The following is a 72,089-nucleotide window of genomic DNA, read 5'->3' as shown; positions in this document are numbered from 1 at the left end:
CCCACCCAGGTTTGCCTGTGATCAAGACTTATGCTCCTCTTCCAATAATCCCAATGTATTTTGTCTTTCAGAACTGACCCATCCCTGCCTCATGTCTTCATGTTTTTTTCTTTGAAAAATAGTGAATTAGTTTGCTTAAATATGTAAATGCCTAATGTGATTTAAAGCACTGCCTCTCAAGTGCTAGCACATTTATATTTTAAGAACTTCAGCACACTAATTTCAATGAATGAATAACATGAGAAGCATAAACCAAGTGACCAACTTCTGGAGGACATACTAGTTTAGTTCGATTTGTGGTCCTTCCTATCACATCTCATAGCATGTTTCCTATCAGAGGGTAGACAAGGTGAGCCGTCAGCCTGACCATCAGTTGGTAGCAGTAAGTTAAGGATTATTTTGTCCCTCTGTCGATCATCCTCACCACTGTCATCCTCCCATCTACTCACCCCATTGCTTGCTGAGTCATGAATTTTGAATTATCTGAATATTTTGAAATTGGTGTTCTTCTAGTGCAGCCAGGAGCTCCCAACCTTTTCCTCCTTCCTCCCTGAAACCCATGCTGACCCAGAAAGCAGGAAACTAGGCTGATATCACTGGGGAATGTGGATTGATCTTTCATGAATTTTACAACTTAAAAATCAGAAAATACTAAAACTTACATTCAATAAATAAAAGTATGTGATTTCACAGAGATTTACCAAAAAATCCCCTGAAATCTGTTTTACAAAAGTGTACTTGATTTGTTAAGAGAAATTCATTTAAGAAAGTCAGGTCCACTAACACAGTGGGTCAAAAGTGTTAATGTGCTTTTTGGAAAGTTTGCCCACACAGCCATACACAGAGTGACTACCATGTGGGTGATTTGTTCTACATAGATGACTGCTCTGGGCAGGGCAGTCTGAACAAAAAAGAGCCTATAAAACTATAAATGCTCAGTGGCCTATATTATTCTATCTGAATGCCTACATGGGTCTGAAAATCTGACAGCATATTGGATTGTGTTAAATAGATACCAGCTCAGACTTCCTTCTTAGATGGTATTCAGTCTGTTTCCCAGCAAGCTTTTGAAAGTGCAGGGCACGGGAATGCTTGCCAAATGGTCTCTTCTCATCAGGGCCCCTAATATCCAATTCATTTGTATATGGCCCCCATGCATTAGGGCAAATTGCTAAAAATGCCATAAAAATAGTTATTGTACGGTTATTGAAGTTCTGAAAGGTGATTGATGCTGTAATTAGGCCTGTTAATAATCTTCATAGTGGTATATTGTGGTAACTAAACAGTCAGGTTGGGATTTAGGGTCACTGTATTAGTTTGTTGAGTGCCTCTGAATGAGCTTTCCTCTTCAGAACCAAATTATAATTTTATAGCTAACTCATAAACTTAACTCAGCTTAAATGCTATTTAAAAGGCTCAGAGAGGTGCTTATTTATCAAGCTTTGAGCCACTAAACACTAAGCTGTAAAACCTGAACTCCAGTTGTTAGAATTCTTAGTCTTTACTTGATAATAACTCCCTTTTAAATAATGCTCTGCATTTAATAAAAAGGCAAAGGCAAACTATGGCATACTAAATTAAAGTTGTAAGTGTACACAGGCTGGTATGAAGTTACATTCACTATTTCTAGCAATTTAAAGAAAAAACTTGGTAAGTACTTTTCTTGTTCAATGTTTCTATTAGGTTAAACTTAAATCCAATCAGAAGTAAGAGGCACCAAAAATGTATTCAGTTTCAAAGGCACTGTAAGAAAAACAAATACCTTAATAGCTGAAATTTAATATGGGAGAGTCTCCACTCTTTTCTTTAACCTATACTTTTATCTAATTCTATATTTGACCTATAAAAACTGAATGCAAATTCTGGCATGCTAAGACCCCCACCCCTTAAGATCCAATCACCAATGCAGAACACACCCTATCCCTACTCCTTAAAAACATACTTCCTCACCCACAAGCTGCTGCTCCTTCTCTCTGGGGACAGCCATTTTCTCTTTCAGATAATAAAATCTCTTGCATGGGCCTGTGTCTCTTGAGTCATTCTGGGGTAAGGAGGGTTGAGGCAAGATACCCTTTCAAAAACTTCAACATTCATCACATGATTAACAAAAACAGCATTTTGTGTGTATAAAAGATGAGCCTGGTTATATTCTGATCCATGAATTAGCATATTTGAATATTCTGATTTTATCTAATAGATGTTTTCAATGTGACCTTACATATGTTATATCACTTAAACCAAACAGTACATGTAGACAGACAAAGAGGTCTGTGTTTATCTGAGCCAGTATGCAAATTACTTGCACAGCTCCTGTTAAACCCATATGCTTTGATTCTGTGCATTAAACCTTTCTGAAACTCTTATAGCATATTGGGACAGTAAGTGAGCTAAAAGGGAAGATATAATTAAAACCAGCATTTTACATATATGGTCCCTTTGCTGTGACAATGGAGGCAAGATGAATACCAGGGCACCCTGATACCTAAGTAAGGTTGATTGTGGAGTTCCCCATACTTGTGGAGAACAGGGAGGCACCTAGAGGTGCTCCCAAGAATTTAGTGTTGTGATACAGAGACTGTGCTGGCTTAAACTGTAGAGGCTGAATCCAAACCAAAGAGGTCAGGAGTCCAGAAAAAAGAGATATTGAGGTAGATAAAGACAGGTTGAAAACAGCAAAAGTAAATAGGGAAAACTAAGAGGAGCCTCAGAGTAAATGGCTGATAGATGGGAAGACCCCTGAGATAGCACTCCTAGGTCTGCAGCAGATCTCTGTGTGCTCCCAGCACATGCCTGCAGAGTCACATGCTGCAAGGAGACTCCCTAGTGATAGTGTATGATCCTCATTAGAGGAGAGCATAGCATCCCCATGATAGAACAGACCACGCTGTTGATCAGGACTGATGAGCAGAGTTCCTAGAAACCAGGATGTGCATAAGAAAAACAAAGTTGGTAATTAGAGAAAATATTCATTTGGTCTGGTTATTTGACCAAATATACAGGCACAGACTTCATGTGCAATATCATTTGTATACATTAAGCACATCTTTACCAACTTTTGATTTAAATCGTCTGTGTGCTTAGATATTATAACTTGCGCACAATTTTGTTTTAGAGGATGACCACTTAAGAGTCATTCATTCACAAAATAAATGGATTAATTAATTTGCTCTTTCATTCATTTAACAACAAACACAAAATTACTGACTGCTTACCACGTGCCAAGCAAGGTAAAATAAACACAGTAACTTGGTAGAGATTCATGCAGCCTGCAATCAAATACTTGGTGAGTGACCTTAGACAGTGTAGGGAAAATGGAAGTTTCATAGCCAGGTTCCTCACCTGATCCTAATCTGTTCATCCAGTGTGTACTGCAATGATGTAATACTTAGCCTACTGTGCAGGTGCGGGCTTGCATACCTGTTGGAAATAAGCCATTATTGCCTGTGTTTCTGTAAAAAGAGTTCCACCTGGTGCTAAGACCACTGGAGAGCAGAGTCTGGAGGAGAGCAGAGCCTGGAGTGGAGACAGCGCCTGAGGCAGAGGCTGGAACAGAGGCAGAGACATAGATAAACTTGTAGACTGCCCCAGAGGTGGGATTTTAGCTTTTGACCTGCCAACATGAGAATAAAGCTTGGTATAAACCCTTTTACCCCCAACAGTCTGTTGTCATTATTTGGTCTCTCTGAATCCAGCATGAACTTATCTAGAGCTGAAACCCTCCTTGGCTGGGAGTTACAGACAGCTCCTAACCATATGGTACCTTAGTTTCTATATCTTTAAGATGGGAACAATACTTTTTATACAGCATTGAACTGAAAATTCAATTTATTAAAAAGTAAACTGCCTAGAACACTACATAGCACAGTGTAGCTAATCTGTGGATCATTATTATTATGAAAGTAGATGTCACATTTGAAGGCAAATTCTGGTGTGCTAAGACCCCCACCCCTTAAGATCCAATCACCAATGACCAGATGGTCGCCCACCCCTTAAGATCCAATCACTAACGCAGAACACACCCTACCCCTACTCCTTAAAAACGCGCTTCCTCACCCACGAGCTGCTGCTCGCTCTCTCTCTCTCTCTCTCTCTCTCTCTCTCTCTCCCCCCTCCTCCCTCTCCCTCTCTCCCTCTCCCTCTCCCTCTCTCTCTCCCTCTCCCTCTCCCTCTCCCTCTCCCTCCCCCTCCCCCTCCCCCTCTCCCTCTCCCTCTCCCTCTCCCTCTCCCTCTCCCTCTCCCTCTCCCTCTCCCTCTCCCTCTCCCTCTGGGGTAGCCATTTTCTCTTTCAGATAATAAAATCTCTTGCATAGGCCTGTGTCTCCTGAGTCATTCTGGGTAAGGAGGGTTATGGCGAGATACCCTTTCAATATTTTTGTCCTTAAAGGAAGTAAGTTTAACATGAAACAAAGTTATATAACAGAGGCACACAAACACATTTTAGGGGTGTGATGTGCGTAAGTAGTGACATATGATACAGGGCATTCTCCCTCTCTGGCAGTCATTCTGTGATGATAGGCAATGGCCTGGACTTCCAGCTGAGCCCCAAGACCTGTGTCAGGACAGGTATCAAGAAGAACACATTAAAGAGGCAGTGGGATTTAACTTCTAAACCTGGATTCTGACTCAGGAAACAGGTGGTATAGTAGAAAGGAGAAGAACTCAGATACAGATTTCAGTTCTGGCTTAGAAAACTATTGCCTAGTCAACCCAGCAAATTTTATAAGCCTTTCTATATCTCCTTGCCCAATTTTTTTCTGGTTATTGGTTTTTCCTAATGGGGTCTAGTAACCTGTAATAGATGCTCAATAAATGATAGCTGTTATTTTTCATCATGTTGAATATGAAAAAATACATATTTATGAAATATGAACATGTCAAGTCTCTGTTTATGTTCTTCAATATGTCTTCAGTGCCTTTAAGACAAAATCTTAATTCCTAAGCAGTCTTTAAACCCTTGTATACCTCATCCCTGCCTTCATCTCCAGTCTGTTTATATCTGTCCCTCCCTAACCCAAGATCCTCCCATGCTGTAATCTATCATCTCTTCCTAGCTTCACTCACATGCTGTTTCCTCTTTTATTCTAAACTTAAAAACTCCAGTCATAACTTATCTCTCCCAAGAAACTTCCATGTCCTACCTCTATACAAAATAAGGTAGGTGCCCTTCCTCTCTGCTTCCAAACACTTGTGCACTCATGTATCTTACAGTTGTTTCTATGCTTTTCTCTTCCCTTGATTTGTATTTTTTGAGAGAAAAGGCAGGATTGGAACTGTTCCTGCCTCTTAGAAACCTGACTCTGAACTGACCACATAGAGGCTATTCAATAAATGTTTATGGAAAGAATGAATCGTGAGTCCTGGGGAAATGTAAAATGTAAAAGTGAGCAGAAGCCGACTATGAACTTAAAAAGGCCACCGAAGGCTCCCAGGGATTTGATAAAAAGGATTCTCCATCCCTGAAAAGGCTCTTATGGGTTTGGAAAATTTTGCATAAGAAAATATCAGGACAAAAATCTTGGTATAACGTGAGTGCCTCTTTTGCTCTAAGGAACAGAGCAGGGTCTGAGGTAGGAGGTTCCTGTCTATCACCACCAATCAGTCTTAGGTAGTCTGAGCTTTGGGCTTTAAAAATTTTTACTCATTACAGACTCTTCTATTGTCAGGGAGATTTTAGCTTAACTACGAATGAGATCTTTTCTAAATATAGGATCTACTTCACAATATATGTAAGGACTTATTTCAGATGTTTTTATGAACAGGCATCCTCTGGGAAAATCGTCTAATATGTAGGCAATAGCTTGATTAATTAAACTTAGAAAAAGTAGTTTTTCTCTCTTCCACTCTTTATTTCTGGCCAACATAGTTGAGCTGCATTTTGTTGGAATTTACCTCACAATTGCTTCTCTTCCATTTTATTTGATCTAGAAAGCCTGACTCTGTGGTGCTTACCCAACTCCTCCATGTGAAAAATGGACTGTTATTGGCTAAAGCTTTGTTGAGAACAAGAATCCATTCAAATTAGCTCTAGAAAAAGGAGGAATTGATCATAAGTATAAGGAAGGGGCAATAAATGCAGTCAACCTCTCAAAAGACTTGACTTGGGACCTGGAAAATAGTCAGGAAACAAAACTGTGTCTCTCCCTTTTTTAAGAATGTATTGTCATGCATGCATTTCTGTTATATGGGCATTTCATTGATTCTTTTCTTAGCCAAATGCTTCTTCCTGAATCTCCATAAAGAGGCAGAATGTGGTTGCTTTAACACCGCATCAGTTTACCTATCTTCTCAGTTTAAATATTAACAGAAACTTGCTACATGTCATTTTTCAATCTCAGTTTCAAATGCTTGGGAGAAAGAAACTCATTAGCCCTAATGGGTCAGTTGTTCATTTAAACCAACTGCAGTGATAGGAGGACCATAGTCATAGATCACTCTAGACAGACATGGTTGGTCCTGGTCAAGTCTGAAGGTACGTTATGGATATTTCTTAGGATAGATCCAACTGGAACAGCTGCTTACCACACAGAACAGTATTTCCACCCAACAAAAACGGGTGGTCTGTTCTCTGTAATTAGGCTGTACCAGTAATGTTTACACAGTGAATCAAGTACAGGGATGAGAATTACATGCCTTAGTGTGACTTGACACTGAAAATTAGAGGCAAGATGGATTCCCCCTCTTTATTTATTTTTTTGCCAGTGCTTTAGACTATCCCAGTGTGTGCTACTGAATGGCATAATCTGATAACCAAAAATCAGGTAAAAGAAATGAGGCATAGCTCAGTACTTCTTCAGTTCTCCATTTGAACATCCATTCTAGAACTCTCCTCCAGACAAAGGCTCTATTTTTTCATTTTCTCCCTTAAACTTACATTTATTGATCTCTGGCAATATGTCAAACACTATTCTATGCACTTTACTTGTAATCAACACATTTAATTCTCATAGAAAACTAGGTTATATATAATTTTGTGCCATTTTATAGATGAAAAAACAAAGGCATAGAAAGGTTAAGTAATTTATTCAAATTCTACAGCTAGTAAGGGTGGGGGAGCCAGATCTCAAATTGATAATGGCTTTGAAATTCAAGCTAGAACCACTGCCTACCTTTGCATCTACCTGCATTAGTCATCTTCAGCTTCCTATCACCTTGGGATTACTTATGTTAATGTAGTAAATTGAGTGTGTATGGTAGAATTCTCTCTAACCAATCTCTTTAACTAGGTCACTAAGGTAAATATGCTTTCCAGGTCTTTGCAAAACAGTGACTAATGTGTCGGTATTTCTCCTCCCATTATTGGATCTATTCCTCTTTATGTTTGTTTGAACTTGCAACGTTGTTATATAATTTTATTAGGTAGAGTACAGACTGATTAAATAGGATCATGAAAATAGTTATTTTTATGAAAAAAACAAGACAAATATTTTACAAGAACTTAAGAAAGATGAGCTACCATAATATTAGTCTTTTTAAATAAGCTTGGAAAATATAATATAAAAAATTAATTCCACAAATCATGAGCTAATAATAATTAACAAAAAATCTTTAAATTCTTATTTCATTTTAAAGATTTTATAACTGGCATGTGTATATGGTATATTATTGATATGATTATGCAGAAAAGGATGTTAATTCAATCAATAGAGAAATGGTTTAGAGTCTACATCAAAATTGTAAAGTAAATATATGCTTATATTTTATAGGATAAAATATTTGAGTCAGACACAAGTCTTAAATTCCATGCTCTTATTTCTTTTATTTTTGCATATGGGAAACCATTTGTTGAGCACTAACCATTTGTCTTATATATAATGATTTTTTTATTTTAAAATGTAATAGTCATAACTATCTAATTTCTGAACATTTAACACCCTTGAAAGAAATCCTGTAGTCATCAACAGTCATTCCCCTCATTCTTAGCCTCAGCTACTCCCTGACAACCATTAATTTTCTTTCTGGTCTCCATAGATTTTCCTATTCTAGACATATCATATAAATGAAATCATAGAATATGTGGCCTTTTGTGTCTGAATGCATTAAAAGATCATAATATTTCTAAGGTTCATTCACGTTGTTACATTTGTCTGTACTTTATTGCTTTTTTTGGCCATAGTATGGACATACCACATTTTATTTATCCATTCATCAGGTAATGGGCACTGGAGTTGCTTTTATTTATTTTTTTTAATTATGAATGAGGCTACTATGACCATATATGTACAAATTTGTGTGAAAATATACATTCCCCTTATGCTGAGTACACACATGGGAGAGGAATTGCTGGGTCATATGGTATAATGGTTAGTTTAATGTGTCAAGTTGACTAAACTATAGTGCCATTTTATTAACCAGACATTAATGTAGGTGATGTTTGGAGATAGTTTGTAAATTTGTTTGTTTTAGGTGTGTTAAGGTTTACATGTGTAAGTTTTTACATTCTCTAATGTCAATCTACCTCTGTCTTAGAATTTGAAGTGACTTTCTGTAAGCAGCATATAGTTAGGTCATGTTTTGCTTATCAACCCTGCTAATCTCTTTGTGAGCTTGTATATTTAGACAATTTACTTTTAAGGTAATTGTTGATATATTATACCTTAAGTCTGTTATTTTTTTGTTTCCTGTTTTCTCTTTTCTTGCCTTTCTATGGGCTACATATATGTAAATTGTATGAATGATAAGTGATTTTGAGTATATATCTTAGTATAGGTTTTGTAGAGGTTGCTGTGTGTATTGCAATGTACATAATGACTTACAATAGCCTTCTGGTATCAACACTTCAGATGCAGTGTGGAAATGTCACTTCTAGTTAGGTCCTTTTTTCTTCCCCACTTGGAAATATCATTGTTTTGGGTAGCAGATGGTGTTTTGTTGCAATAATCACAATTCATGAGGAATAGCACAGTTTATGATACATGTCCCTACCTCTGTTCTTTCTGTTCTTCCCTCTTCATTCCTGAGGTTTCAAGATTCCTTCCATTATCATTTACTTTTGTTTGAAGAGCTTCCACTAGCCTATCTGTAGGGACAAACTAATCTGCTAATGACAAACTCCTTTTGTTTTCATTTTTTGGAGAATGCTGAGTTCTTTTCCCTCTTTGATTCCTGAAGTACAGTTTTACCAGTAATAGAATTTGCAGGTGACAATTCTTTTCTTTCAGCACTTGGAAGTTATCAGTTCACTTTCTCTTGGCCTCCAAGGCTTTCTCCGAGAAACCCGCTGTCGGCTGGACTCGTGTTCTCCTGTGGGCATTGCGCTGCTTGTCTCTGGCTGCTTCAAGACCTTCCTGTGTTGTTAGTTTTCAAAAGTTTAATTGTGGTTTATCTTGGCAAGGATTTGTTTCAGTTTATCTTGATTAGTGTTTACTCAGCTTCTTGGATTTATAGGTTGTGTGTTTTACCAAATTTAGAGATTTTTACATTATTTCTTCAAATATTTTGTCAGGCAGCCCTGTTCTCTTTTACCTACCATGATAATATGAATGTTGGGCCTTTTTATTTTTATACCACAGGTCCTTGAGGCTCTGTGTATTTTTTTCCAGTAGTCTATTTTCTATCTGATGTTCAAATTGGGTGAATCCTCTTGGTTTTGTCATCAAGTTAACTGAATTATCTTCCTCATCTCTATTCTATTGTTGAGCCCATCCAGTGAGTTTTATTTATATATTGTATCTTTCAGCTCTGAAGTTTCCATTCTGGTCTTTTTTTTTTTTAATGCCAGTAAAATATTTTATTAATAAGTAGTAATTTAAACATTAATTTACATTAAACATTTAGGTTGTTTCCTGGTTTTTTTCCTAGTAAGAGGACATTTGTAGACAAATTATACAAAGCAAGATTAACCCTTTAATAGAAGTTCCTAGAAATCAAATTTCTGAGGTAAAGTCTAGGCACATTGATAATGCTTTTGATACCTCTACTTAATATTTCATGGTAATAGATGTGCCCATTTCAATACTTACATATATGAGACCTTTTAACCTGTACTTCAACCATATATCATATGCATAATATTAAATAATATTAAATGAAATGTATTAATAAAACAAACACCTCATTTTTTCTTAATGTATGTTTTTTAGGCTACCAGAGTGATTGAGTGATTACCAGGTTAACAACTTGTAGTTCTATGAATTGTTTATTTCAATTTCCCATTTTAACGAATTCCAGAATAGGCTTCATGTAAATGAGTTGTACTATTGTTTCTCACCCTTCAACAGCAGGATTAGTTGTGTTGTCTTTTTTTAATTTAATTTTTTGTTCTTTAGTTGAAATATAGCTGACATATATTAGTTTCAATATACAACATAGTGCTTCAACAGCTATATACATTTATCAAATGCTCAGCCTTATGGGTATAGTGACCATCTGTCACCATACAAAGATAATACATTATTAACTATATTTCCTATGCTGTACTTTTTGTTACTGTGGCTTATTTATTTTATTACTGGAAGTTTGTACCATTTAATCCCCTTCACTTAATTCACTTAATTCACCTACCCCTACCTCTCTTCCACCAGTTTGTTCTCTGCATTTGCGAGTCTATTTCTTTTTTGTTGCTGTTGGTTTGTTCATGTATTTTGTTTTTTGGATTCTACATATAAGTGAAATCCTATGGTATTTGTCTCTCTTTGACTTATTTCACTTAGCATAATACCCTGTAATTTCATCCATCTTATCATGAACAACAACATTTCATTCTTTTTTATGGCTGAATAATATTCCATTGTGTGTGTATATATACCACATCCCTCTTATTCATTCATCCATTAATGGGCACTTAGATTGTTCCATATCATAGCTATTGTAATAATACTGCAATAACGTAGGGGTGCAGATATCCTTTCAAATTCCAGAAGTGTAATTACTGGGTTATATTTTAATTTTTGAGAAACCTCCATACTGTTTTCCACAATAGCTGCACAGGTTTACATTGCCACCTACAGTGCATAAGGGTTCCCTTTTCTCTACATCCTTACCAACACTTGTTATTTCTGGTGTTTTTGATACTAGCCTATCATTTTGGTCTTTTTATTTCTTAAATAACTTCTACTTCTTTGCTTAGGGTTTCTATTTTTTTTCATTTGTTTAAAGAGAATTTATGATTGATTGTTGAAACATTTTTATTATGACCATTGAAAAACTCTTTGTCAGAGTTTTGTCAGAGTAATTCCAATGTTTGATTTACCTTGGTGTTCATATCAGTTGATTGTCTCTTCTTATTCAAGTTGTGATTTTCTTGGTTCTTGGGGTGACAGGTGATTTTTAAATTTATCCTGGACATTTTGGTTATTGTGTTAGGAGACTCTGGATATTATACAAATCTTTTGTTTCTGCTGCATTTACTTGCTGAGGTTTAACATGTGGGTGTCAGTTTACTTCTGTGGGCTTTGGTTCCAATGACAGTTTAATTTTCAGAGCCTTTGCAGTGTTATTATCTGCTTGGTTAACTGGTACATATGGGGCCCCCATTGGTTCATGCTGGTGCTGCCTGAATGGGTAGAAGGGGTTCTCCAAGGCTGACACTGAGGAAGGAACAAGTGTAGTAGGATTCTCTCGCGGACCACCAGCAGCCCCACCCACTACTGCCCTGATGCTTCTAGGAGGAGGGGGGGAGTGTTCCACGAGGATGGAGAGGTTTCCCAAACCAATTTAGCTGGTTCTTACCTACTTCACTGACCCTTTCACTCAGTGTCTCTTAGAAGAAAAGGGAAAGTCTCTGGACCAGCAAAGAAGAATGCCTCCACTGGTAACTTATTTCTGGCAGGAATCCCAAATAATTCTCTTTGTTGTTTCGGCTCCCCTGATGTTGTGAGTACCCCTTCTTACCTGTGAGAGGGGTGGGACACCAGGACACACTGGGTCTGGGTGGCTTTCCTCTGATGGGTTGGGGGAAGCAAGGTGCCCTGGAACTGTGAAGTTTCTTTCATCCTGGGACCCCAGCCTAGATCACATTTTTCTCACCACTGCTCAGAGTTCCTTTGGTTGTCTCTTGAACCATTTCTAGAGTTACAAGTTGTGCTTCACAGAGAAGGGCAGAAAATACAGGTCCAAGCCATCTTGTCCCTACCAGAAGCCTATGGACATCATTTTAAACAACTGAAGGAAAGAGGACAAATCCCACATTCATTGTGAGTGAATACAATGTAAGAAATAACATCAAGCTTTTCTGTTAGGATAAATTCTTAATATTTTATGTATGATAGGATATTATTTCTGAGACCTATTTATTAAATTTTCCACTTCTGAAAGCAGTGTGGTTTAAAAATGGCTTTGATTTCAAGATTTTCACATATGATGGTGATGTGAGCTCCAATATTTACACCTTCCCTTATGCCTCTCTAGATTTTATCTGAATTTAAAGATAACCACAAAAATGTCAAACACACACACAAAAACAATTTGTGTTGTTACTCAGCCCAAGCAATGTTGTCACCCTCATGCCAGAACTTAAGGACTTTCGATGACACAGAAAAGTAATGAAACTGGAATAAAAGCAGAATGATGGAGTGACTCTTAGCCAAAACTGTAAACCTGGTGAGGTGGAGAGGAAAGAGGGAGCCACACCAATACCCCTAACTTAGAGGGTTAGCCAAAAAACAGGCAGAGAGGACCAATAAATGTGTTAAGGGAGCCGCTGCATACAAGGCCTTTTTATCAGGATGTTGGTGAAAATAATAATCCCCAGTTCTTCCTGTGGTAGACTTTTTCTCAGGACAAGCAGTGAAAAAAAACCCTCAACTGTTAGCATAGGGGGTGCTGAACTTGATGGCCATGATGAATAAGTCTGACTTTTGAATGAGCTAACTTAGGAAAAAAGTCTCTGGGTTGATGAAAAGCCACCTTAAGTCAAAATAAAGGTCTTTACCCTAAAAAAATCAGAAAATTCTCTTATCTAAAATAGTTTCTCTGTAGAACCAAGAGAATGTTTAGGCTATTTCTGATTTGCACAGTCTCAAGTACAACAAAGCAGATACAGAACTAGAGTGCATGGTCATGAAGAAGCAGTAATATGAGATTTCTGAAAACACATGAGGGTTACAAACATGTAAAATTAGCAGGAGTTTGGATACCGCAGAAAATCAAATAATGAGTATAGGCTCTGGTTTCTGAAGGCCTAAGATGCATGTGTTGGCTCCAGTATTCACAGGCTGAGTGACAAGGGAGGAAGAAGGGCAGGCGGGAAAGGAGGGATGGAGGGAGAGGGGAGGAGAGAGACAGAGACAGGGAGATGTAAGTACAGTGTATAGTTTAAAGTTTTGAGAGAGTTTGTGTTTTCTTTGTCAGGATATTTTCTTTTCTTTTTGCTCCTTTTATAAAGTGAGACAACCCAGTTTACTGAATTAGAGCAATGACGCTAACTAAAAATGAAAGAGCAAGAAGAGAACTTGCCTTGCTAGTAGAAGGGCAGGATAACTAAAGAGAGGAGGAGATCCAGAAGGAAGGCCAGAGGGGAAGCAGGTTATTCATTGAATAACAAAGGAGAAGCATTTTGTGTCAATCAGGGTTCAATCAGGAAAAGAGAATCCAAGTTAAGTGTTTATAGCAGATGAGGTTTATTCCAAGGAGCTGGCTATACCGATGAGGGCAGAACTGAGGAGCCAAGTGGACGGTGAGCTCACACCAGCTATAGACCAGCAACGTCAGGAGACACATCACGCTCAGCAGAGAGGTCGGGGGTGGGGGGAAGGTGATCTACCAGAGCCCACATCCCATGCCTCATAAGACACTGGAACTTTGCAAGCCTGCCTAGTAAGAGCCAGAGGTACTGAGGACAGGTGGCCACCGATAAGGACAATGCCTGAATCTGCATATTGTCTTGGAACACAGAATGGCAACATGGGTGGGCTTAGCACCTGCTCCATGCCAGGATTCAAGAGTGTTAATGAGGGTGCTGCTAGGAGTTTGACAGTATCTGTCCAGACTACACGGAGTTGGGTGACTTTAAAACAAAATAGAAGAAAAAAAAAAAAAGGAAGAGAAGGAGAAAGAAGAGTTAATGTTGTCTGTCACATCAAATGTGAATTTGAGTATAGTTCACAGGAATGGCTCAGAAAGGAATCAGATTGGGAGAGGTCCAGATGGATACAGGTTGCAAAGAAGTACAGGTGGCAGAAGATCACCAGGTGATCCAGAAGTTAGAAACAAATGCAAGAAGAGAATAAGAAAGTAATTGGGAGTAGTTATAAGAAAGTGAGTGAATTTTTTTTTCAGTATAGTAAAAATTGTGCATATATTTGGAAAATTAAAGGAAATGATAATTTCCAATGACAGGTAATCAAGAGAACTATGTGTATTTTTACTTAAAAAATGCTTTCAGTCATCTGTTTACACAGCTTTCATTTTAGTTCAGCTGATTTTAAAGCTAACATCCAATAAATGGTATACAACTGAAGGTATTTATTTTTTATGACCTTATGGAAATTTTGCATGTGCAGCTTTGGGAAATGTATCTCCAAACATCCTAGAAAGAATATCATGTTAATCCCTGGGAAAATTTCCAAGCAGAGTCTTACAATAGCAGTTTTGAAAACCAGGAAATAAGATTCTGTAGTCACAATGAGGGCAATGTGTTTTCAAAGAGGATAAAAGCTAATGGTGGCTTTAGCAGAGACAGCCACAGGTTTTACATCTGGGATATATTCCAAAGGACAGGTTCTGCAGAGATACATAACACTGGCAACAGACCAGGCAGATAACAAGGCATGCTCTGTGCTGTTACACCACTTATGATTTAGAGCAACTCAGGGGAGAAAACTACAACAAGGAAACCACTGCAATAATTGAGCCATACTTATTAGCATTTTAAAGAGAACATTAAAATTAAACTCAACGTACTATAACTGTTCTCTTTAAAAATGGGACACCCTGTGGGTAAAAAGAACTGAATAAAAAGTCATCCTAATTATAATGAAAACAAAGTAATATTGGTAATCTAGAGGACAGGTGAGGTATGACAAGGTCATCTCACTTCAAAATTTCAATATAATTTAGAAGACATAGCTATTTCTTGCCTAGAAACTCACTCATAGCATTTGGAGAGAGAGTGAGTCATATTCAGATTTCTTAGGATTCATTCTCTATTTAAGTCTGCTGGGGTTGCCATAAAAATGTGGCATTTTTAAGGCTGGTGTCTTAAGCAGCAAACATTGATTTCTCATAGTTCTGGGGGAATTCCAAGATCAAGGTGACAGTCAGTCCCATTTCTGGTGAGAGCTTTCTTCCTGGCTTGCTGATGGCCTACTCATGTGTCTTCACATGACATGTCGATAGCTAGAGAGAGAGAAAAGAAAGAGGAAAAGAGAGGGAGATCCTTATATGGTCACCAATCTTATCAGATTAGGAGCTCACATAACCTCAGTTACCTTCTAAGAGCCCTATCTCCAAATCCAGTCACGTTGAGTGTTAGAGCTTGGTATACACAGATTTTGGGATACAGTTCAGTCCATGGTATAGTCTAATAATTTATTGGAGTCAAAGCCTATGGTCTATAGAGCCCAGCATGCATAGTCTGGGCCCTGGGCTGTTTCTCTAACGTTTATGTCCACTCTGTTTAAGCATCCTGACCACTTGCTGTTTCTTGAAATGCTAAATATCTTCTCCTCTCAGGGCCTTTATCCACAGTGCTTTCTCAGCCTGCATACATAGGACTTAAAATGCTGGCCCATACTCTTCAATCAGCTTCCTGCTCAAATGTTGCTTCCTTATTTATTTGTTTAGGTATTTATTGTTTACTTCCATCAATAGATTGTAAGTTCATTGAGAAGACCCACTGTTTTGTTCATTCTTCATTGCACAATGAGTACAAAATGTTTGTTATATGAATAAATGAAGCTTGAATCAAGATAATAATAAAAAAGAATGGGAATCAACTCCATTTTACATTTTGAACATTTAGCCTTCTTCTCATGTGTTTTTGAGTCTCATGGACCTGAGAGCAAACTCACTAGGAAGGACATGCCCTGACCCCCACTGTCCTTTCAGTCCAGTTCACATTCATGAATACATATGCTTAACTCTCCTTCAGATAACCAACATAATCATTAACATTATTTCTCCTCGCATGTCTAGTTGGGATATGCTTTCCCAAAAGCATTATGGGATGCCATTATAAAAGAATCTCTCAAAGGGGGTCAAAAATCATGGTCTCATCTCAGGAACTCCAAAATTCACTCTTTCAAACAGTTTTAAGAAAACACTCAAGGAACTTTGTTGCAAAATGCATAATTTGACTGTGGATACTTTAAGTAAGAAATAAATGACTCGAAATCTGTCAGTGAAACTGAATGCACTCATAATCCACCCTAATTCCTTTGGATGGTTATCAGTATTCTTGGTGATAGCAAGAATAGTAGGAACAAAGGTCGAAGGCTGACATGGCTCATAATTTCCACAAGCAACTGCACTAGAGGAATGGCTCCATTCTCTCCTGGTTCTAGCATTCCTTCCTGTGCTGCAGTGGCACCAGGTAGAACATGAGGCCACATAGTTGACACCATCCTATTTAATGTATCAGAAAGCAGTAACCATTCTTTATTCGCAAATTCAGCATACTTAATTTACAATCCAAAGGTCATTCTACCATCATTTCTTGCTTTTCCACTCCTTAAAAACAAAAACACCACCACCAACAAAAAACCTTGTATAATTCTCTAGACTTCCCTTAAAGATGAAATAGGGCAACCCACCCCAGACATGCTGTTTCTTTCAGTTGCATGTGGAATTTCTTCTTATAACATACTTGGCAAGATGAAGCAGTTACTAAGTGCGCACTTAAAGCATCCTTTCCCAATCTGATCAAGTTTCAACCTCATTTGAACATATGAAACACCTTATTTATTTTTTCTTTCAGCCAACTCTATAAATTCATTTATTTTCTTATTGCCAAGCTAATTTCAACACAGCATTTAAAATTATCCAAGTACTTATATCCACATGATTGTCTCATGCAATATTGCTAATATTTTAACAAGTAATATAATTTTTAACTTATTAGATGACATATATGTTTCATTAAAAATTGTCATTAATTTTTGTATAATGCATGTTCTTATTTCTATAATCTTATGAAGGACCTTGCAAAATGCATAGGAAGCACTGAGAACAGACTTAGGAATGCCAGGAGCCCCAAATGTCCCAGGTTATCAAAGGAAGGAACTGCATGACAGGAAGTCACCACTTGTGACTTCAGTATTAGTACCAGCATATTTGTCAACAAAATATTTTTCATTCACAAAAACTATTCCAGTTTGAATGTTAAATTAGATCAGCACTCTTGTAATGAGAGATCAAACTATTGAACTTTTCATTAACTGGGAAACTTCCTCACGGTGAAAGGCCTTCATGTGGCTAGGCAGTGCAGGTAACAGCTGGGGGATGATTCACAATATCTGAGAGTCTTGTTAAAATTAGTGTGAGTATAAGCTTTGAATCTTCTTATTCCTCTGGGGAGAAATAGACACAGGATAGGAACCCTTAGGAATTGAAGTTGAAATTTTAATGGAGACTCACTGGGGAGAAATTTATGCCCAAGTACACCTCCTAGAGTACGAGTGATAAAATGTGTGAACAGAGAAAGGTTTAAAACCATTACAAACTAAGTAGAAAACTTAATGCAAAGAATTGCATGATGGCTGAAAACACCCCAGAAAACTGAAGGAATGAGAAATTTATAATGGCCTCTCCAGCAATCAAAACTGTGATCTAAAGAGACTGTTTTTTCCTCTACATGCACAGAAAATTATTTCCACTGGTGAGATGCTCCCCAGTCTTGGGAAGGCTGACCAGCTGCTGCTGCTCCATCTCAGCTTAGATTCACAATGAGAACTGCTCTCTCAAATCTGAGCCAGGAGACTTCAGTCCTTATTTTTAATTTCACTATTGTCATCATGCTGAAAGGAATGGCAATTTTAGTTCAGCAGATTTTTGAGAAAAGAAATACTGATGTATGTTGTTGGAGTTCACTGTGGACAACTCTGTAGCCAGAAGTGAGATAAAACTGGAACAAATTAGTTTAACAACAGAAAAATATGGACAATGAAAAGAACGATTATTTCTTTTTCTTTCTAATATTCCATTATTTAAGATTGTTATCTTTTATGTTAAATTTGAGGTTTTCTTCCACCAAGGCAATGAGTTGTTCTGCACATAAAATAGATAAAATGGCTAGAATTAAAGCATTTTTAATGTTTAGAACATTCAGGTTTTGCTTTAATAAATTAAATATAAACCATTCTTCTAACAAGTTCTTTGAAATGCTGTGTGAAATTGCCTTGATACTGGAAAATGAAAACTTATTGTATATGTATATATACAACACATACATCTATGTATTAATATTCAATACATATATTAATGAATGAAATAATACAGGTGTGCAAATTATGGCAGCTTCATATGTGAAAGATGTCTTTTTAAAGAAATGTGCTATAATCACGTGATTCATTTTCTGGGGGGAAGGGTGAAACCAGTATTGTATTGCTAAATAAAGGGTGAAACCAATTTATTGCTAATATAAAGACAGCAAAAATTTCAGAACAATAAGGGAAGAGAGGGACAGACAGACAAGGATAGAGAGAGTTGTAGAAAGGGCAAACAGATGAGGCATTGAATCAAGGATTCTGAAAAGTAAATAATAGCACAAGTGGAGGAAAGTGGAAGGATGAAATCAATAAAGTAAAGAAACAGAAAACACATTTTAAAGAAATGTTGTAATAATATGTATATTCAAATGCCATCTATTTCAAAAACAATTAAATCCAGCCCAGGCAGAAACATGACATGAAAGATTAGAGAGGAAATGGAAAAGAACCAAAGAGACAGAGGAAATTAAATTAATTAAACAATTCATCACTTTTTCAAATCAGTTTGAAAGCTGAATGTAATAAATGAGATCCTGGAAACATGCAAATTACTAAAATCAACAGATGAAGTGACAGGAAACAGACCAATCGCGTGAGAGAAATGCCACATGCTTGGAAAGAAAACCACCTCAGCCTTACCACTGCGTGTCTCATGTCCTGCAAAAGGCCAGGAATCAGAGGTTATTACAGGTGAATTTTATTAACGTTTCAAGAAGTTGATCATGCTGATGCGATGTAAATTTGTCCAGAGCACTGAGAGCAGTTTGAAAGTTCAAAACTATTTTTAAAAGTCAAACATATCCTTGATATCAAAACCAGACAAATAAGTACAAAGAAAAAAGTCATTTAAAAATATTGATGAAAAAGTCTCAAATAAAATAGACTCCAGCAACATACTAAATTAGGAAAACCATAGAAAACTGGAGTTTGTCTCCACAATAAAGAATAATTTACTATATGTATATAACATAGTATAAAATATGTACTAATATAAAACTATATGCATATAAAAATATAAAACATACATTAGTATAAAAACATTATGTAGTATAAAATTAGTAGAAAACAAATACATAAAATTAGTACAAAAACATATACAAAAGCTAAATTGATGGCCAGAATATATATAATAAAGTTTGAAATATACTTTTGATGACAATCATTTAACTTTCAATAAAAGTCATTTATGGATTCTTTCAGTATAATGTTTAATAGTGGAGCACTGAAAAATTTATCATTACATTCAGAAATTCAGAATTACTAGTCATTGTAAATGCACAAGAAAAGTATAATGTACATAAAATATCTTTGTTAAGGAAGAGAATAAATTATCCTTATTTAAAGATAATGAGATCCAATAGCTGGTTATTTGAAGTACTTAAATTTAAATTCTAACTTAAGAAACTCTAAATAAATTCATCAATATAGGTCCAAAATCAATATACCCAGTTTTCATATTTATAAACAACCTCTTGGAAATTAAGATTTTATTTACAATAGCAAACATATGCAAATAAATTATAAAATAAAATAAAGACACAGACCAAGAGGAAGAAACTTTAAATATTCTATTAGCTGTTCATTTACTCTGTCACTAGCCACCTCAAAACTTAATGGCTAAAAACAGCAGTAACATGTTCACTCACATTTCTATTGGTTGGTAGCTGGGGCTGTGCTCAGCTGGAACAGGGCATCTCTGCACGCTATGTGGTGGCTCTGTGTGGTCTCTCATCCTCTAGGAAGCCAGTCTGGGCTTTTTCACAGGATGGCAACAGAGTTACAGGAAAGGGATGGAATAAGCCACGAGGTTATTTCAGGTCTAAGCTTAGAACTTCTAGGGACTTACTCAGACACTGAGAATTGATACAAAGACTACTTTAAGCTGAAGACACTTGGGACTCAACAGGTATGGAAAGAAGCCTTCTCAGAGCTTCCCTGATCTGACTAAAAGCAGAAACTTCTGAAAAATGAGGATGCCATAAATTCCCTCTTTGACAGAGTGTCTTCTTCCAGGATAACGTCCAAAGGCAAACCTGCAGAAAATCCCCTCTGGGGATGTTTCATGACTTTGAAGACCACTAGAACCTGAATAGACAAATGTTACCAAAGGCTTTCTTACCTCCCATTTGTTCTCCTAACAATGACTTGTCTTTCCTTAAGAAACCTATTTGTACTTCCCATAGAAGCTATTTCTCCCTCTCCCACTCCCCTACTAAGTTACATATGTAAGCCTTCAACTTTAATAAGTAAGCCACTTCTTTTGTTAGTTCCTGTGTGCACACAAATAAATATTTTTTTCCCCTGTCATCCTGTCTTTCATTAGTTTTATTTACAGACTCCAGTTACCCAACATAAGAGAGTATGGGAAAAATTTTTTCTTCCCTGACAGACAAGTCACAAGATTGGTTTGGATTCCAGACTTTGGGGAAATAGATTCCATTTCCAGATGGAATGACCTATAAAGACTTTGTGACCACTTTTAACATATTATATTTACAAAAAGGGATTAAAATAAGACACCTAAATACCTCACTCTTAGTCAATGAAAATAAATGTTGTAAACATTTCAATTCCTTCAAAAGTATTCTGTAAAGTTAATAGGATTAATATTGGCTGATCATTTTGTTTCTTCCACACTTAACTAGTTGATGCTAAATCTCATATGAAACATGTAAGAGTAGACATAAGTAATAATGACAAAAATAATAATGATAGTGAAAAATCATGATAAAGTACAAAATAATTTTAATTAATAATATTTCTACAAATATCAAAACATAGTACACAAATAGAAACATTTGATGTTGGCATGGAAGTCAGCAAAAAAATAAATGAAATGGGTTGAAGATTTCATAAAATACATTAACCATATAATAAAGCCGTAATTTAAAAACAATGATAAAACTATGAATTTGTCAATAAACAGTAGTTGAACAACAAATAAACCAAGTAAAAATGAAATGCTAGATCTGTACATTTTTTATACCACACCCCCAACAAAAAAATTAAGTGAGAGGATAATACAGAGATATTCGTTTTATAATCTTGGAGAAGAAAATATTTTTCTAAATAAAAAATAAGAATCCAGAAATCATAAGAAAATTTTTATAAGTTTGAGTATGTAAAATTGAAAATGTATTCATGAAAAAAGGAATAGCAGAGATCAAAATGCTAAAGGCAAACTGAGAAATATATCAAGAACAATTAAGACTCCTTAAGAAAGATACCACAAACCCAACAGGAAATAGTACCAGAAATGGAGATGAATAGGAAGAGTGATGGTTATTTCATGTGTTGACTTGATGGCTCAGATAGTGGGAAAAACATTATTTCTGGGTGAGAGTGTATCTGGGAGAGATTAGTGTTTGATGCAGTAGACTGAATAGAGTTTTGCCCTCACCACTGTGGTGAGCATTATCCAATCTGTTTCAGGTGAAATGGAATGAAAAGTCAAAGGAAAGACAAATTCTCAATCTCTTCTGAGCTAGGACTTTCATCTTCCTCTGCCCTCAGATGACAGAGCTTCTTGTTCTCTAGCCTTTGGACTCTGGGACTTAAACTAGCTCAGAAAACATAAATGATTATTGGAACAATACAAACCTATAAATGAATTTTTAATTACTTGTCCAGAATTGAAACCAACATATTTTCTGTTCCTGTGCTAAACTATTCTAGGAGGGAGAATATTCTACTGCTTTTTTGCTAAATAACATCAGACTATGCAAAAATAATTTAGCACCTGTGGGACCCCCCTGCTTCCATTTTGTGTCCTCCATCTTGAATAACTGTGACCCCTACATGACCCCTAGCCAACCAGACAGCCTCCATTTTGCTCTGTGTCCTTCATCTTGAGTAAGAAGTCTCCCGCTCAAGCCACGCCCATTCCCACGGAAACTATGCCTGGTAACTTGTGCAACAAGACCCTGACCCTCCTCAGCCAGTCAGCTAAGGTCACAATAAACCACCCCCCTTTTGGAAAGCCCCTGACTGTTCCAAAAGTATAAAAGCAAAAAGGGAACTTTTTTCAGGGTCTCAGACTGAGTCCTGTGTTCTGACGGGCCACTGAGACCCTAGTTCGAGCTAGCAATAAAGACCTGTTTTGCTCTTGCATCTCGCGACTGAGCCTGGTGACTGCGGCTCCACACGGGGGACTCAAGGAAATGGGGCACAACATTTGGGGGCTTGTCCAGGATCCCCATGAGGAGCAGCAGCCCCAGCCACCGAGTAAGGTCTGTATTGAATCTGGAAGTGACTAGTCACGCCAGTCACAGGCCAGCTGGAATAGAGGGGTCAGAAGTCCTAGCAGGATCTGCCTCCGTCTGGTACAGGGCAATGTAAGACCTGGGTCGGCGGATGCACTGGGAGGCTGTTGCAGGCTCAGGACCATAGCGAATGGTTCATGGGTCTATGGGGTCAGTCTTCTCTAGAGAGAAGACTAACTGAAAGATATTGCTGTCAGACTTCTGGGAGGATTTTATTTTTGGCTGGTTTTGTTAGTCTTAACTGTCCTGATTTGTGTTGTCATTGTTGTCTGGCCAGTTCTGACTTTTTCCCTCTATCACTCTTACTCTCACAGTCATCATCCAACTATGGGGCAAGGGCAATCTTCACCACTGACTCTCATGACTGACCATTTTTCTGATTTCAGAACCGAGGCTCGTAATCTTAGTTTGGAAGTCTGGAAGAGCAAACTCATAACCTTTTGTTCTGAGGAATGGCCCGCCCTCAGTGTGGGATGGCCCTGAGAGGGATCTTTCACCTTCTCTGTGATTCAGGCAGTTTGAGACAGAGTCATGGACCCAGGGCCCAGAGGCCACCCTGACCAGGCCCCCTACATACTCACCTGGTAGTACCTTGTTAAGAATCCCCCCTTGCTGAATAAAACCTTTTCTCTTTCCACCCACTCCCACAGCACCAACCCCCCCGGGGCCACCAACCCAGCAGTCCAAGCCATGATAACAACCACCTTGGATGACAAGAAGCCAGCAGCCTCCAAGGTCCTCTCAGAGTCGGCCCCCTATCCTAGTGCTCTTGATTTGGAGGCCGAAGCAGTCCATCCCACTGCGCCAGCATTACCACCTCTCCCTCCCCCATATCCACAGGTTGGCAGTCCACTTCCAGAGGACCCTGAGCCCAATCGGGCCCGCCTCACCCAGGGATGGCTACCAGGGGTGCTGGCTTTTGGCACCAGCGGTAGACACAAGACTAGCAAGTCTCTGCCTCCATGGACATGGATTCCGATGACTCCAACATCCAAGCCCTTCCAGTCCAAACAATTGGGCCCCGAAGGCCTGATCGGGGTTGTAACTATCAATACTGGCCTTTCTCCTCTAGTGATCACTATAATTGGAAAACATAAAATGCCCCTTTTTCTGAGAAACCCCAGGGTCTTATTGACCTGGTAGAATCTATCCTCTTTACCCACAGTCCTACTTGGGAGGACTGCCAGCAGCTCCTCCAGGTACTTTTCACCACAGAAGAAAGAGAGAGGATCTTGACAGAGTCTCACAAACTGGTGCCAAGCATCGACAGCTGACTCACCATACAGCCTCACCTCACCGATGAAGGATTCCCCTTAATGCACCCTGACTGGGATTTCAAAATGGCAGAAGGTAGGGAGTGTCTCCGAATCTACTGCCAGACTCTGGTGGCCATCTCTGGGCGGCCACCAGGAAGCCCACTAATTTGGCCAAGGTAAATTCCATTAGACAGGAGCCCCACGAGAGCCCAGCCACTTTCCTCAAAAGGATAATGAAACATTTAGACAATACACTCCCCTAGACCCTTCAGCAGATGAGACAAGGGCCGCCTTAGTCTTAGCTTTTGTTAACCAGGCTGCCCCTGATATCAGGAGAAAACTACAGAAGATAGATAGACTTAGGGAGCAAACTATATAAGACTTACTCCGAATAGCAGAACGAGTCTACAACAACCAAGAAACCCCCAAAGAGAGAGAAGACAGGATCCGGATGGAAGAGAGGAAAGTTAGGGCAGAAGAAAGCAAAAAAAATCAAAAGGAACCAGCCCACATTTTCCACTTGGGGGCCCCGGACGACCATCCACCCTGAGGCTCCTTGGGCCCCTTAAAGGGAGAGAGACTGGAGAAAGGAAGAGGAGTTTACTCCTGCACCTGCCCAGGAAATGGCAGCTTATTTTGGAATAGAGAAAAAGTGGGGCCTTTCCCTGAAAAACTAGGACCCACCCAGTGTGCATACTCCAAAGAAATGGGGCACTGGAAGAATGAGTGCCCCCTCCAGCATCATCCTCACAGCCTGTGAGAAGGACAAAAACCCGATGAGGCCCCTAGACATAGGGTGATGTATGCAGGAGAAGACAGCAACTGAGGGGGTCGGGACTCGAGCCCCTCCCCGAGTCCTGGGTAACTCTAAAGATTGAGGGGGAACTGATGCATATTATGGTGGACACCGGAGCTCAACACTCTGTCATAACTTGGAGTGCCGGACCCATTTCCTCCCAAAAGAGCTGGGTACAAGGGGCCATGGGCACGAAGTGCTATCCATGGACTACTCCCCGAGAAGTTAAGTTGGGATCCAAAACTGTTCAGCATGCTTTCTTAGTGATTCTGGAGTGCCCCACCCCCCTCCTGGGCCGAGATCTCCTAAGCAAAGTCCATGTGCAGATTCATTTCCAACCACGTGGAATGAAAGTCACAGATGGAGAAGGGAGACCTCTACAGGTATTGACCATGATTCTGCAAGATGAATACCATCTCTACCAACCTGCTGAACAGAATCACAGGCTATCACCAGAAATCCAGAAGTGGGTACAGGAGATTCTCCAGGCTTGGGCAGAAACGGCAGGGCCGGGGGAGACGCGGCACAGACCTCCTGTGATTATCCACCTGAAACCAGGAGCTGCGCCAACCCAGGTAAGACAGTACCCAATTCCCCGGGAAGCCTGACAGGGGATCAACACCCACATACACCGTCTACTGAAGTGTCAATCCCCCTGGAACACCCCGCTACTCCCTGTGCGGAAACCAGGAGGGGGCTACCGCTCAGTGCAGGACCTCTGAGCTGTTAATGCCAGGACAGAAGATATCCAACCCACCATCCCGAACCCATATATGCTTCTCAGCAGCCTAGAGCCCTGACAGGTGTGGTACACCATCCTAGACTTAAAAGATGCTTTTTTTCAGCCTCGCCCTGGGCCCCAGGAGCCAGAACCTCTTTGCATTTGAATGGACTGATAATGAACAGGGGATGCCACAGCAACTGACCTGGACTCACCTGCCCCAGGGGTTCAAAAACTCCCCCACCATTTTCAACAAGGCCCTGGGAGAAGAACTCTAGGAATACCAGGCTAGATATGCAGAAGTGACCCTCCTCCAATATGTAGATGATCTCCTCTTAGCCGCAGCAACACAAGAAGAGTGCCAGTAGACTACTGTCAACCTCCTGAGAGAGCTGGGGTGCCTAGGATATTGGGCGAGTGCCGCGAAGGCCCAGATAGCCCAGAAGGAGGTAAGATACCTGGGCTACCACCTAAAAGGGGGGCAGAGATGGTTGACCCCTGAAATGACAGAGACTGTCCTGCAAATTCCACAACCCAGATCCGTGCGAGAGGTAAGGGAATTCCTGGGGTCAGTGGGATATTGCTGCCTATGGATACCAGGGTTCACTGAAATAGCCCAACCCCTCTATGCTTCCAGCAAAGAAGCCCCAAGTTGGGAGTGGATGGGGACTCACCAAAAGGCATTTGACATGCTAAGGACAGCCCTATTGGAGGCTCCTGCTCTGGCACTGCCAGACCTAGAGAAACCCTATCACTTGTATGTCAGTGAGGCCAAAGGAATAGCCAAAGGGGTTTTAGTGCAGCCTCTCGGTCCATGGAAATGCCTGGTTGCATACCTGTCTCAGAAGTTAGACCCGGTGGTGGCTGGATGGCCCTCCTGTCTCCGGATCATAGCAGCCACCTACCTGTTACCTGTTGTTCAAAGGTGCCAATAAAGTAACGTTTGGCCAGCCCCTCGCCATCATCACACCCCATGTGGTGGAAAGACTGCTGTGCCAGCCGCCAGGGTGCTGGATGACCAATACCCACCTCACCCACTACCAAGCCCTCTTATTAGACACCCTCAGCATGCAGTTCGCACCTCCCACCGCACTGAACCCAGCAACAATGCTACCGCTCCCATCCGAAGAAGGCCCCCTCCATGATTGCCAAGAAATCCTAGCTGATACCATGACCATAAGACCAGATCTGTAGGACACCACACTGAATAACAGCGACCTTGTGTAGTTCACAGACGGGAGCAGCTTTGTCCAGGATGGTCATAGGTATGGGGAAGCTGCCGTGGTAGACAAGGAGGGAGGAATTGTCTGATCTGGGACTCTGCCCCAAGGCACGTCAGCCCAGCGAGCAGAACTAATAGCTCTGGTGGAGGCACTAGAAAGAGGAAGAGGAAAGCGACTGACAGTTTTCACTGATAGCTGCTATGCCTTCGGGACCCTCCCCATGCACGGGCCCATATACAAAGAGTGGGGGCTCCGTACGGCAGAGGGAAAGAACATCAAGAACCAAGATGATATCCTTCACCTGCTGGCTGCTGTACATGAACCCCAGGTGGTAGTGGTAGTCCACATCCCAGGGCACCAAAAGGGAGACAGCCCAGAGGCCTTAGGCAACCACAGGGCTGGTGAGGCTGCCCGACAAGCCGCAACATCTCAAATCTTCAGGCTACAGTTGCATCAAATACTGCTGCCAGGTATGGGGACCCTTCCCTTCACCCCAGAGTACTCCTCCTCAGACACACAGTGGATTGAGAGACAGCCTGGGATAGAGAAAATGGACTCCGGATGGCACCAAGACCAAGACGGATGGCTAATATTACCTGAGGCCTTGGGGAATCAGATACTAACTAATTTGCACTCCTCTACCCATCTGGGTGAGAAGAAGACTCAAGTGCTCTTAGAAAAAGACAAGATCCAGATCCCAGGGGCCAAGGCCCACATACAGGCTCTCGAGATCATGTACTGCATGCCAGGTAATGCAACAGGACCGAGTTAAAGGGACACACACAGGACTTCGCCTTCGGGGCCACACACCAGGGCAACATTGGGAAGTGGACTTCACTGAGGTGAGACCTGGCCGATATGGGTACCAGTACCTGCTAGTGTTAGTAGATACCTTTTCCGGGTGGGTGGAGGCATTCCCTACAAAAAGAGAAACAGCAATAGTAGTGGGTAAGAAATTACTAGAAGAGATCATGCCTAGGTATGGCCTGCCTTCAACCATAGGATCAGACAATGGACCAGCATTCTCCGCAGAGGCTATACAGAGAGTGGCTGCCCACATGGGGGTAGACTGGAAATTGCATTGTGAATACAACCCCCAGAATTCAGGACAGGTAGAGAGGATGAATCAGACCATAAAGGAGACCCTCACTAAATTGGCACTAGAGACTGGTGGAGTTTGGGTGATCCTCCTTCCCTTTGCCCTGTTCCGGGTTCAGAACATGCCTTATCAGTTAGGATTGACCCCTTTTGAAATCATGTTCAGGGTCCCCCCTCCTATCCTACCCTGCTCAGCCCCAACTCCTGAATCCCTGGGACCCTTGGCCCTTCGGGAGGCCTTAAAGAGGCTGCAAGAAGTACACTGAGAGATGTGGCCCCTCTTACAAGATATTGGGGGGAGCCCCACCCACCAGGAAGCACAATATGACATTGAACCAGGGGAAGAAGTATGGGTGAAACATCACCGTTCCAAAACTTTAGAACCTAGGTGGAAAGGGCCTCATGTTGTACTCCTTACTACCCCTACAGCCTTTAAGGTAGACGGCATTGGGCTGTGGATCCATTACTCACACGTCCGGCGAGCCAACCCAGAGAAGACACCCGCACCTGCTGGGGAGCAATGGACAGTGAAAGCACACCCGCAGAACCCTCTTAAGATGAAGCTGCATTGCCACCAATGTCACCAACTGAATGCAGACCCATAGTGGGACAAGAATGCCCACTCAGGCACAAAAGAAAAGGGGGGAATGTGGGACCCCCTGCCTCCATTTTGTGTCCTCCATCTTGAATAACTGTGACCCCTACATGACCCCTAGCCAACCAGACAGCCTCCATTTTGCTCTGTGTCCTCCATCTTGAGTAAGAAGTCTCCCGCTCAAGCCACGCCCATTCCCACGGAAACTATGCCTGGTAACTTGTGCAACAAGACCCTTACCCTCCTCAGCCAATCAGCTAAGGTCACAATAAACCACCCCCTTTTGGAAAGCCCCTGACTGTTCCAAAAGTATAAACTCAAAAAGGGAACTTTGTTCAGGGTCTCAGACTGAGTCCTGTGTTCTGATGGGCCACTGAGACCCTAGTTCGAGCTAGCAATAAAGACCTGTTTTGCTCTTGCATCTCGCGACTGAGCCTGGTGACTGCGGCTCCACACGGGGGACTTAAGGAAACGGGGCACAACACACCTTGCTTCAGGAAATAACCGGTCCTATGAACCAACTAAACACCTTATTTGTCAAAATGAACAGTTTGCTCATCAAAACTCATTTTCAAGATCCTCACTTCACATTAATAGCTATGCCTATTAATCCAAGATTATTAGGTCATACGTTCTCCCTGTCCCACCTCAACCACTTCACCACTTGGCAAGACTTACCTTAAAATCACCCAGCCTATTCTACAAACTCAACAGATCTTAGATTCCAATCTTCCCATTTGGAGACACTATTCAGATTGGTTAAGGTAGAGTTCTTTCCTACTGCTCAGTTTTGCTTGAATAAAAGAATTTCCTGGAGGTCTTTTCTGGATTAGACAGTTGACTACATCAATAAAGAAATTGCAAGAGGTAGATCAGAAGGTACCAGATGATAAATCAAGTGTTTTTAGGTTGGCCATTAACCTGATGGCTGCTACAAATCACATCACCTTTACCTAAATGATAACATTTTTTAGAAACCCAGTTATTCAGTGGGCTTGCTCCTATGTATGAATACAGAAACTGACATCTAAGGATGTTAAGTGAACAGTCAACATTGATACATGGGATTAAAGACACAGCCCAGGCTAGAACTGCAATTTCCTAACTTTCCAACTTAAATGTTCCATTGAAATAATGCCTACCTCTGGGGAATTCAACATTATTTTTATAAGTATAAACCTCAAAATTATTCTATGAAATTTGAAATGTCAGCTGACACACTTTTAAAATGGTACTATAGGTAAAAATGCTATCAAAATGCAGTTCATTTATTATATGGATATGTGTAGAATGCCGGAATAGGTAGAGTCTTCAAACTTAACTGATGATAAAAATTGCTTAGAATTTTTGTTAAAATTATGCATGCTTGGCCCCTTCTTGATCTACTGAAAATGGTGCTTGAGAAATTGCTATTTTTAAAAATCAATTTGTCAGGTATTTCTTGAGACAGGTGTGGGTAATGATGCATTCTGGGTCACTACCTTGTTTGTACTTGTGAGTCACCTGGAAATCATTCTGTAGAACACTCATACCTACCCATATTCCAGATAAATTGAACTGAAATCTTTTGGGGAGAGACCCAAGCATGTATATTTTTATAGTTATGGGAAATACCTGAAATACCCGGTTATACTGATGTGTACCTGGGACGGGGACCTAGTGTATCAAACCAGAGCTCCGCATCTATGTGAATACCAATCTTAGTAAAATGTAAGTTACGATTCAGTGGATCTGGGGTGGGGTCTGAGATTTTGCAGTTCTAACAAGTTCCCAAGGGAGGCTGCCCCTGCTGCTCATCACACTACAGCATGAGTAGCAAGAAATTCGAACCATTGTTGTCTAAGTCTGTTTCCCGGACCAGCAGCATCAGTCTCACCTGGGAATTTAACAAAAATACAAATCCCCAAACTCCACCCTAGACCTGCTTAGTCAGAAAGTTTGGAGTTCAGTCTTTCTCTCCACAGTGCACCATCACAGCCTCACAACAATAACAGATTCAGTGTCATTTATTTTACATACCAAGCCTGCACTGATGATTTTGCTCAAGAGCAATGATTAAATAAATAAAAATAGTATAAATAAATAAATAAATAGGTATGTGGTTAGGTATGGAAAGCTCCACAGTTACAGGAAAACTCTGGATTTGGAATCAGAAAAAACAAATGTAAAATTGCAATTCAACTTCCTCTTAGTTATGTGAGCTTCAGTAAATGATGTAGCCCTGAGCCTTGAATTTCCTAATTGAAAACATGTTAAAATGAATACCAATACCTTCCGTACCTATTTTACATGTTAGCTGTGAGGAACCGAGTTATTATAGTAGGAGAAATATATATGCTTGGTAATGACAGGTAGGGTGGATAAAGAAATATAAAACAAAGTTGGTTCCAGCTGCACAGAATTTTCAATCTATTCAGAAACAAAAGCCCAGTAATAAACAATAAGGAAACCAAACACTGAGGAGAAAGGCAAAAAGTTACCAGAAGGAACAAAATAAGGGATAGGAACTGAGGACCCATTTGGTGCTTTACAAATGGTGTTTCATTTTTCCAACAGCCTACTGAATTTTAAGTGAGGAAACTGGGATTGCAAAGAAATTGAGTGAATTGTCTTTGGGGCCCCATTAATGGGCTTTTGTATCAGGAGACCTAAGTTCAAGCAATGTTCTGTCTATATATATGTGACCATTCATTAAAAGTCTCTGTCTTAGTATGTCTTTCATGAAATTGAGATAATAATATCTACCCTACTAAATACTTAGTATCCATAAATTCAAGAAAGGTGTGAAATTGCTATAAAAAGTCAAAGATTACTATCAACACAAATTATGGTTTTGCAAAATAGTACATTAAAACATCTTAGGATAAAGGCTTTAATATTTTAATATTTTGTTAAATTTACTTCAATTTCTCTGACTTACACATATAGTTGAGGCAATGCTGAGTTGTAGAATATACACATATTCAATCTTCAATTCTATACATTTAAATTTTTTGTGTTATTTTTTATGACTATTCACTAAATATCTGAAAATAATGTTGAAGTGTTTTGTTTGATTGCTATGTCATTTTCGTTTTATCTGGAGGGAATTCATCTACATGTTGGTTTTATTGGTAACTTCCATAGTTCTGCTGTACCTTCCATAATCAGAGTTTAGTTTTGCTGATGTTTAGGGAGGGCTCGCTCTCTCTCCATTAGATCCTCAGGCTCCTTTAGTTTGCAATTGTGTCCACACAGCCTCTCAGGGCTCCCAGTTGAGAACTGGGTCTGTGTGTGGCTCAGTTCTTACTCCGTGGCTGCAGACATTGCAGGTCCAGTGACTGAACCAGCCACGGTGCCCCCCTGCTGCTTCTGAGAGAGCACATGTATGTAAACCATGTTGCCAGTCAAGGCGTGGCAGAAAGATTTTTCAGCTTGTTTTTATTTAACAAACAAAGGTCTTTTTCATGCCCTGCTTTTAACATGGTGATCTTGACTCACCTTTTGTGGTGGGGAATATTTATTCCTTACAAACTTACATGAGTCAAGTTGTCGCCTTCTTCTGCCTGCTCCTGCATCTGGAGGCTGGAGTGCTCATGGCCTCAGCCCTGCTCTGCGCTTTGTTTTCTAACTCGTAGAGACACTTACTTGTTTAATTTTATAGAATGGCTCTATATTTTTTAATTTGTCTTCCATCTATTATTATTATAGCTTAAATACAAAAATATTACAGAGATGAGGAAGGAACTCAGAGTATAACTTTTTAATGGCAACTTTATGATCTGAATATTGGAGATGTTAAGATTAGAAAAGCGAAGAAGGCATCATGACAAAGGGCCTGATATACCCACGCAGGCGAAATCAGATTATGCTGGTTTCTGTGTGCTCACTGTGGGTGCTGAAGCGCTGCTGCCCCGCCTCTGTGCTGCCCAGGCTGAGCCAATCCTTTGTTTCTCTCTTACTGTTTGCACACTTCTTTGTTTTTTCTTAAGTGCAGGCCCGCAGGGAAGTAAGCTTGTTTGATCTTTACAGCACCTTTAAATTTGTCATTTTTCAGTTGAATTTCACCCCATTGGCTGTGACTAAGCCCGATCAACTTTTTGCAGCTTGATGGATTGTTCTACACTCTATCATCAAGACGGCTGAAAAAACAGTGGCAGGAAAGTTGTCAGTTTGTAGGCTTTTCCTAAGGACAAATTTACTTACCCCATGCTCTGCTTGTAAAACTCACTTGTCCAGCACTAAGTTATAAAATACCTAAACAATCATCAGTTGAGAGCCCTAAGTAGAGTTTTTGTTCCCTTTTCAATTGAATGGGGTTGTGTTAACTCTTGGAACATAATTGGGTAAAAGTGTATTGTCATATTACCTCCTGGCTTTATCTCAGTGAAGACCCAGACCTTCTCACCATTGGGAACTTATCCTGAATAATATCCCAAGGTGATGTTAACATGAAAAATCACAATTAAAAAAAATTAAATTGTTTATTCTCAGCGTTATTACTGAGTTTCTGGGTTTGTCTTTGTGGGAGGGGAAATGTGGGTACATTTAAAGTTTTTATTGTGTTAAAAATGATCTGGAAGTGATGCCGGGGTTCTTGTTCACGAAGCCGAAGAATGAGCTTCACAAACAGTCAAGGTAGGAGAGCAAGGTACAGGCTTTTACTTAGAGATACAGTGAAAGGACAGAGCTCCCGGCTCACGCCAGGAGGGGACAAGAGAGTCCGTGGTGGTGCGTTGTCTAGGGGGTTTCTGGGCAGTTGAGAGACCAAGAGTTAGGGAGGTGGATACACCAGATGGTCTCTAAGTGTTTATTTTTAAAGAGACACTAAGTTTCTTATCAGTTTTCCAGACTATTTTGTGGAGTTAACATAAGAAATTTACGGTTTTGATCCTTTCTCAGAATAGCAGTTTCTTGGTTTGGGAGCATATCAGTCAAGGCTGCTTGTTTTGCTTTCAAGGTGAGCTGAGTTACTGACTTGATTAGGGCTGGAGGAGGAAAAGCAGCAACTGGGTAAAGTTAAACTGGGCCTTTTAGCAGGCTAAAGTAAATTTTACAATAGCCTCATTTAATTGACACAAACAAGACATGGGCTATGCTGAGGTATTTTCTTATCTGGGGAATGTTCAAACATTCCCGGCCAGGTTATTCCTGGCTTTTTAGTTTTAACTAATCTTCACTGGAGAATGCTTATATTCCTAGTTTAATAATTACTTCAGAGAATTAACGTGACTCTGTCTTTGTTTAATTGTTTAATATGGAGTTTTGGTAGGGGTCTTTTTCTGGAGGTCCTCACCCTATTCTGACTACACCCATTGTCCCTGTCTCAGAAGCATGAAGAAATCATTGCAATGTAGTTTATCTAAACACAGAATATTTAGAGAGATTAAATATAGTAATTATAATAGGTTTTTTCATTGAGATGCAATTTTCTTTTTAACTGGGCAACTGAGAAAACAATTATCTATCAGGCATGTAATGGTATATCAATCAGTGTATAGATTAACAGTGATTAAAGATAGTGAGCATGTGATGTGAAAAAAAGGACAGAATATTAAATTCAACTTTTCTGGGTTTCATTATGAATGTGGAAATTTATATATACTTCACTGCTCAAATAACCTTTGATCACAAAACAAAAGAAATGAGCCAAAGTGGAACCAAACTGTTTTTTCCACCAAGGAATAAGCTAACATTTTTTTTTTCTCATGGTTTAGGACCTTATGAGAGGATCCCATCTTGGAATTCACACTGGAAAGGATTATGTGGAAGAGTAAGAGGTCCTCCAATAGAGTTCCCTGAGTGTACAGCTTAAGGGCTGTTGCAAGCAGTATCTGATGAGGCATCATTTAGGTCAGGCAACTACAGGTAACCATGACCTAGTAATATGGGAGAGGTCTTTGAAGAACCTTCAAAAGTGTCCCATAAGTAAAATCATTTAAGCAACTTGGTCGCAATAGCTTAAATGCAGCAATACCTCTTAAATATAGCAATACCACGTGACAACTGTACCAGTACAATCATTTCTAAACTTCCTTGCCTCTCTACCTCTTATCCAGTTCTGGAAAACCCAGATGTACTGTGGTGAGAGGGTATGAGGGAGCACTCAGATAGGAAGAGATGGAAGGACTGCAAGATGAAATATTCACAAGGCATCTGGTTATTGAATGTTCATTATACTCTATGCATGATGCATAGTAGATACGAGTACATAAACTAGAGGTTCTCATTCAGAACACTCTATACTTAAATGAGACATAGGAAGCACTCTATATTTATGAGGCCACACCCATCCTGATCCCATGTGTCCTCTACCCAAATACAAAAATAAATGGTATCTGGTGTAATAATGGTATTTGGTGTAATAAATGGTAAATGGTGATGGGTATTCATCAAGTTGATTGGCAGGCTACAGTTGATACGGTCAAGCATACTTGTCCGTGTGTGTCTCTGAGAATAAACTTGACCATCTGTCCATGGACTCCTTTGATTGAATCTCAACTCTGGTTCTCATGTGGGAGAGGTTATCAGTGGGAAAGGTGATGTGCTGAGTGACGGGAGGAGCATAGGAATAGTGTATACACAGGATATTCAGGTAGTGTAGATGGAGCAGCCCTCCCAACTGCCTGTACCCTACCTTAAGTATATTAACTTAGCCCATCTCTTTCCCTCTGCTTGTCCCTGTATGCTTTAAATTCATTTTAATATACATGTGATTCCAGCAATTTAACTTGGTATGGAGTCATTTCTGTTCATAGTAATGCATTTGTGATTGCCACTGCCCCAGGGTAATGTAATGTCCCATATGACAGCTTTCAATGCTATAGTCTAGCTTTCCTTCAAGACTGGTAACGAAATTGATTAGTTTATTTGTATAATGTCCTTCTTCCTTGAAATATTGAAAACACCATGAAGCCTTGAAATATTTCTTTTTTGCCTCCTAGAATGCCCAGGATAGACCAGGTTTTCAGTATTTTTTGATTATGTTGATAAAATATTAACAGGCAATCAGGGACTTCTTTTTATTATGAAATATTTTAGACTTAAAAAAGAGCTGTAGGAATAGTATAGAGTCCCAAATCCCCTCCACATAGCTTCCCCTAATGGTAGATATTACACAGTACAATTATCAAAACTAAGAAATTGGTGTTTGTACACTATTAACTAAACTACAGACTTTATTTGCTTTTCACCAGATTTCCACTTATGTTCCTTTCCATTTCAAGATCTAATCCTGGGCGCCAAATTGCACTAATTGTTGGGTCTCTTCTTAGTCTACTAAGGAATGGTGATGATTTCTGGGGATCCGTTTGTTTTTTATAACCTTGATACTTTAAAGAATACTTTTCAGCTATCTTGTAGACTGTCCCTTGATGTGTGTTTGTCTGATGTTTTCTCATTATTAGACTGAGGTTATACATTTCTGGTTATATGCCATTTCTAATATATCAGATGATACATGACATCAAGTGTTATTGCTATTTATTACTTTTTAACATATTAATCATCATAGTTTCTTTAAATCACTTATTGGATAGTTTCTATGTCTGTGTCATATATGAATCTAATTCTGATAATTGTTTTGTGTCTCAGGGAGCATGATTTTTCTTGCCTTTTTGTATGCTTAAAAACTTTTTTTTTTTAAGCTAAATAGCTTGTGTACCAGAATGAGACTGAGGTAAATAGATTTTAACTAGAAATGAGAACACATTCCTCTCACTAGGTCTGTAGGGCAACGGTTTGAGTTCAACTAATCAGAAATTGGACTGGGTTACATTTGTTATTGCTGTGATCACCCTTTGCTCCACAGGCCTTAAATGACCTAGGGGACACTTTGTGTTCAGTGTATGGATAGTTTACCACAGTTTGTATTTCCAAGTTTGGGAACACTTTGTGTTCAGTGTATGGATAGTTTACCACAGTTTGTATTACTCCCAGATTTAAGGCTTTCCTTTGTGCTGTGCCTAAGCAAGTGTCTGTCTTTTGCAAGTTACAGGTTATCATCAGATATTAGTTAGCCTGCTGGGGGTTGGAGCACAGTGGGAACATTTCCTACTAGTCCCTAGACCTCCAGCTATCATAGTCTTTTCAGACTCCAGAAACTACTGTTGATCCTGTTGCAAGGATTTTAGAAGGATTAGAAGGTTTAGAAGGATTTCCCTCAACTTCCTCAACTGCAATGAGTTTTCATGGGCACTTCCATCTCTGCAGAGTTTATTACCTTCTCTCTACAGAATAAGGCTTTCGTTCCACACAGGAGACAAGGAGTCCAGGGCTTGTCTTCCTTTCCTCACCTGCAAAATGGGTACAGGTATATAAACTTCACCCTCTAGGCTTGCACCCCGGGGACTCTACAGGGAGCAGGCAAATCATCTGTGGATGAGAGATTCTGAAGAAGGGAAGCTGCCCCTCCAACCTTCAGATAAAGGGTATCTGGATTTATCAGCTGTGTGCATAACATGTACCTTTAATTTGAAGAGAGAATGACTAAGAAAATGAAAACCAAGAATGTATGAATGTAAAATATTAAGTACGGAATAGTGCTTTTTGTTTTAGGTTTTCAATTCAAGAAAATTTAGGACCATGAGGTCATATATAACAGGGAATGGCAAGCCTAGAAATTTGAGGTTGTAGTAATGAAACCCACATTAAAACTGTAAGGCTCTCAAAAGGTTGGAGAGAAACAAGCCCTAAGCAAGGTCAGGATGCTGATAAATGGAGATGCACAGAGGCCATGTGGGGTTCATAAATCAGGTACACCTTGGAGTCAGAGGGCGAGTTTGTGAGGCGGCAGAGCCACTTAGTATTGGGTGGCCTTTGGCAAACCATTTCTTTTGGGGCTCAGAATTCTCAAGTGGGAATAGCGATTATAACCAGGCCTTTCTCTTTCCTCGACTCCCTGAGATCCTGTGCTTCATCCATGCTTTACTGTTTGCTGTCTCTTTCAAGACAGAAGGCTCCCTGCTCCATCTTCACAAAATGTTCCCAACGGGACTCCAAGTTCCAGAAGAGCAGGGACTGTATGTTCCTTCTTTATATCTCCAAAATGTAGCATAGTCACACACAGAAGAGCCCTCAGGAGTGTTTTTAATGCATAAAAGAGGAAAGGAAGAAAGCAGGAAAGAATGCATTAAAAAATGGTCTCATATTAATTCATTTATACCCAATGACCTGTTCAACTCTATAATGAGAAAGACAAATTCCACATGTAAAATCCAACATATGGAAAAAGAGCAGAAGGATGAGTTAGGGATGTGGCAAGGCAATAATAAAACTGAGTGAGGATGTGTCCCATTAGCAAAGACTTTGAAATAAGTGAGCTAATAGGCTTGCAGCCTGAGGGGTTGCAAAAAATTAGAGTGGGTGGGGATGGGTGGAGTGCATGGCGAAGGGGGTGGAGGAACGACTATACAAGAGAGTGTGATTTTGAAGCTGAGAACCTCAGCTGTGCCTTCCGAAGTAGGCAATATTCACTAGCAATCATTCTATGGTGACTTCTCACATAGCATCTGTAGTGGGGAAAGAGGAGCAGACTCAACAAGAGTACAACAACCCTGGCATCAGGTAAGTCAGAGCTTTTCATTTCTGCTGAAAGAGCAATCAGCTAGGTATTTTACTGTTAGGATTGTTTGCCTGCCATATGGGTAACAAATACCCCTGGCTACTAATTTAGAGACCATCCAACAGGTTGGAGATACTCCAAGAAATATTTCCTTTCACCATTACTTATCAAACCTAAGATCCTGCACCTGTACAAAAATGTCCATGTAAACCCTGCATTAAGACCTCTTAAACGGAGTCTTAACACATTTCTTATCTCAAATTTTACCATTCCTGCACTTTTATTCTGCCAACCTACTCTGAATTGTCATGAGCCATATGACACTATCTCTTCTGAAATCCCTCAGCTGTTACTTAAATTAGTAACATTTAGACTTTCTGTTAGGAAAGGAACTATTTGTTGGTGTTTAGTTCTTAGTGAGGAATTTAATGTACAATTTCGTGTGGCGCAACAGCTCTGGAAGAAGGCATTGAGAGGGGATGGATTTGGGTTCTATTTCCATGCTGTTTTTAAGCTAGTTCTGAGATAACCCTTTGGGGAAAGAAAAAATAAGGGTACTTGTCAGAAAATCAGGCTTTAATTTTAGCAAAAGCTGTGTGAACTTGCTTCATCAACTCAGATCACCTATGACACGTAAATTTTTAAATATACAAAAAAAGGTGACAGAACAAAGAGATTTCTAAGGTCCTTTCTAGTCTATTTAGACCAAAATATTATTTAGAGTAACATAATCTATTATATTGTAACTTCAAATTTGATATATTAAAAATAGTTTCTACATCAAAGATTTAGAAGAAAATGTCAACAAACATATTTATTGATGATCCTGGGTTCATGTGGGTTAATATTGTACAAAGAGGCTAGTTATTCATTTAGAGCATTAATTAGTCACTGACTTGATATTAGAGGAAAAAAGTCTATGGCAAATGAAAAAATAGCTCTCAAATCCACATCCTTAAAGAAAAAGTTCAGCCAAATTCCCATATGCGTATGTCGTTTCTCATCTCTATTTAACACCACTTGAACAAAATATCTCCTTGTTATGCCCTGGACCAGTCTGCTGGCTCAAATAAATATTGGGTTCCCTAGATATAAAAAGATTTTTCACTGTTCAAAGAGACTTGTCACGGTTCCAGTGACCTGTTTCTTGGGCAAACAAAATGTCTTTCTCGGCACATAATTTTGAGCTGAGAGAAGGTAAATGGAAATGGCATTTTAAAATTTAAAATAAGTTTTAGTAAATCCAATATTGACAGGGTAGTATTTGGGAGAACCTGACGCATGAAAGATCAGAGATCAATCCTTCCTCAGAGAAATCTGGCTTTTCTGTGTCAGGAAGGATATTTATTTATTTATTTATTTATTTGGAATCTTTGAACCTGAAGCTGAATCTCAAAAATAGAAAGTTGGCAAAAATAATACCATGCTATTTTTTTTTATTTTACTTTTTCAAAGTACTTCAATATGACTAAATGTAATCACCATAACTTTTTTAACTTTTAAAGAGAAATCTAGTGTAAAGTGAACTATAAATTCTTGTGTGGGAATTCTTTCAAAGGTATAAACATCTATAACTATCACCCAGATAAAAGTAAAGGACATTATCACAGCAGAAGCTTCCCTTGTCTCCATATATAGAGTAAAACTGTATTTTAACTTTAGTAGTTCCTAAGCACAAGTTCCCTTGTGACTTCTCCCAGTTAATTCTCATCCTATAAATGTAACTTCTGTGACTTTTAACAACATAAATGGATTATGTCTGTCTTTGAACTTCACATAAAGAATTATGCAGTACATAAGGCTTTTTCATCTAGCTCATTTAACACATCATTATTTCCATCAGATTTACCCACAATGTTCTATGTTCTCAGAATTTCTTTAGTTTTATTGTTGCATTATATTCCACTAATAATTACAGCAAAATTTTTCTATTCTAACATTGATAAGCAATTGGATTATTGCTAGTTTAGGGCTATTATGAATATAGTTCCTGCTGACATTCATGTACATACATTTTGGAAAATATTGTCTCCATATATAGAGTAAAACTGTATTTTAACTTTAGTAGCTCCTAGCAAAAGTTTTCCAGAGTAGTGGTTGTTGTACTAGTTTAATGCCCACCACCAGTACCCACATTAATTTCTATTATCATATTGTCACTGTTTTTTAAACTAATGTTTCTAATTGAATATATACATAGTGCTATCATATTTTGGTCTTTGAATTTTCCTAATATGTTATATGAGTCTCTTTTTTTTATATTCTTATTGCATGAAACTTATCTCTTGAGTTCTTAAATCTGCTACTGTATTTTCAGTTCTAAAGTTAACAATATTTTTTCAATTTCCCATGGAAATTTTCTTTTTCTGTATTTCCTGAACACATTAAGTATAGTTGTGTTAAAGCTCCAATATCTGGATCACTTTGAGGTATTTTTATTTTTATATCATTTATTTTTACTCTTGATTTTTGGTCATTTGTTTCAGTTTCTTGGCATGCTAATTTATTTCTCACTACATATTGGATGTTCTATGTTTTGGATGATGTTATCTTATCCAGAGATGGTTGAGTTCATTTCTGGCAAGAGGACAGAGTGTAGGTAAGTCACCTGATTGCAGTGGAGTCTGTTTCCAGTTTTAATCCAGCTGCTCTATTGCGGATTGCTCTTTCTCCTGGGGCACCGGTTCCCACTCATACAATGTAGCTCTCTTGGTGCCTCTCATGAAAATCTTCCCCTGCCTTTCTTCCCTCCCTCCTTCCCCTCCTTCTTTCCTACCTTCTCCACTTCTTTTTGGTTTCCTGCCCCTAAAGTTTTTGTCACCTTAGGAACCCCAAACTCCAGATGCTGTCTCCTTTCCCCAGTTGGACCACTGTCTTCAGGCTACCATCACCCTTCATTTCCCTGAAATGTGACTGTAATATTTTCTGACGCACAAACAGAAGTAAATGGGGGCTTAGCTTGGAGTGGTTCCCTCCTGCCTGCCTGCTTGCTTTCCTATGGCTTCAAACAGTTGTTCATGTATTTTATTCATAGTTTGTAGTTTCTCTAATTGGTAGTTTTAATTTCCTAAATGTTCTATTATCATGGTCAAATATGAGAGAATATTTTTTTTATGTGTGATAAGCATTGTAGTGCTGATTTGAAAGAACTGGAGGAAATAAAAAGTGAAGAGGAAGTGAGCATTTCCTATGATCACAAAGTTTTTATGGACGGGATTTATAATTTTCATCTCAGAAACTTGTGATCCAAGCTCTATACTTCACAATCATCAGATTTCAGATAAACTGAACTTCCATGGTTCAGTTTTGATCAGATAATACTGAAGAGAAAAATTGACAAGTCAACAATCCAAGCTTGTAACAGAAGAAAATCTTGAGCATATTCTTATGAATGCTGACTTAGCTAAATATTATATTCGAAGAATGGGAAGAATTTTCCTTGAATTAGCAGCTATTTAAGTTCTATTTCAGATGGTATAGAAGTAAAAATGACTCTTAACTTCTCTTTACATGAATTTTAACACCATTACCAGAAATCATTTGACAAAGATATTGACATAAATCAATGTATTCAAACCAGTGTCTGACAAGTTGACCTTTTAAATGGAAGATGACATTCATTTTATGACACTTTATAATGCTTACAGTGATTTGCATTTACTATCTCATAAGTGTTTTACAGTGATATTGTAAGGTAGTTCCATATGTTACAGAGAAGAATGAAAATGGATGCACATACATGGTAACAGAAATTTACCAGGGACAATAAAGAATTTGTGACAAAGTCAGAAATGAAACTCAGGTATTTTGTCTCAACCTCAGCCTCAGTCCCCTGTGATGTGTTGGAAAACCTGAATGCATTATAGATACAGCTCACAGCTTTGCTTTACTCTGCATCTCTGGATCTACCCTCAAGCATTAAAAAAGTACAAAATGAACTCCATGAGGAAAGGGTTCTGAAGGTTAAGATGAAAATGTGACAGGTGTATGCTCTTTAAAAGGTAACTAGAATCTTTCTCTTTTGAGCTCCAACCCTCTGTATAGATCTCTCTTGCTTCAATAATTTAGGGATTTCTCAATGGGAATTTTACATGAGCACCAAAGACCCATTTACATGGATCCCAACATGAATGATATCCCTTGAATTGGTGACACAATGACCTTGGATGTCCTTCTGTGACTCTCTTCCATGTTGTACCAATAAAGGTGCTAGCAATTTCCCTGTTTACAGTTACCACTGCTTTTCCAGACATGACTGATTTAAAAATATTCTATAATTGTTCATGAGGTTTTCTTTTATGCAAAATACTTATGAGCTATTTGATGCCCCCAAACCATTAGAATTTCAAAATTTTACACAGACACAGAATGGGAGAAATTGTGTCTCTTCCTTGTGTGTTGCACTCTGTCAGAGAAACCCAGAAAAGTGATACTTGGTCTTGAATGTGAGACAAAGTTTAATGAAAAAGACCCTCCCACCCAAGAGATATGTATTTTATAACACTTAGGTTAGGAAATGAATATCACTGATAAAAAATGACGGTGTATTCACCATTTCACTTCCCCTTTGATGACTATGCCAATATTAGGTATAAAATTCTTTGCACAATACACTTTCCAGTGTTATTTCAAGAGATTACTACTTTCATGAAGCTCAAAAATCTTGATGAGAGCTCAGACATATCTGAATTTCTTGGAATACAGTTAGAACACTCCATTACAGAAATCATAATAGATTTCATCTAAAGATGGGTGAGACTGGCTAACAAACAACTGTCTAAAATAAATAAAACAAAATGCTTAAATTAGATCCATAAAGTAGATCACCAGTAATCATAGCAACAGCTATTCATGAATGGCATATAGCCTTCCACCTTGCAACTGGGCTATAATAACTGCTTTATCTAGAAATGGCATTTATATTTTATAGATTTGAGTCATCAATTCTTGAATTGTTATAGTAATTTCTATTTTTAATGAATCTACTTGAATATTATGCAAAATCTGGTGACAATTGGGCATTCTCCTTTAATAAAAGATTTCTTTCAGAATCTTAATATGGAAAAATGCATTAAATTGTACTAGAAGGAACTTTTACAAAAGTAGGCCAAGAAAAAGCTACTTAACGCTTTGCTTGAAATATTTGAGTGTTCAGAGATTACCATTTCATAGATCTGCTAACTTTCCAAAAAGGTGTTATCACTTGTAGTATGCTATTATTCTGTCACAGAATGAAAGGTTAAAACATGTCTTTGGTAATTTCCTGCAATGAGCCATCTTATTTTGAAAAGACCAGGATTTATTAAAATGCATTTTGTTCAGAAATGAAAATATTTGAGAAAAGGGAGTGGGTTGGGGAGGGCAAGAGATTCTATTGTAGTTAAGCTTTTACCAGCAAATGCCCAATTGAGGTTGAGTAAATATAGTTACCATATGAGCAACAGATGCACAAATGAGTTTGTGATTTGATGCCAACTGACTTAAATCTCATTGCTAATAACTTTTGAGGTCTAAATTTTTAGATTTCCTTTTGTTTTTAGGCCAGGAAAAGTGTAGCTGCTTTAAAAACCTTTGTGACATGGTGGACTCAAAATAGCAAATTGAATTATTCCAGTTACCATGTTCTGTGATGAGATGTATAACAGGAAATAACTCAGTGTTTAGTGAGACAAACATTAGATATCACTTCTTTTTAAACAAAGCAGTCCATCTAGCACTGTATCTGGACAGGTCACCATTGCTTTTGAATGTCCAACATTTTGAGAAGAAAATGATAAATAGCATCAATCAATGCAATGATTAGTTCATTGCAGCATTCAGGTATAGATTGGGGTTGCTTTGAGAAATATTTGCATGTCTTCAAACATGAAGTCAAGCATTAAAATAAAAAAAGTGTTCATTAAATATTTGAGGGCAAAACTGGCAAAAGTTAATCTGACCCTAATTTGAGGTATAGCTCAACTTAATAACATAAATATTTGTGTTATCATATATAATGAATGATCATTTTGGGTACATGGTAACTTTTCTCCATACTTTGTATAAAATCTGGTAGCCTCTTTCTTGAGTGCATAAACTTTGTTGGTTTATTGTGAAATAACTGCCATGTGCATTAATGACAAACTACTAGAGTTCAGTTACAACTTGACCTTTGTGCTTATGTTTCTACAGGGCCATCTAGCCCGCCAGGAGTTCTTTAATTTAGCTGCCAAGCTCAATTTCTTCTCTACTAACATTCTTTCAATATTTTTGTACTTGATTTTGATCATGATAATATTTTTTTTGTATGAATATTCTAGCCAGAAAGTGCTCAGCTCTCTATGTTATCAATTGAGTCCTGTGAAGATGGATTATTTTCTCATACTCCACCAAGCTAGAAATTGATGATTCAAGGTTGGAGGTAAAATCTTGTTTTCTGTCTTGTACATTAAGCTGGAACCTTATTCAAAATCTTTCTTTAAGACAATATGTAATATCACCTCAACTAGATTGTAAATTAGTTACAGCACCTTCTCTTATCTTCCCATCTCTCCTTGGTACCCAGTGAAAAAATGATGTATTTTTATTTAAAATTACAATCAGCCAACATGACAATAATCAATGAAAAGATCATAAAATATTATTCATCTTTCTGATCCTTTAGCTAATACTTCTTCAATACTAATAAATTCTGAGTATATTTGCTTCATACATTCAGGTTTCATAGCATTGATTTAAAATCATTATCAGATTGTCTCATCTTAGAATTTCCACTGCTAATAAAAGTTTTGAACATTCTGAAATGCACAAGTTTATCAAGATCATCTTAATTCAGATGTTGTGGCCAAATTTTGGTGATCTGGGTTGTCCAACTGTGTGAATATCAGAATTGGTTCACTTCCTTATCTTTTAACTACTTAATGTCTACAACAAGGTAACCACTCATTTACTTTTTCTTTATCCACTTTGCTCTTTGCCTCCTTTTCTTTCTTCCAGCGATTGTCTGAAATGTTATTATATTATTATACAGTGGGGGCAGAATATGTTAGAATGTCTAACATAAACAAGGCTCACACTTCCCGGAAGCTCAGAACGTAGTGGAGGAATGAACCCCTGAGTTAAATCTTCAATCCAATGAAATTCTCTATCCAGAGAATGGTTTAGAGAAGGCTGTGTTACTTAATTTATGAGGAAACTGGAGAGGATTACATTTAAAAAATGACACTCATTACATGTATTGAACGATGAACATTTACTTGTAAAGTTGAATATCTTGTAGGTAGGGACAGAGAAACTGCAAAGCCACAGAGACATGGAAGAACACAGGGTATTTAGGAAAAGTAAGTGTGGGCTCATACACAGTTGCTCCCTTGTTGCAGTGAGGGAGTAGTTGGGAGAGGACACACAGGGAAATGCCTGCATGGGAAAAATTAATAAAAGGTGTTGTTGCAATTTTATTCCAAAACTGGTTGGTTGATATATAATTTTTCCTGCAAATTACTCTAAGAACATAGAAAATATATTCAGATTACCATACAAATACTTTTGAGAATAGAAATAACACAACTGAAAAACATACTTCTAAGAGTGACATGCTATTCTTCATGTTAAAAGCAATCCTTTAAAATCAAATTTCAAAACCACTTAAAAAGTTAAAATATAGGTTATATTATGTGGTCCTTTAACTGAGGAAAGGTGATTCTACCTAATCTACCCATGGGGCAGAATTAGTTAATCCAATTGATGTTGTTCTATTGAACATTATTTCTGTTTTTAATTGTGTCCTTTCTCTTAATATTGTGTTTCCTTTACTGTCAGTGGCTGTTCCTAGTCAAGATATATTATTGTTATAAAATGTTTGTTCCTGGCAGTCTCATCCCCCTGGAATACTGAAGAACCCATGGATATCATCTACCCATTAGGATTAAAGGCTAAATTTCATTAATGGATTGTATGCCCAGGTGTACTTCTTATTTTCTTTCACTCTTGGCAGAAGAATCTAATTAGAGAGCATCCTTTGAGCTCTAAGCAGATCTCCGTGATGGTACTAGCTGAGATAAGAGCCTTACCTAAGTGCTGAAAATTCCTGTTGATACAGTGAATAAAATATACTTTCAAGTGTCACAATGAGCATATGTATGTACACTTCTCCAACTTTGGGAAGATTTAGATCAGTGTTTTCTCATGTTTAAATAGTTCACTGACTTGTATTTTCTAAAGAGAGAAATATCTGTGTGTGTGGGTGTATGTGTGTGTAAGTGCATGCATATGTACTTATAAAATGAACACCTGAGAATAAATATGTAATACCCAGATTGAAAAATAATTTAGTGAAAGGTAAATGCCATTTCTGGCCACAATAAATAACAGATTCTGGATTTACAAAATAACTAAAAACTAGACAATAAACATAAAGCAATGTTTTTTGGACATTGAGCTTTGGGCAATGCTGGACAGTGATACCTGAGACAGAGGAGATAAAGGTGGTAAGCCCAGGATTTTTCTAGTGTACTTTCCAGGGAGTAGCCTGGAAACCGTCTGGAGGCCAGAGGTATCATTGATTTAGAGAGAGAGTTCAGAGTCCAAGGGGCCAAAGCAGGTAGAGTTCACAGCAGCTTAAGAGCAGAAACCTGTGTTGGATCACCCTTGAGTCTCCAACTGAGAACTGACTAGTGCATGCACATAAGGAAATTACCAAAGTTAGGGAGAGAATAACTCCAAAAACATTAACAGGACTGATTCCTTATTATTACTGAGATGAAATTCATGTGACATAAAATTAACCATTTTTAGTGTGAACACATTAATACCATTTAGTACATTCACAGTGTTGTGCAATCACCACCTCTATTTTGTCCCCATATATTTTCATCAGCCCCAAAATAAGCTCTATGCCCATTAAACAGTTGTCCTATAGATTTTCCTAATCTGAGTAGTTCATAAAAATGGAATCATACAGTATGTGACCTTTTGTGTCTGACTTTTTTTACTTAACATAATATCTTTGAGGTTCATCCACATTACAGCATATATCAGTACTTCATTTCTTTTCGTGATTGAATGGTATCTCACTGTATGCATAATCTACAATTTGTTTATGGATTTTGATCTGTTTTCAGCTCTTGCTACTCTGAATAGTACTGAATACACATTTATTTGTTTAGGTACCTATTTTCAGTTCTTGTGGGTATATACTTATACCCAAAGAAGTAGAATTGCTAGGTCATAAGGTAACTCTATGTTTCACCATTTGAGGAGATGCCTAATTACTTTCTATAGTGGCTACTTACCAACAGCATTCCTACCATCAATGTAGTAAAATTTCAGTTTCTCCATATCTCCCCCAGCACTTGTTATTTTCCATTTTTTAAAAGAGCCATCATAGTGTGTGTCATACCTCTTGTGAATTTGATTTGCATTGCCCTAATGACAATGTTGAACATCTTTCATGTGCTTGTCAGCTATTTCTATTCTTTTTTAGAAAAATGTTTATTCACATCCATTCACCCACTCTTAATTGGGTTTTCCTTTTGTTTTTGAGGTGTCTTATTTGTACATGCTGGCTAATAGATCCGTATCAGATATTTGATTTGCAAATGTTTTTTCCCATTCTGTAGGTTATCTTTTCACTTTTTTGATAATGTCCTTTTATGTACAAAGTTTCTTAAATTTGATGAAGTACAATTAATCTAATTTTCTTTTTGCTGTGTCTTTTTGTTGCTCATGATTTTGGTGTCATACCTAAAAATTCAATGTCATGAAGATTTACTCCTATGTTTTTCTCCAAGAATTTGTGGTTTTAGCTATTATATTTACATCTCTGATCCATTTTTAGTTAACTTTTGTAGAGAGAATAATTCTTCAAGCTCACATGGGATAACAATTTATCTGGGTTTCCCAAAACCAGAGTGGAAAACCTCATAATTCATAATTCTTTTCCAAACTATATAATTTTTTTTCTTGCCTTATTGTCCTGGCTAGATCTTTTAGTACAATGATGCACAGGTGTGGTGAAAGATCATACCCTGGCCCATTACCCATCATTGGGGGAAAATCACTCAGTCTGTTATCTTTAAATAGGATGTTAGCCATAGCTGATTTGTTAATGCCTTTTATCAGATTGAGGAAGTTCCTTTCTATTGTTAATTTTTGAAAGTTTTCAGCATGAATAAATACTGAGCTTTGTAAGATGCTCTTTTTGAGTCTTTTGAGATAATTACAAAGTTTTTCTTTAACTTGTTGTATAGTAAGTTGCAAGGACTGATTTTTTAATGTTGATCCAACTTTGCATTCCTGGAATAAATTCTTTATTTTTATTGTTAGTTTGTCCTAAAAAGATAAAAAAATTCTTATATAACTCTTAGACTATAAAAGTATAGATTTGTATAGATCTATATTAGAATATTTTTCTATTTTTTAGAATTTAAGATACAATTTTCATCTATATGGTTTAACTGGTATTGTTCATTTAGCAATTGAGAAGTATTATTTTTAGCTCCCTAATAAAACTCAGGTAAATCTTTGTTCAAAGCATCACTGGAAATGTACACTATGGATCATTGAATCATCAACAAGATAGAATTAAGGATTAAATGCAGTGGGAACAGTGGCAGCAATGTAACTATATTAGAATTTGAGGATAAAAGGATAGAACTGATGGATATGATTGATGGGGGATACATGCAGCTCAGGAAAAATGTACATTTGTATACTGTAGGAGTTCAGTAAGCTTACCCGACAAAAAGAATTATAATAATCACAAGATAGCTATGTTTTCAACAGTGAAAATCCTGGACTTCCTAAAGCAGAACCAGCTAAAATAATAAATTTTACTACATGCCAAATATTAGAGTTAGCATTTATAGTTTTCATACATCTGTTGATATTAAGATATTTAAAGGTTAATTAATTTTCTAGGTCACACAGCTAATTAGTGTCATGGCTGGAATTCAGACTCAGTATTCTGTACTTCCAAAGCCCATGATATTAATCACTATGTCATAACTTGAACACTGAGAAATTTGGTGGGGCAAATTTGTTGAGATCATACTGGAAAAGTGTAACCCAAATAATAGCTAACAATTTATAGGGGTTTGAGCTTAATGGTCATGTATGAAACAATGAGAGAGAAAAAAAACCCTGGAATTTTTGGAAATGTCATAGAAACTCACATAAACAGAGGTTTCAAAAGGGTCTAAAAGGAAAAATAAATTTCAAATGAGGCAGTACATTAGGATATTTGGTCCCAAATTAATTTCTACTTACCTACTCTCAAAGATATAATATATTACTCTGTGATGTTCCTAAAATAAATTCGTGCAATGGCCTTATAGTAGATTTATACAAACATTATATAAAAAAGGACTCTGTCAAGTAGATTGGTAAGGATAAATTTGATTGCCTACATCAAGGGTCCTCAAATTAAAAAGTGCTGCAGAATCACATGGAGGCTTGTTAAAACACATCACTGGGCCCATCCCTATAGTTCCTGATTCAGTAGGTCTGTGGTGGGTCCTAATGTGTGCACTTCTAACAAGGCTCCAGATGATGCTGATGTCACTTGTCCTGAGATCAACCCTGACAACCACTGCCTGCCCTGAAGCATTTCAGCTGGATCTTCTTTCCAGTAGAAAGCAGAGCATCTAACTCCCCGCGTGGCCATGGAACAGTGGCTTCGTATCCCTGGGTCTCATTTTCTTCATATCTCCAATGTGGGCATGGGCTGAGTGACCTGTTAACATTGCCTCAAGGTTTATAGTTAATTTTCCCCCCCATTTTATATGACATTTTTTCACTTTTTTTATAATTTTAAATTTTATTTCACTTTTCATTTCTTACAATGATTTTTTTTCACTCTAAGTCTGAATCTTTCCTTGCTATTGCTTCATTTGAGAACAATTCATTTAGTCATTAATTTATAAAATACTTACTAAGGCATACTTCACACTGGGGAATTGAGTTATAAGATGAAGAAATGATTCCTGCTCCTCAGGAATTATATCAGATGTTACAGACCTTCAACTTTGCCATTCATCAGAATCACTTTGTGAAATTTAAAGACAACTAGGCCTTTTCCTGGGGGATTCTTGATCATTAGTTCTAGGCAGAGCCCTGGTACCTGTAATTTTAACTAGTCTCACAATTTATTATACTAAGCAAACAGTATTAGGAATGAGCGGCTTAAAAGGAGGGATAGTTACAGGAAAGAGGTGGTCAAAGTGCAGTAAAATCAGCACCAAGAAAAGAGCCTGCATTAGGTGGGGAAGCCAAGAGATGCAGCTTTTATTAGTTGCATTTCTTTCCTTCTCTTAGAAGTTCAATCATCCTTTGCTGACTGTGGAATCTTGAAGAAGCTCCTGTTCCCAGTTAGATGTTAGTGATCAGAAGAAGCACATGGAAAACAGTGTAAACTAGAAATAAGAGACCTGGATTTGGGCTTTATTCTGCCATTATTCCCCATGGACCCTGGGCAAATGGTTCTAGTTCTTGAGGCTCCACTTCTGCATCTGTGAGATGAGGCCATTGGAATTGGTGTCATTTGAGATGCCTTCCTGCTCTCACAACCTGGGCTTTGAGGAGGTGGGCCATGGCATACAGATTTGTCAGGTGGTTTTGAACAGGCAGCTTTTGAGACACGTTTCTGAAGTGGGCTCATTTCCAATAATTTCCTTATTTCTTCTGCATGGAATTCAGAGGAGGAAGGGGTAGGCAACCGAATGGCTTACAGTTCTGGTTCCTTATGATCCATCCATCTGTGCTTTTATTATGGAGGAGATGATTGTGCATATCTCTTCTTTGTAGTTCAATACCATGGGCTTTCATGATGTAGACTTTTCTTTAGAGCAGCCTAGAATAATAAAATGATCACTGTCAATACTATGATGGTAAGTAAGTTTAAAAATGAGAGATTCCAGTTAAGGAGCCACTTTCTGGTGAAAGCTTTGCTGAGAAACCTAAAACTCAAAAGGCTGATGTCAATTGAAATGCAAATATTCTAGCCTAACCAGGCAAAAAATTGCTTCCTCACTTACTCTGAAAAAAAAAAGAAATTTAGTCTAGTCTAACAGCACTCTCTGAGATACACATTTCTCAGAGTGATTAATATCTCTGACAGACCATTCTGCGAGCAATATGCAAGGCGCCAAAAGGCTTCGGAGAGTAATGCAATTCTGTTCAGCATGATTTTTCCCTTATAAAAAAGTGGATAAAGAGGCACAAAATCTCAAACATAATATATGTTGGTCACAGGGATGAAAGCGCAGCATGGAGAATATAGCCGATGGTTCTGTAACATCCTTCTATGTTGATAGATAGTAACTACACTAGTGGGAATGAGGATTTAGTAATGTGGGCAACTGTTGAACCACTGTGTTGTATATTTGAAACTAATATAAGATCGTGTATCAACTACATTTTAATAAATAATAAAAATTAAAAGAAGTGAATGTTATACCATTCTGTTAAATCTTTGCATGTTTTAATGCAAAGGAGTGTATTTCACTTTTACCATGCCATTAAAAAACAGGCCCATATGACTAGCTTTTAAAACACTAAGGACAATGATTTCAAATGGGCATGGAGGCTGGTGTTGGTTATGAAAAATAGGAAAATAAGGGGGAAAATACTGAATTTACTATATGGCTAGAATTTCCAATGGCATTTCAGTTTGATACATTGAGAGGAACATGCTTATATTATTATATGGTTAAAATACAGTTTAATAATACTTGTTATTACTAATATTATTATCATTGTTGCAAATAATGCCATACAAATGCATATTACTTTACAGAACACTATAATCTGTGCTATTTAACTTAACCAGCCTAACAACCAAGGGATATAGAAATGATTGCACTGTTTTTAAAAATGAAGAGAATAAAGTTCAGATCACTTAAATTCTTCATTCAAGGTCGTGAAGGTTCTAAGTGGGATTCAGATTTAACTCTCCTATTTGAAACCACTTCAGTCCACTTTATCTCCTCCCCATTTCCTGGGAAGTCCCCAGACCAGCAACAGAGCCTAGAAAAGTGAAACTGGGTGGAGTAGACATGAATTTTGTGCTGCTGGGTGGTAAACCACAGCTTCAGCTTACAAGTAATTGCAAATAGGAACATGCATACTCCCATTCATACGGTGAAACCAGCTTTTACCATGGCTTCACATCTGCTACTAGCAGGAGAACTAGCCTTGGCATTGCTGACTAACAGAAAACATTCCTTGGTGGCTTTTCTAAGTCCCTTGTGACAGTTTGGTGGATTGAAAGTTATGTGAAGAGCAAATATATACCCAGAACCCTAGAAGAACCCTAGAAAGACAATTAATTGTGTAAAGCTGTAAATGTAAAATGTGGCCAAATCGGTTATCAAAGTTGTGATCTTAATAGTTAAATGTTTGAGATATAATCTTTCCTGTTGATGAGCATCACCTGCAACATACACAAAATATTATGGCAGGAAACAGCTCAGAGAAGTCCTCTTGGTTTTCTGATGCCCTCTTGCACGTGGAATATTCGCAGACTCCTCAGACTATGGCAGAATCTTCTTTGCGTGCTAGCAGACCTTTCTCTCCTGTCTTGCTTCACTTCTACATCCGTGCTCTCAAAGCCAAGCTACCACTTCTGTGCTACAGTAAGATATGTGAGAACCTGCTGACTTCTCCAAGCCTATATACTGAAAGCAGCGCGTCCGTTGTGCCACTCCTGTTCTATCTTTGTGCCTGGCTGACCTTCAATTCTTTCTAGTACCGGCACAACTGCTGCTCGCTGCTGGGTTCCCTGACGAGTTTAGTCCAGATAAATTCGTCCCCCTTAGTCTTCTAGTTGACTTGGTTCTTCACCCTAATCTAACGGGTTTCCTGAGGAGCATTAAAAGATGGCAATAACACAACACCATGCATGACATGCTAATGGAGGTAACATTTGGGAGGCACCCAGTTGCTTTTTATAGCTACTCAAATGATAAATGGTTGCATCATGTCCACTTTCCCTTCAAAGTCCTCTAGTGGGTCCCCATCTCCTGGGAAAAGCCATCACCCTGTCACTAGCCTATGAGCCCAGTATGAGTCCTGTTAGCTTTCCGACCTTACATTCCTTCTGCTCCTCCCTTGGCTCACTTTGCTTTCAGCCACACTGCTGTCTTTGCTGCCCTCAAAGGCCTTTACTGGGGTCTCCGCGCTTTCTCTTGATCTCTGGATGTTTCCCCCTATAAATCTACATGGGCTAATTCCTTCCGCCCCTCCAAGTCTTTGTTAATATGACATCTGTACAGTGATAAATGCTTAATAACCCTATTTAAACTGCAACACACACATAGACACTTCTCATTCTTTTACCTTATTTACTATAACTTCATGTGCCATCTGATTTATTATTTCTTTCTGTCTCCTCTCACTCAAATGTAGCTCCTCGGGGTATCTCTACCTCCATCCCCATCTATAGCTGTATCTATTTGCTTGCTTGCTGCTCTCTTCATTTTTCCATTTGCTGCTGATTTTCCCGGGTCTAGCTCAGGTGGCCGGCACATGGTCCCCTCAATATATATTTGTGATATAAATGAACAGATAGAGGCAATTCCCTAAGTGGACTTGACCCAACAATTTTTTGTCAGAAATGAATAACAAGATGAAAAATACGAATCTCCTATGATGTGGACAGGAAATCAGTTTTCAATGCAAGGCTTCACTGAATCTTACAGGATAGAAAGTAAATTGTAGTAATTGAGAAAGTGCATAATAACAACAAAGCTGTTTTTAATTTAGCATTTTAAGTCAATCTTCACTTTATTAATCACAAAAACACAACACATAATTTATTCTGTTTACTGGTTCTGTTTGGGTTGCAAAAGAGATTTTTCAGACTCTTTCTGACTCAGAAGTACAGCCAAGAGGCCAACAATCAATCCTTATTGTCTTGGAAACAGATGGAATTTTGTGCAAACATGACCAAATTTTGGTTCTAATGCCATCACTTCTCTCAGTCTACCTATAATATAGAAGTAACAATACTCATTTTGGGGGGATTTTTGGAATGAAGAAAGGCGATGGCATTTAAAATGATGCCATTTAACAGTGGCCTGCCTGAATGTGAGCCTCACAAACAGGAATTATGTTAAGAAATAATGGCAGGAATGGAAACCAACAGAACAGTGAGCAGTAACGGGTTCTCCTGGAACATGGATGTTGGCTGAGCTATTACTAAGCAGCATGGAAGCACTGACACATGTAATTGTAGTTGGTTTCAAGCCAGTCTTCACTGAAGAATAACAAAACGAAATAAAAAAGACTCAATTTGAAGTCTTCCTGTCTCCATACACAAATAAGTACTGAATTAAATACTATCTGCCCCTATGAAATCTTCAGTTCAAATTTTGATTTCTTAAACAATGAATAGGATCACACCTGTCACTCTGCTCTGTCTCGTGCTGTTCTAGGCAGTGGCAAGAACACGATGCAGCACATAGAACACAGGCACTGGGATCACTTAGATCTGTACACGACTGTGTTTATGGTCCCTGCTACGTTGCCCTCCTGGGGTTACCTATGGAAAACTCAGTTTTCTCATTGCACTATAAGCATGATTCTTCTTTCTTAGTCTTTTTTAAGGATTAATACAATGATATAAGTAAAGCAGATTGTGAAAAACTTAATGAAATAGATAATAAATATATTAAATGAAAGTGGAATAAATAGAAGCAGAACTCAATAAAATCTAAAGTTGTCTGTATAACTGTTTTATAATTGCAGTAGAAAATTAAAAACTTTTTAAAGCCAGAATTGTGAAAGATACTACACATAACTTTATCAAGTAAGCAAAAGATTGTTAATATTCTATGTTAATATCTTGAGACCACATGAGAAGTTTAAAAAACTATGCATGTCATGCAACTTTCTTTTCCCATGAATATTATTTTACATTTCTAAAAATAACATTTAAGTGTTACATTTTCATTTATTTTGAAGATGGGATATTCTGAATAGGCCCGTCCCTATTATTAACTTCCTAGGCTACTTTCAAATTGTTCATTCTTATAAACTAATATTACATTACCTTATTTGTGTCTGGTTGCTTGTGTCTTGAAAATATGTAAATTATTTCTCTAGGAAAATTCGTAAGAGAGGAATTTCTGGATTAAATGCTATGAACACCTTAATGGATTTTGAAATATATTTCCAAATTTCACTGCAAGAAAAACAGATGCAGTTCAACCAAGAGGATGTGGAAAATTCATGTCACAACTTTGCCAATAGTACAATTCTTTTCCAACTTGATACATGAAAGATATTATGTTGCATAGTCTTGTAAAATCAAACACATAGTGTGTACATTAAATAAAGTCATATAAGAAAGTCTACCTTTACTCTCCAAAGATCAGATTTACATCAGGTTATCTACGAAATTTGACAACTTGTTGTACATATGTGTCTGTATATATTACAATATACACATAAAGGAGATATTTCAATACACATTTTGTAATGTTACTCATTTTAAGTTAACAAAATGTCTTGGAAGTTTGTCCATGATTATGTGTGTGTGTGTAAATGTGCGCATATTTACCATTGTTTTTCATACTGTACATGTAGCATAACTTATTTGTTCCCCAAAGATATATTTTAGTTGATTATAATACTTTATTGTTAAAAATAGCATAACATTTATATATATATATATGTGTGTGTGTGTGTGTGTGTGTGTGTTGTGCAAACATATTCATATTATTAGTTCTGGTAGGTAATGTCCACCTACTATCCAATAAAACGTTACAACATTAAACTGCAAAATTAGTATGTAAAATAGTAGGAGTCTTTTACATACTTCACAATGATTACGTAGTTTAGTTTTATATTGCATTTTTCTGATAGCAGCTAAGGATGAATCACTTTTTATCTGTTTAGGAGGCTGTATATGTACTAGATAAAAGCACACACAGACTGTGACCAGAATGTCTGAGTTTTAATCCTAGCTTCTTCACTTTCCAGCAGGGACAGTGTGCAAGACTTAACCTCTCCTGCCTTGTTTTTCTCATCTGTATAACAGAGATAAAAATTAAACCTAGCCCATAATGGAATAGTAAAGATAAATGCAAAGGGCTTACAGAAATAACTGGCACAAAATAAGTCTTTTAGATATTTGGCATTATTATGTTTACTATTTAGCATTTACTCTTTTGTGCCTTTTCATATCTTTTGCTCAAAATTTTTTATGTCTTTTGCTTTTTCTTACTGATTAAGTAATGCTTTTTACATATTATGGGCCCTTTATTATAACTATTTTGCAAAGAACCTTTCCCAATCTGCCACTTGATTTTTAACTGGGTGCTTTTCCTACACAGGAATTTTTAATGTTTACTTATTCAGATAAATTATTTTTCCTTATAGCTTCTGTGTTTTAATATCTTTTCTGTATTTGTCCTAAAACATAGTTTTAAAAAGTTTCATCTCATTAATCTATCATATATATTTGTCAACTTTTTGAGTTATAAATTTAAATATGGTTTCTCCAAGAAGATAGTCATATGTTGGATAATCAATTGTTTGCTGAACTTGAATAGCACTGTTATCAAATTCAAAATCCCATAGATATTATAATATAGGTCTCTTTCTGAATTCACGTGTCCCATTGAAATACTAAATTTTTTCCAATACCATTTATTTCAATTATTATAAAATTATAATAGTTTGCTATCTAATAGAAAGGGTAGACTTTCAATTGTCACTGTTCTCAATATTTTCTTTCACATTCTTATTAAACTGGTGATATGATTGTTAATCTTTCACTTACTACTTTTACATCAATATTCATAGATGACTTTTCATTTTACCTCCTATTCTTGACTAATAAGGGCCTCAGGAGTGTTCTAAGCTTATGGAATGGGTTGGAATTTGGTTAATGCTTATATGCTCTACAAACATTTATTAGAAGAACAAACTCTTTATTGAAGATACTGTAGAAATTTCTTGCAACATCTGTCGTCAATGCCTTTTAATGGGGTATAACTTTGATTACCTTTTTGGTTTCTACAGTGGTTTTTAGATTATTCAGGTTTCTATTTAACTTGACATTTAAATTATATTTCCTTAGACATTTATCCCTTTGTATGATTCTTAAAATTTCTAACTGAAGAGTTATACAGCCTACCAAATAGTTTACAAATTATTCTGTATCTTTAAGAATATGCTTTTTCTCAGTTATAATTATGCTCATCTGTGCCTTCTCCATTTTTTTGTAATGATGTTTTTCAAATAATTTTTTGAATTATTTTTCTTCTCAAAAAATAAAAAACAAAATTCTTTTAATTGAATTGATCAAGTCTTCTGTGCTGGACTTGGTTAACTTGTGTCCTTTATGTTAAGCTTTCATTTTTAAAAGAGAGTTTCACTTTAATTATAGATTAAATGAATTATATATATATATATATATATATATATATATAATGTAATATATGTATTATTGGTGCTTATCATCTGCCACAGCCCTATCTCCATTTTCATTGCTGCCTGCTGTGTGTATCTTTTCAGAATTTCTGCCTAATTATAAAACTTATATAAACATATATGCACATAAAACTTTAACACTCTAGAATCTCTATTTTATATACACATATATATGTGTGTGTGTGTGTGTGTGTGTGTATTTCACTTTCCCTTTTTGAAAACTTTGTGGACAGGTTTATTGTCAATAGATAAAGCTGAAAATATAAAAAGAAATATTTGCTGTTCACAAATAACACACACACAAAGATATCACCCTGATGAGTGTGACTGTCCTTTCATATGTTTGATATCACCTGCATTTAAGCAGATTGCATTTTATTATAGCTAATTTTTTCTCTTCCTTTTTATAGTTTTCATTTTTTTCTTAGCTTTAAGGTTTCTACACTGTTATGTTATATTAGCCCATGTAGTTGTTCAATGATTCTCAAACAAGAATAACTGGGTGTCTTGTTAAATGCAGATATAGTATATTGGGGTGGAGAACAGAAACTACATCTATAGCAAACATGTAGCTGATGTTGATGTGGCAAAGGTCTAGACATTCTCTTAGATATTGAAATTTATTTTAATACATAGAAATATGAAGAGATATGCTCTTCATATCTTACTAGAGCCTCTTGGGTTTTACAAATATGCAACATATCATTAGCAACATGTTTGTTTTGGAACTTCTGAAATATAATGAATTATAAAAATGATAGCAGACCACTTTTGCAAGGTTACAGATTTTTATTTTAATAAGAAAGTTGTTCTTCCATTTAATACATATGCTTGACTTTGGAAAATACTTCTTTTTATTATATTTATCTAGTTACTTTTAATTCTCATAATATTTTACATTTTATTATTTTACATATAAAATACCAGTGTCCAATGATATTAGGTTTCTTTATCTCTATTTGGAGAGTAGATGAATGGTTTTTCCCACAGGAAAACTTCCTTGCCTTACTGGAATAAGTCTACATTGGCCCTAGTATATTGTTACTTTGATGCTCTATTGAATTGCATTTGCTAATATTTACTTAGATATTTTGGTATGCACATTCCTAGGTGTTCTGAAAGCCTCCATTTCATTCTGTTGGGTAAAAAAGGAATCTCCTGTTTAAATAGTATGAGATAGCTGAATACACACCCTTGACATTGGACAGGTAAGACTGGTAGCAGATTGTTATTCCATGTACTCACAACCCAGAGGAAAAGGACATCACAAACAAGGCAAGGTCACACAGGGGTGCACTTGGGAGCAAAGTGACTGAGCAGGGCCCAAGGGAGGCAGGCTGGATTTGAGACAGGAACTCTTGCAGACGTGGTGTATTGAGGGAGAAATGTGTAAGGAAAAGTCATTAATACTTTACCATTATGTGTTATGTTCACTTAGGGTTTTGGTAGATCTCTTCTATCAGATTAAGTAAAGCCTCTTCTATTCCTTTGTCTGCTCACATGAGGTGTGATCACGTTTAATCCCATGTTCTATTCAAGTGGTGAATTACAATGATTGATTTTTGAATGTTGAATCTACCTTCTAATTTCTGATATAGAACCCACTTACTCCTGGTGTATTAATATTCTCATATTGTGGGCTTTTGTTTTGCTCTATGCTCTAACCAACAACAGAATGTGGTGAATACTATTTTAAGTGGCGATAGTTGTTTCTGTTGTCAGGGCTGTCATTGTGCTTACTACTGGAGGTTTCACCTGCCACATTTTAAGCTTCTTGAGGGTAAAGGTTGTTTTTAGATAGAATTTGTTTGGTATCCTTTCCTATCTTAGTGTTGGAGAGAAGTAGAATTAGTACTGGAAGCTTGGCTAAGCAGTTTTTGTTAGTTTGTTTTTTATTTTTTTATAGCCATGGCTAGAAGAGAGAAATTAATTGTTTGATGGGCATATATAAGTTTCAGTTGTACAAGATGTATCAATTTTAATTTAACCTTTTCAAGTTGCTATGACATGTTTTGTGCTCATTGTATACTTTTTCTTCTTATTGGGAAGCCTCTATACTTCCAGTAAATAAACTATGGAACTTTAAATGTCTTATGTAAAGAAAAGAAAAATCAAAAGAACGATGATACTTGGCACATGAAGTTAGAAACAATGTTTGTGGGGCATAGTCTGTATTTCACCTGAGGTAATTAGCAGCAACACTGCATCACAGGAAAAGCAAATACTCTCACTTCTTTCTCACCAGTATTAACAAGTCCTCAGGAATTTTCCTAGAGCCTTTTCTACATAAGATCATGGTTTTCAAACACAGAAATACACCGTTCAAGGAGAATTTATATGAAAAAAAAAACGGGCAAAAATTAGAGATAAAAAGTGCAAATAAAACTACCAAATTTGTCTTTTTTAAATGGAGTTGTGGTTGATATTATACACTATTCCATATATTTTATTCTCTTTATTAATACATTTTTAATAAAGGTCTGTAAGCTGTATTGATAATGATTTTTATTAAAAGATAGCATATCATGGCACCCAGAACAAAGACTGGAGTTTACCAGTTTCCTTTGTTTTATAGTATGTTCCTTCCCAACTTTTCCCAGAAAAGATGCCTTTTTATTTATGCAATGGATTAAATATTTCACTGATTCTCTGTCTCTTTTTAATATTTTATATCTTGGTGACACTCAGGTACTCATCATGACAATCTTTTATTATAAGATCCAGATTGTGTTAAGGGAGTTATAATTTTGGTTAAATGAAACTTATTATTTGGATGTAATGTAAAATTGCCCAATACCTGTTAATATAATATTTAATTTAGTAATTGAAAATAGCTACCACAAAGATGTATTTTATACATAAATGATGACCATATCCATCTACATAATATTTATATCTAAAAAGAGGCATATGTCTCCTGTAATTGCATCATAGCAGATAAACTAGAGATTTATATTTCCAATTCCCATATCATTATTTATAATTTAATGAAAAATGATGGAAAGAGGTTGAATGCCTTTTAAAGTGACTTCGTGCACTTTGACAAATTATTCTATTTGTTTATATTTGTGTTTGCATGCCAGGGCAAATGTTTGTAGGCATGTAGAATATGCCTGAACATGCAGTGTATTGAGATGACTATGAGGACCTTTGCCTTCCAAGAACCTGACATAGTAGATGAGCAATGTCTCAGAGCATCAGGTGAAGGGGAGAAGTGGGGCCAACTAGTTATGAATTTTTGGTCATTAGGTAAATCAGAAAAAGGCTAATTTTCATGAAGTTATCAGGACCCAGTGCAAACTCCTTTGTTATATATTAAAAGAGAATCCTAATATATTAAAAGAGGATGTTAATGTTATAACCTTTTTCATTGCTTTTTACACAGTGGGTACTAAGAGATCCAATTGACTGACATGACTACAAATCATCCTCATTGTTCCTATTTGTCTAGCGTCTGTCTGGGCCATAGAGACCGCAGTTTGAATTGGTCTCCCTACCATTTTTCAGAAGTTATAATTCAATACTGCTGCATTTTCCTTGGAGCAAGACCAAAACAGAATGAATGGTTCTTCATTCAGAGAAGGAACAGATGAGAACATTGGAGTGAGAATGCCTTAGGACAGATTGTTGCTGGCTGAAAGACAAAATGGAACAGATTTCTGTCATCAAAGAAGACTCTTGACAGGTGGACAGCTGTCTAGTGAATGGTGTTCATGTGTTATATTTCCACTCCCAGTTCAGAAAGCATCTTTCTAAACCTTTGTCAGAATGCTCTTCTTCATATCAGGACACTGTGCTCTTTATTTTTTTTCTTCAAGCTTTTTAATCTTTATTCCCATTTGCTCTTCTTTGTTTTTTCTGGCTATATCATATTTTGTGCAGAATGGCCAATTAATATTTAATCCAACATTTCAAGTTCTGTTTAATTTTTTAAGAGTCTGTTCTTCCAGGTTTCTTTTGTAAGAATACTTTCTTTCAGTAGCTATTAGTAAGCAGTAACTAGCCAGAAAGTAGCACAGTTAGTATGAATACTTTATGGCTATTAAGTCCCTGATCTGCTTAAAACATGAATGTATAAGCATTCAAGAGTGTATTAAGTTGGATTATGAAGCACATGGACCCATTACTAAGGGATACAGGGAGAGGAGAGGATGACAAAGTCTGCAGAGTAAACCCCTGATTCTGAGCATTACTCAGAAGCTTCATTGAGACATGTGGAATGGGAAAAAAGAGAGAAAGGGCAAATGGAGGCTATTGTTGGTGGGATGAATGTGACAAGCATGCAAAAAACCACAAACATCTTAAGAGATAAATAATTTTCTGCCATTTTTTTTCCTTCAAAGGACAACATGGACAAAATATCATTAGAGAATAAATTTGATTGATACTTCCTATAATAGAAGATCCTGAACTGAGATCAATAGGCAACATGAAATCCTTGAATGCTCCAGAAGTTATTACTACCACTTCAAAAACCCTAACAAATGATACATTTAACTATGACACATTTATACACATTTAACTTTGTACACATTAGCTACCATTCCAAGTGTTTTTTCTTTGGAATGACATTAGTATGGTAGAGTGATGTGTCTTACATTTTACTAATCAGAGTATCATTTTAGCAGATAGGTGATAGTGGGGAGTAATGCAAGTATCGTATATAGTTTACATTTTTCAAAACTATATTTCCCTCCCTCTGACACACTCATAAGAGGCTTCCTAGCTCTTTGATTGAAGATTTATCTTATGACCTGCTCAGAAGATGGACATACGGGCTTGACAATGTCTTTGTAAGATTTGGTATTCTCTGTCGCACTTCTGCCCTTTTATGAGTGTAATGTGTCCTCACAAGCCTACTGTTGGAAAAAGGACCAGCCCCAATAGCTGCTGACAGCCACCTAACTGTGCCCACCACATAACAAACACCAACTAACTCCCAACCACTAGAGGGAAAAATAATCCTTCTTGTTGTATGTCACTGAAAGTTTGTTTTATTTTTGGTTATGCACTGAATAACAATTACAGCCAATGATTGCTAAGAGGTCTGGCCAGAAAAATAGAGAAAGGAGCTTATTTGCTGGTTAAATAAGCTTAGAGAATTTTATGGATGATGAGTATTTTTTGAAGACTTTTAAGGAGAGTGACTTAGAATTTCCATTTGGTAGGTCATTTAGTGGGGTCAGAACAGACCTCAATCTCTGGGACATAGAAGGTGTTGGGATTAAGAACACATGTAGAGAGCTGGGTTTTGACATAAAGGTGGTACTTGATCCTTTATGAGTGGAGGATGTTTTTGGATGTAGGAAATATGTAATATGGGCAGGAAGAATAAAAGAATTTCATATTTAAGAGCTTAAGTCTTCTCAATGAGGTGAAATAATCTACTGAAATTGATGAAGTAGCGAAAAAACGAAACGCTCTTTGGAAGGATTAGATGTAGAATAGGTTGAGAGTCTTAGGTTAGGACTTTGTGGCCCATTATATGTAACAGTAACAATCAGCAGTGGAGTGTGTTAGTTATGTATGTGTGTTTGTGTGTATATGTATATATACAAAAAGTGATTATTTGCTCATATACACAAGTAATATACTTTTTCTTTTGCCAAAATGTTTCTGTAAATATTTTTTCCCAGTTGGCTTTTCAACTGACTGCATATGAAAGAGACAGTCTTATTACATAAGTAACATTAAAGTAGGATCTATGAAGTACCCAGAATCAATTGCAAATCTCTATTTTGGGTAATTTTAGGCCCAGCATGGAATAGTAAAAAGAGGATAGGTTTAGTCTGAGACAGTTCTGGGTTCTGTTACTGACTTTTCCCTTTTCAAGCTGTAGGATATTGTTCCCTTCTGATCCTGACATAATCTGTTACATAATAACTATTAGTGTTATTATTCTTAAATTTATAAATATTCACATTTCTAGGAGGGCTCCAAATTAGTTTTTATTTTTTTAATCATTTTAAGTAGGAATTTTCTCATGTCTAAAATCAGGATAATCCTTACTCTACAAAGTTGTTATAAAGATTAAATGAACTAATGAATTTATATAAAGCCTGTGGCTCATGGCATCTACAGAGATTTAAGCTAGTGATTGAAACTTAACAGAAAATGTAGATTTCCTTACCTACTGGCTTCCTTTGTTTAATCCAAACATCTAAAGCAATCATAGACTAATTAACTGGGTTAACCACTTGATCTCTCTGATATTGACTTTTACTCCTTAAAACTACCATTAACTATTATTTAGGACATAAAGATTTTAATTAACAACTAATTGGTCATAGTGACAAGAATTACTTAAAAGCAAACAGAAATCACTGAGGAGATACTCACAGAGAAATGACTGGAGCATTTTCAATTTTGCCAATATAGATGAAGACTGCTAATTCTAGGACTAATGCAGATTAAATATTCCTCTTGCTACAAAAATAACTAGAAATCCTGGGAAAAAAAATAATTCAACACTGAATGTATAGCTAAGGTAGCAAGAAAATATAAAAAATCTCTGAGATCTGAAACCAGCAAAATAAATTAGTGAGATAAAGACTTCCTTATATGTATTTACTTATACCATACATTTAGTGCCTTGAGTTTTAATGCCTTGAGTTTTAACATCTCTTCAAGAGATCTTAAATTGAGTTTATACCACGAGAGAACTGAAATGAGACCTCTTCACAAAGATAAGGACCTTATCTACATGAAAGGTTGTGCTCGTGCTGAAAAATTTTTGCCCTCAGCCATTGTTTGAGATTTGAATTCCAACCACCTGCATAGTCTGGGGGAAAACCTCAAGTAGAGAATTTTCTAAATGTGATCTTGGGATAATAATAACCTACATCTCAGATACTCAAAGCATGGTTCACAAATACACAGCAGTATCTGTATCACCTGGAAACTTGTTAGAAGTGCAGAAACTCTTACTTTACCAGGCCTGTTAATCATATTCCTTTTTCTAACAAGATCCCAAGATGCTTTACAGGCACATTACCTTAGTTTCCAATTGCTGCTCTAACAAACTTAGTGGGATAAACTGTTGTAACCACAAACAGTGTAAAATAACACAAATTTATTAGTTTACTGAGGATCAGAAATTCTAATACCAAGGTTTTGAAAGACCACATTCCTTCTGGAAGCTCTAGGTGAGAATCTGTTTCCTTGGCTTTTCAGTTTCCTAGAAGAACCTGCATTTTCTTAGCTTGTAACCCTTCCTCCATCCTCAAATCCATCAATGTAAAATTTTAAACCTCTTCCTCTCTATCCCTCTTCACTCTCCTTACACTCTGTTTTCAGCATTATGTCTCCTTCTCTGACTATGACCGTTCTACCTTCCTCTTTTAAGACCACTTGTGATTACACTGGCTTTACCCACATAATCCAGAAACATTACTTTAACCTCATCTGCAAAGTCCCTTTGCTATATAAGATAACATATACATGGGTTCTGGGAATTAAGCCATGAGCATCTTTGGAGGGCTTTTATTCTGTGTACCACAAACACTGAAGACTGAGAAGCATTTCCTTAGCTTGAAAAAAGTAAATGTAAATATTTTCTAAATAAACTTAAGCTCAACTTAGATACTTTGTGATTTCCATTGAATAAGATCAACTGAATAGGAACTCATAAATAGAAATTACAAATAAATTAAAACAAAATAGCATCTGAGACAGTCAGCAGGAAGAGCAAACAGAAAGAAAAAGATGCAGAATTAGGACTATTGATGCTTATAAGTGTACAAAGAAGCAATATTTTAATAAAGAACTTGAACATGACTTTCAAAAACTATTTGGCCTTCCTGAAAAATAACCAATATGTTACAATGAAAATTAAGAACATGGTTAAAAAAATCAGTGCATTGGCAAATACATATAAATGATCCAGAATGTAATACAAAAAAATAAATATTAAAGGTTGTACACAAGAAGATACAATAAGAAGATCTAATATATATTTAATTAGAATCTTAGAAGAAAATAGTGAGAAAGGGTGAGAGAACATATTTTAAAAAGATATCTGATAATTTTGCAGTTGATAAAACATATAGGAAGCCTAATTAATTCCAAGAAGGATAAATAACAAGAAATATTTATTTAGCTATACTGACATTAAACTACACAACACCAAGGCAGCCAGAGGGAGGAAAGAGATGATGATGTACAAAGAATGATAGTTTACTACTCAATTACAGTAATGGGAGCCAGACACAGTAGAATATCTTTGTAAGACTGCAACAAATAATTAAAAAACTGAAAGTGTATAATTAGCTAAGAGCTAGGGTTATGTAAATCATCTTTCAGTATAATACCAGGTATTGCACATATATAGGATATATATGCAATAAAAGAATTTAAAAAATGGAGATAACAAAAGCCACTTCAGTGAAGTTGCCAACTCAGAGAGGAATGGAAGTTTTTGTGTTTTTGTGATTATGGAATGCAACATTTAAAGCACATTACTAGGGACTTGTCTCACTGAACAAAAACTTATTCCACTGAGTGCTGAAGATCTTCAATGGTATATTGTATCTGATATGAACTAAGTTTTTCTTTTGTTATATTTTAAGTTTAAGTTGTTAAGTGAAACCCAAAAATAATAGAAAATGGGAGAAAGATTAAGCAGTTATATGTATATAAACATCTTTTTATTCAAGCATCTTAAAATTTGTTATTTTATAGTGTTAGCTAAATTAAGAAAGAGTATATTGTATTATTTATTTTTCCTCCCTAATTTTATGTGGTGAAACAACTTCACATTATTTCTTGTCAAGACTTAGTATGAATTTTTTTGTATGTAGCAGTAATAAGAAACCTATGCAAGTGATTCTAAACAAATGAAAATTAAAATAATAGGTACCAATTTTACTCAAAAGTATGATCTTTCAGAATTTGAGTTTACTTTTATAGGCATGATTCATAATGAAGTAACAGAATAACTGTGTTTTTTGAGAGAGATGTACTGGCTAATAAAGCACTGAATTTATTTCAATTTAAGTAGCATTTATATAAAAAATTAAAGGAACACATTCAACAATAAAATTTCAAAAGAAAAAATATTGAGATAAACACTCAAAGGAAGCTGATGTTCAATAATTCAAATATAAACACTTGTTTTTTGATGACTTCTTATAATGTAGCACATCAGGTTGAAGATTAAAGGACCATACAAAATTGCTGAGACATTAGTGAAAGACTCTGTCTAAATGACATATTCCTGTAAATGTTGGGTAAACCTGTGGTAAAGTAGATCAATTATCAGTTGTGTACAACATAACCTGACATATTTAGGAAATGGTTATTGATGTGAAACATCTACTCTCGGAACACATACAGCCATCAAATTACTTTTTTATTTCATCTTACAAAGCATTCAGATATTGTTGAAACAACAGTTATTTGGTCGTGGTGATGATAAGAAGGAAGGATTCCTTTCTTTAGCTTCATTGCTAACAAACATAACTAGTTTTGACGGATATAACACTGCAGTATCACATTGTTTTGAACCTCAGTTCCAATGACCCAGTTGCAAAGACAGGAGAACATTATGGTTTAAACATGCAGTGTATCATTTATCTGTTGTTTATAACAAACCGCCTGAAACTTAACAGCTTAAAAAAAAATCAAACATTTTCTTTCTCATAATTTCCATGGTTCATGAATGTGGGACAGCTCAGGGAGTAGTTCTGGGAGAATAGTTCATGAGGTTCTAGACAAGCTGTTGACTAGAGTTGCAACCATATAAACACTCAACTGGGGCTGAAAGACCCAGCTTCCAACCACTCACATGGTTGTTGGCATGTTAGTAGCTCAGCTGTTACTCGTGTTAACCATTTCCTTGAACTGGTGCCTCTTCATAGCATTGCTCAAAGAATTGCTTCTCCCACAGTGAATGATCTAGAGAGAGTAACAGAGGAGAGAGCACCTTCAAGACAGAAGCTGCAGTGTTACCATTTAACTCTAAAATTACATTCCATCACATTTGCTAAATGCTATTTGTTACAAAAATTGACCCTGCACCAAGGGAACTAACTTCACAAAAGCAACAGTAGCAAGAGATGTGATTCACAAAGGGTCTCTTTTACAAACTGACAGCAACACACAGACTGAGTAGATTATGCTAAATGTAAATCAATGCTCTCTCTTTCCTTTTTTGAGTAATTATTGCTACAAAAACCAAAGCAATCAAAAAACAGTACCTCAGCTACACTAAAGTGTGTTAGTGACTTAATAAAAACTATGACTAACCTAAAGAATATGAATTTTCTGAAAGGTTATTCTCTTTAGTATGTGATAATACCAAAACATCATAACAAATGTATTGCATGCTAAGATACAGTAGCTCATTAAGAAAAGAGTTTTTTCAGTGATGTTTGAGTTATGGACAAACACTTTTCTGCAAGTGTTACTGTGAGATAGGAGATCAGTTTAGTACTGATATAAACATGTATTTTGACAAATCACATTTGATTCTTCATCATCATTAGTCTTAATGATTTAACATTTCCATGTGGGAAAGAAATGGAGGTGTTTTTCAACATGTGAGATAAAAGGTCAAGAAGAAAGCTTAGAAACCTGTCAGAACAGGGGTTGAAAAATTGTTATGATGCTCCACAATTAATAATTATCAGTTAATTAGGTGATCTTGACATTATAGATCTGTGAAAAGTTATTACCAAAGACCTAAAAAATTTGGTAAAATATTTTGAATTTCATTTCCATCAAGACCAGAACTCTACATAGGAAGCTTATGATTGAAATCTATTTTTAGTTAAAAGACAACTTAAATTTAACTCTAAATTCAGAAGATAAATTACTGGGACTGGGTACTAATTAAAGATTGAAAATTAATTTTAAAAATAGAGCATCACTTGCTACATTTTGGAAGAAAGTTGAAAGGAATAATCTGTGTTCACTTAAATTGCTTTAAAATCTCTTCTATTTCTATGAACACACCACTACCACTGTGTCACTGGTCTCTACCACAAGTGTTATCTTTGTCTATCACAAAATATGACAATAGAGTCATTTAGATACACATTATTTTCTGTGCCTAGCTCTGTTGTCAATGCAACCTAGTCAGATACATTAATAAGTGAGAAACGAGCTCATTTACACATTTATCATATTGATTGTTTATGTATGTGATATCTATTTAAAGTGTGCTTGTGAGTATTTAATACTTATAACCTCAAAAATTTTCATTAAGTTGTTATTACAGAATGATGAAAAAATGTGTAACATTTTCTTGATATTAATTGGTTGATTTCTTAATATTAATTACTTAATATTATATTGATTTTTAGTATTAATTTATTATTCATAGTACAATGAACAATGCATGTATTTATCTATTACCTTATATTATGTTTGTTCTGATTATATTAAAATTTAATATATCTCTGAAATCTAAGGGATGAAAAACCTTGGGCTTGTATATTATAGAATTTGTTGTTCATCTTATTTTTCTAGTAATTCATTTTAATTGTATTTTAAAGTGTGGAATTATAATGGATTAAGATGTTGAAAATTTTTTTTTTCCTATAAAAGGTAGTTTGATCAATGTTGATTTATTGGGGTTTTAGCAAGTTGATTACAAGTTTATTGTAAATGCTTCAGCTTTGGCTCTACAGGAAAGTGGTAATGGATTCACTTTGTATATAGAAAGAGTTGTGTAGGTGTTTAGGGAGAGGAATGGAAGAAACAAACATTTAGGGTGTGAAGATGAAGTACAGAGAACCTTGATTTTCTTTCTTTGATAACCTAAAGAAGAAAGAGAAAATTATCAGATTTAAAAGAGCACTTTCAATTTTCTCTCACTTTTGCAGAATGGCTTTGCCAATAATATAGGAAAAGAACTTTGGGTTTTCAGAAGAAAAAGATATAGATTTTATTTGATTGCCTTGGAATATTTTTCTTTCCTATTGAAATTATTCAGGGGTGATGTATAAAAATTGATTCTTCCAAGCACTGTCCATCAGCCTAGTAAGATGCTGTAGAATCACTACTTGTCTTCTCTGTGTTGTACAGTCCTTCCCATGCCCTGCCTCCCCACATTATACATGCTAATCATAATGCCCCCTTTCTTTTTCCCCACCCTTATCCCTCCCTTCCCACCCATCCTCCCCAGTCCTTTTCACTTTGGTAATTGTTAGTCCATTCTTGGGTTCTGTGATTGTGTTGCTGTTTTGTTCTTTCAGTTTTTCTTTGTTCTTATACTCCACATATGAGTGAAATCATTTGGTACTTGTCTTTCTCCGTATGGCTTATTTCACTGAGCACAATACCCTCTAGCTCCATCCATGTTGTTGCAAGTGGTAGGATTTGTTTTCTTCTTATGGCTGAGTAATATTCCATTGTGTATACATACCACATCTTCTTTATGCATTCGTCTACTGATGGACACTTAGGTTGCTTCCATTTCTTGGCTATTGCAAATAGTGCTGCGATAAACATAGGGGTGCATCTGTCTTTTTCAAACTGGGCTGGTGCATTCTTAGGGTAAATTCCTAGAAGTGGAATTCCTGGGTCAAATGGTATTTCTATTTTGAGCTTTTTGAGGAACCTCCATACTGCTTTCCACAATGGTTTAATTAATTTACATTCCCACCAGCAGTGTCGGAGGGTTCCCCTTTCTCCACATCCTCGCCAACATTTGTTGTTGTTTGTCTTTTGGATGGTGGCGAACTTTACTGGTGTGAGGTGATATCTCATTGTGGACTTGATGAAGGGGGGAGCCTAGTAAACATAATGTTCTTTATATAATTGTAGATTAATGATAACAAAATAAAAAAAAGAATACAAAAAAATAATTGATTCTTCCACATAAATCAGAGACAAGTATTCCTGTAGAACTAAGGAAAACAATAACACTGATGTACTTCTGAATTTAGCTGAAGAAATTTTTAAAAACATCAAATTATCTATGAGAATTCTCATTACAGGTTTCTTTTGATATTAATCTTAAATGTTTTCTAGTAAGAAAAGCTACACTGAATCAAAATTATTATCTATGTGAATAACTAGTACAATATATTTGGAGAGCTATGTATTTTACATTTGTCAAACTATTAATATGTTAGGTGTTTTGAATTTTTTTTTCTCCAGTTTATGCAGAATTATTCAGAGTAGATGCTATAATTTTGCAGATGGAAAAATTGAGGCACAAGAATGTTAAATAATATGCTCAAAGCCACCTAGGCAGACTGTGTTGGTGTTGAAATTTAAACCCAGCTTATTCTGGTGCCCTTTCTATTATATTATTTTGTCCCAACATTCATTCCCTGACATAATTTCATAACTTTACATGACAGCAAAGTACACATAAACTGAAAAAAACTATTAGGTAAAAATTACTAAATGAGGAAAAACCTTGATTTTAAACTTGATTATTTGAAATTTTTTGTGTTTGTTTCATTGAAGCTGTCCAGAGATTGCTTTTTCTTAATGAAATTTGTTGCATAAAACCAGATAAATATACACTACTCCTTGGACAATTTGTGTTTCCATCTGTAATCTTGAAATAAAATGGCAGTTACAAAACGGTCCAAAGGAGCATGTTTTCTAAAAGTCGCTATTTATATGAATGAAAATATTTGGGAAAAGGTTATATAGATATGCAATTTTTCTGTGGCTAAATGATAAAGAAATCATTTCCCAAACTGCTAGTATACAATCCTGTCTTCCATATATCTCCTATTTAAATGAGTGGGTTTTTTTTGCCCATAAGATGAGATAGTTGGTTTGTGTGATATTTAACATATTCTTTGTCTCAAGAACCATATGATATTTTGTTACTGATTTTCTCATAATATTTGCTATGAGACAACAAAGTATGTTTATTCTTCCTTCCCACTCAACCATGACCTCCAATAAATCATCAGGACTCATCAATTTCACCAAGTACATCACTTTTTCCTCATTTTAACTACAGCTTAACTGCTAGGGCTGTAGTCTTTCCCTTGGGATATTAGAACAAGTTTTTGGTTCTGATTATCTAATATAGACTACATAGATATTTGACTGGGCATACAGCCACTAGCTGGAAGCATAAACTGTACACTGGAGTTGAAGACAGTATTTTAAAAAAGAATATAGATTATTTCATTAATAATTTCATAATGATTTGTGTTGAAATGACAGTATATCGAATATATTGTTGATAAAATGCATTCTTATAATTAATTTTACTTCCTCCATTTCACTTTTTTAACGTGGCTACTAGAAACATTTTAAATCACCATTTTGGTCCATTATATTTCTCTTTCTCAGTACTACTCTAGTTGGTCTCCCTGGCTTCTTAACTTGTCTATCTTAAGTGCATTCCAACACTGAGCGGCTGAAGTGGTCTATCTAAAACACAATTCTAATCACTAAACAGATACATCCAGATAGATGTTGTATGATGAAGGTTGATGAAGATGTTGTAATCAAGAGTGGCATAACAAAACGAGCTTAGAGACAGTTATGTGAATGGCATGGTAGCCCTTAGAGTCAAATATGGATAATTACCAGCATTGCACTGTACAGCATGCTGATACCCTGAATCAGCACTGCATGATGGGACTGAGAAAGTGGAATGCCTTAAGAGCATCACCCCCTCTTCACTCACCAACATATTCTCAGATGTGTGACCCTCAAGCTATCCAGTGTTTATAAATAAAAACTTTTAGTTGTAATTAAAAAGAAGATCAATTAAGACCAAAGTTTAAAAAAAATAATTCTTTATTTCTGTGTATATTAGTATAGGTTTCCCATTCTCTATTTTTTTAAAAAAATCTCTTCTTTACAAAATAAAATTGCCCACTTCCCAAATCACAAGTATA

The sequence above is a fragment of the Manis javanica genome, chromosome 7, assembly GCF_040802235.1.
Source record: "Manis javanica isolate MJ-LG chromosome 7, MJ_LKY, whole genome shotgun sequence".
Lineage (NCBI taxonomy): Eukaryota > Metazoa > Chordata > Mammalia > Pholidota > Manidae > Manis > Manis javanica.
Note: the sequence above shows the minus strand (reverse complement) of the source record.